Raw genomic sequence first — 72,089 nt, 5'->3', positions numbered from 1 at the left:
ACAAAGCTTTCAAGCCTAAAGCCCATCTTGTGCAGAATTCTGTGCTCTGTGATTTTACATCCTAGGCTTCTGTAACAGGGTATAAGAGGAGAAATGAATCATTAGAGGAGGTACAGGAATAGATGGTAAGTGTTTGATGTCAGTGGAAAATCTATATTAAACAAGCAAGATAGGTCTATAAACAAATGTTACTGATTATGCATTGAAGAATATTGCTTTGGCCTTTATAAGACAGTCAGAGTTTAATAGCGCTCCTGGGTTGATTGATTTGATATAATGACACAGAGTTTTCCTATCCTCTTTCTGCCTCATCTTTATAAGGTGATAATGGATATTATTACTTATTTAAGGTGGATGTTGAGGGAAGGAGAGAGGAGATAATAAGATCTTCAAGAGAAGTTTATCTCCTGAGAGTGATAAATGAACAGTGGTCTTCGTGTGTATCTAAACTTTCCTAAACCTAAACCACATTTTCACCTCTAAAACCATTGCAAGGAAGGTAATTGTATTAGTTAGGATTCTCCAAAGAAACATAACCAATAGGATCTCTCTCTATATATATCTATTTATCATCTATCTTTCGATTGAAATAAATTTTATATATCTATCTATCTCTATCTCTATATATGGAGAGAGAGAGAGAGAGAGAGAGAGAGAAAGAGGGAGAGATTTATTTATTTTTAAGGAATTGGCTCATGAGATTGCGGGCCTGACAAATTTGAAGTCTGCAGGACAGGTCAGGCAGGCTGGAAATTCTGGCAGGAGTAAGCCTTTCAGTCTTGAGTCTAAAGACAGTCTGGAGGCCAAATTCCTTCTTCTGGGGATCTTAATCTTTTCTTTTAAGACTTTGACTGATTGTATTAGTCCTACTCACATTATAAAGGGTAATCTGCTTTACTCAAAGACTACTGATTTAAATGTTAATCACATCTAAAAACACCATCACAGCAACAGCTAGATTGTATTTGAAGGCACAACTGGGTATTATGGCCTAGCCAAGTTGACACAAAAAATTAACCATCACAATAATTAAAGGGGAAGGGACTTCCCTGGTGGCACAGTGGTTAAGAATCTGCCTGCCAATGCAGGGGACACGGGTTCGAGCCCTGGTCCAGGAAGATCCCACATGCCATGGAGCAACTAAGCCTGTGTGCCACAACTACTGAGCCCGTGTTCCTAGAGCCCGTGCTCCACAACAGGAGAAGCCACTGCAGTGAGAGGCCCGCCCACTGCAACGAAGAGTAGCCCCTGCTCTCTGCAACTAGAGAAAGCCCACGCACAGCAACGAAGACCCAACGCAGCCAAATATAAACAAATAAATAAATAATTTTAAAAAAATGATCAAAGGGGTAAAATTATTACCTACTTTCCAGATAACGAATATAAAAGTCAAGTGACTTGCCCAAGTGTACCAGAGATATGATAGATGAGTTGGTTAAAGGAGTAAAAAGAAGCAGAATCCAAATTTTTGGATATATTAACTCACAAAATAAGTCTTCACTTAATAATATTTTTAATTCAGCAGGACAATAACAGAACCTAAGACTAACTGGATTTGATTTGACACAACTCCTTAAAAACTTTTATATTTTTTCTCCAGCTTTATTGAAGTATAATTGACAGACAAAAATTATATATATTTAAGGTGACAACGTGATGATTTGCTACACATATACATTGTGACATGATTACCAAAATCAAAACACTTTTATATTTTCTTGACACAAAATTTTAAGCTTAAAGTTAGTATCAGGTCATATCTCATAAAGTATTCAATTTATTTATATTAGCTAAAGATAAATACTTTCTTTCTATAATAAATGTTTGTTGAATGAATGAATGGCCTTTGAGTAACAGATTTTGGAATGTGTTCAAATATAGTTCTAATGGTGCCCATGGTAGTTAATGATTAAAATGGAATGGCAAGTAGGCTTAGTTTTACCTTACTTGGCAGAAGAAGGCAAAAGTACTGAAAAGGACAAATGCAAAATTTACAGCGAAGGAAAGGGATTAACAAATTCAGAGACCAATATTAAAAGGGTGAAATGATTTAAATAGAAAACCAGTTACTAATGTCCAAATCAGAATGTTTTTTATTTTGTGTTTTTTAATATTTTGCTTTCTCTCTGTTTCATTTCAGAAGAAATTATGAAAGAAGTAAATGAAAGAACATTATAACAATTAGCTAAGCTCCCCTTGCATTGTTGGAGAAAACTGGTAAGTTTCACCACCTCTTTATTTTCATTGCTTGCCATTTTTTTTTTGGGTATGCACATATACAATGGTACTGAGCAAGACTCAATCACTTGTTTGATATGGTGCATAAGTGTGTGGTGTTTAGAAGTTTAATAGAAGGCCTTTTAAGTTATAAGAATTATTTAACCTCTCTTCTGTCTCAGAACTCAGTATACTTTTTCAATGCGTTTGTTGCTTCCTACTAAGGCACCTACACTCCTCCCCTCCCCCCCCCGCCCCCGAATACACACACCCTCCAAGATTCTTCAAAATGCCTCGGATTATGACTTGTCACATTTTAGAGTTTGCCACAGTACCTGTTTCTTTTTTCTAGTTATCAAAAAAAGTCATATGATTATGGATTTGGGGATGGGGGAGGGATCAAGACAATCATTTCTCTCTGCCTTTTTGTATTTGAATCCCTAGCACAATGCCTGCCTAGGCACTACAAGTTTATAGAATGAAAGTTGAATATGTTACAACCTTCCAAAGAAAGAATGAGTCTCTTCTACTGGCAGATGGTCATTCAGTCTTTGCTTGTTTGCCTAAGCAAGGGAGTCCTTATTACCACCAGAGAAAGCTTGTCCTTTCTGTGCACTTACAAGTTAGTGCACAGAAGTCAGCATACAAGTTAGATGTGGGCTGTTCTGGAGAAGATGTGGAAGACTACAGCTGAGTCATGACAGTTCTGTTCTCCTGGGCTTCCCTACCCAGTTTCACCCTCTGGAACAGAACTCACCATGACTATATCCCTGTAATGTGTGAGGGAGTGTTGTTGAGTGCTTCCTTGGTATGCAGAGGAGGACACCACTGGTTCTTCCCTTAAACAATCCTCACCTCTAAAACCTCTGAGCAGCTTCTTTCTCAGAGGTTTCTTTTCCTGTTTTGATTGGGAACCAGATAAATCATATCATGATATACTATGAAGAATCAAATCTTTAAAAAAAACAATGCTCATTTTCTGGATTGTAGAAACTGCATTGATATTTGCAGTTTATATATATAGTGACTTTGGGTGCCACAGCCATTGTACTTCTCCACTACCAAAGCTGGTATATCTTTAAATACACATTTATTTTAAAAGAACAAATTAGATATAAGGATTAACCAAGATGGCGGAGTAGAAAGATGTGCTCTCACTCCCTCTTGCGAGAGCACCAGAATCACAACTGGCTGCTGGACAATCATTGACAGGAAGACCCTGGACTTCACCAAGGAGGATACCCCACGTCCAAGGACAGAGGAGAAGCCACAGTGAGATGGTAGGAGGGGCGCAATCAGAGTAAAATCAAATCCCATAACTGCTGGGTGGGTGACTCACAGACTGGCGAACACTTATACCACAGAAGTCCACCCACTGGAGTGAAGGTTCTGAGCCCCACGTCAGGCTTCCCAACCTGGGGGTCCGGCAACGGGAGGAGGAATTCCTAGAGAATCAGACTTTGAAGCCTAGTGGGAATTGATTGCAGGACTTTGACAGGACTGGGGGAAACAGAGACCCCACTCTTGGAGGGCACACACAAAGTAATGTGTGCATCGGGACCCAGGGGAAGGAGCAGTGACCCTGGGGGAGACTGAACCAGACCTACCTGCTGGTGTTGGGGGGGTCTCCTGCAGAGGCGGGTGGTGGCTCTGTTTCACCGTGGGGATAAGGACACTGGCAGCAGAGGTTCTGGGAAGTTCTCCTTGGTGTGAGCCCTCCCAGAGTCTGCCATTAACCCCACCAAAGAGCACGGGTAGGCTCCAGTGTTGGGTTGCCTCAGGCAAAACAACCAACAGGGAGGGAACACAGCCCCACCCATCAACAGTCAAGTGGATTAAGGTTTTACTGAGCTCTGACCGCCACAGCAACAGTCAGCTCTACCCACCACCAGAGCCTCCCATCAAGCCTCTTAGATAGCCTCAACCACCAGAGGGCAGACAGCAGAAGCAAGAAAAACTACAATCCTGCAGCCTGTGGACCAAAAACCACAGTTACAGAAAGATAGAGAAGATGAAAAGGCAGAGGGCTATGTACCAGATGAAGGAACAAGAAAAAACCCCAGAAAAACAACTAAATGAAGTGGAGATAGGCAACCTTCCAGAAAAAGAATTCAGAATAATGATAGTGAAGATGATCCAGGACCTCGGAATAAGAATGGAGGCAAAGATTGAGAAGATGCAAGAAATGATTAACAAAGACCTAGAAGAATTAAAGAACAACCAAGCAGAGATGACCAATACAATAACTGAAATGAAAACTACACTAGAAGGAATCAATAGCAGAATAACTGAGGCAGAAGAACGGATAAGTGACCTGGAAGACAGAATGGTGGAATTCACTGCTGCGGAACAGACTAAAGAAAAAAGAATGAAAAGAAATGAAGACAGCCTAAGAGACCTCTGGGACAACATTAAACGCAACAACATTCACATTATAGGGGTCCCAGAAGGAGAAGAGAGAGAGAAAGGACCAGAGAAAATATTTGAAGAGATTATAGTCGAAAACTTCCCTAATATGGGAAAGGAAATAGCCACCCAAGTCCAGGAAGCGCAGAGAGTCCCATACAGAATAAACCCAAGGAGAAACACGCCAAGACACATAGTAATCAAAGTGGCAAAAATTAAAGACAAAGAAAAATTATTGAAAGCAGCAAGGGAAAAACCACAAATAACATACAAGGGAACTCCTATAAGGTTAACAGCTGATTTCTCAGCAGAAACTCTGCAAGCCAGAAGGGAGTGGCATGATATACTTAAAGTGATGAAAGGGAAGAACCTACAACCAAGATTACTGTACCCAGCAAGGATCTCATTTAGATTTGATGGAGAAATCAAAAGCTTTACAGACAAGCAAAAGCTAAGAGAATTCAGCACCACCAAACCAGCTCTACAACAAATGCTAAAGGAACTTCTCTAAGTGGGAAACACAAGAGAAGAAAAGGACCTACAAAAACAAACCCAAAACAATTAAGAAAATGGTCATAGGAACATACATATCGATAATTACCTTAAACGTGAATGGATTAAATGCCCCAACCAAAAGACATGGACTGGCTGAATGGATACAAAAACAAGACCCATATATATGCTGTCTACAAGAGACCCACTTTAGACCTAGGGACACATACAGACTGAAAGTGAGGGGATGGAAAAAGACATTCCATGCAAATGGAAATCAAAAGAAAGCTGGAGTAGCTATACTCATATCAGATAAAATAGACTTTAAAATAAAGAATGTTACAAGAGACAAGGAAGGACACTACATAATGATCCAGGGATCAATCCAAGAAGAAGATATAACAATTATAAATATATATGCACCCAACATAGGAGCACCTCAATACATAAGGCAACTGCTAACAGCTATAAAAGAGGAAATCGACAGTAACACAATAATAGTGGGGGACTTTAACACCTCACTTACACCAATGGACAGATCATCCAAAATGAAAATAAATAAGGAAACAGAAGCTTTAAATGACACAATAGACCAGGTAGATTTAATTGATATATATAGGACATTCCATCCAAAAACAGCAGATTACACGTTCTTCTCGAGTGCGAACGGAACATTCTCCAGGATAGATCACATCTTGGGTCACAAATCAAGCCTCAGTAAATTTAAGAAAATTGAAATCATACCAAGCATCTTTTCTGACCACAACGCTATGAGATTAGAAATGAATTACAGGGGAAAAAACGTAAAAAAGACAAACACATGGAGGCTAAACAATACGTTACTAAATAACCAAGAGATCACTGAAGAAATCAAAGAGGAAATAAAAAAATACCTAGAGACAAATGACAATGAAAACACGACGACCCAAAACCTATGGGATGCAGCAAAAGCAGTTCTAAGAGGGAAGTTTATAGCTATACAAGCCTACCTAAAGAAACAAGAAAAATCTCAAGTAAACAATCTAACCTTACACCTAAAGAAACTAGAGAAAAAAGAACAAACAAAACCCAAAGTTAGCAGAAGGAAAGAAATCATAAAGATCAGAGCAGAAATAAATGAAATAGAAACAAAGAAAACAATAGCAAAGATCAATAAAACTAAAAGTTGGTTCTTTGAGAAGATAAACAAAATTGATAAGCCATTAGCCAGACTCATCAAGAAAAATAGGGAGAGGACTCAAATCAATAAAATCAGAAATGAAAAAGGAGAAGTTACAACAGACACCACAGAAATACAAAGCATCCTAAGAGACTACTACAAGCAACTTTATGCCAATAAAATGGACAACCTGGAAGAAATGGACAAATTCTTAGAAAGGTATAACCTTCCAAGACTGAACCAGGAAGAAACAGAAAATATGAACACACCAATCACAAGTAATGAAATTGAAACTGTGATTAAAAATCTTCCAACAAACAAAAGTCCAGGACCAGATGGCTTCACAGGTGAATTCTATCAAACATTTAGAGAAGAGCTAACACCCATCCTTCTCAAACTCTTCCAAAAAATTGCAGAGGAAGGAACACTCCTAAACTCATTCCATGAGGCCACCATCACCCTGATACCAAAACCAGACAAAGACACTACAAAAAAAGAAAATTACAGGCCAATATCACTGATGAACATAGATGCAAAAATCCTCAACAAAATACTAGCAAACAGAATCCAACAACACATTAAAAGGATCATACGCCACGATCAAGTGGGATTTATCCCAGGGATGCAAGGATTCTTCAATATACGCAAATCAATCAATGTGACACACCATATTAACAAAATGAAGAATAAAAACCATATGATCATCTCAATAGATGCAGAAAAAGCTTTTGACAAAATTCAGCACCCATTTCTGATAAAAACTCTCCAGAAAGTGGGCATAGAGGGAACCTACCTCAACATAATAAAGGCCATATATGACAAACCCACAGCAAACATCATTCTCAATGGTGAAAAACTGAAAGCATTTCCTCTAAGATCAGGAACGAGACAAGGCTGTCCACTCTCACCACTATTATTCAACATAGTTCTGGAAGTCCTAGCCATGGCAATCAGAGAAGAAAAAGAAATAAAAGGAATACAAATTGGAAAAGAAGAAGTAAAACTGTCACTGTTTGCGGATGACATGATACCATACATAGAGAATCCTAAAACTGCCACCAGAAAACTGCTAGAGCTAATTAATGAATATGGTAAAGTTGCAGGATACAAAATTAATGCACAGAAATCTCTTGCATTCCTATACACTAGTGATGAAAAATCTGAAAGAGAAATTATGGAAACACTCCCATTTACCATTGCAACAAAAAGAATAAAATACCTAGGAATGAACCTACCTAGGGAGACAAAAGACCTGTATGCAGAAAACTATAAGACACTGATGAAAGAAATTAAAGATGATACCAACAGATGGAGAGATATACCATGTTCTTGGATTGGAAGAATCAACATTGTGAAAATGAGTATACTACCCAAAGCAATCTACAGATTCAATGCAATCCCTATCAAATTACCAATGGCATTTTTTACGGAGCTAGAACAAATCATCTTAAAATTTGTATGGAGACACAAAAGACCCCGAATAGCCAAAGCAGTCTTGAGGGAAAAAAATGGAGCTGGAGGAATCAGACTCCCTGACTTCAGACTATACTACAAAGCTACAGTAATCAAGACAATATGGTACTGGCACAAAAACAGAAACATAGATCAATGGAACAACATAGAAAGCCCAGAGATTAACCCACGCACCTATGGTCAACTAATCTATGACAAAGGAGGCAAAGATATACAATGGAGAAAAGACAGTCTCTTCAATAAGTGGTGCTGGGAAAACTGGACAGCTACATGTAAAAGAATGAAATTAGAATACTCTCTAACACCATACACAAAAATAAACTCAAAATGGATTAAGACCTAAATATAAGACTGGACACTATAAAACTCTTAGAGGAAAACATAGGAAGAACACTCTTTGACATAAATCACAGCAAGATCTTTTTTGATCCACCTCCTACAGTAATGGAAATAAAAACAAGAATAAACAAGTGGGACCTAATGAAACTTCAAAGCTTTTGCACAGCAAAGGAAACCATAAACAAGACGAAAAGACAACCCTCAGAATGGGAGAAAATATTTGCAAATGAATCAACGGACAAAGGATTAATCTCCAAAATATATAAACAGCTCATTCAGCTCAATATTAAAGAAACAAACACCCCAATCCAAAAATGGGCAGAAGACCTAAATAGACATTTCTCCAAAGAAGACATACAGACGGCCACGAAGCACATGAAAAGATGCTCAACATCACTAATTATTAGAGAAATGCAAATCAAAACTACAATGAGGTATCACCTCACTCCTGTTAGAATGGGCATCATCAGAAAATCTACAAACAACAAATGCTGGAGAGGGTGTGGAGAAAAGGGAAACCTCTTGCACTGTTGGTGGGAATGTAAATTGATACAGCCACTATGGAGAACAATATGGAGGTTCCTTAAAAAACTAAAAATAGAATTACCATATGACCCAGCAATCCCACTACTGGGCATATACCCAGAGAAAACCGTAATTCAAAAAGACACATGCACCCGAATGTTCATTGCAGCACTATTTACAATAGGCAGGTCATGGAAGCAACCTAAATGCCCATCAACAGACGAATGGATAAAGAAGTTGTGGTACATATATACAATGGAATATTACTCAGCCATAAAAAGGAACGAAATTGAGTCATTTGTTGAGACGTGGATGGATCTAGAGACTGTCATACAGAGTGAAGTAAGTCAGAAAGACAAAAACAAATATCGTATATTAATGCATGTATGTGGAACCTAGAAAAATGGTACAGATGAGCCGGTTTGCAGGGCAGAAGTTGAGACACAGATGTAGAGAATGGACATATGGACACCAAGGGGGGAAAACTGCGGTGGGGTGGGGATGGTGGTGTGCTGAATTGGGCGATTGGGATTGACATGTATACACTGATGTGTATAAAATTGATGCCTAATAAGAACCTGCAGTATAAAAAAACAAACAAAACAACTAATACTAAACTTTCATTGGGTTATTTGTATGGAAATATGTTAATATAAATGTTTCAGACATTACATGAAATTTCTGAAAATCTTATATTTGTATTTGTATGGAAATATGTATGGAAATATGTTAATATAAATGTTTCAGACATTACATGAAATTTCTAAAAATCTTATATGTTCTGGTATAATGTTATAAGTAATAATCCTAGTTATTACTTTAAAATGTATATCTCAGAAATAACTAATTTTCTTGTCAACTGCATTATTATGAACTTTCATCAAATCTTTAACCGTGGTCATTTTTAAGTCTTTTGTCATTTACAGACAGTTCTGGGTGTACTCTGATGATTTTGCAAATATGTTCCTATAAAAGGGTTTCATCTTCAAGAAATTCATGGAAAAGACTCTGACAAGTACAGGTTTCTGGTAACTGACTGTACTGCTGAACTGAATGAATAAGCATTTTCAGAACTCTAATGAAAAATTGATGAACTCATAAAAGTGCTAACAAAAGATCAAGATGAAAAAAAAAATTAATTACATGGGACTGAGTGAACTGATGAGGATGAGTATAATTTTTGTGACTTTCTGTCTGAATTAAAAAAAAAAAAATCCCACAAGGACTCAGAGGCAAAGTATATACAAATCAATTTTCACTGCAAAGTAAAGGAGCTGTTACAGTGGAGGATCACTGGACTGAATGTCAATATTATGACATAGTATGAGTGTGTTTCATGTTTGGTAATGGCAATCATTGTTGCTTTTGTTGTGGTCATCCATGTACAATGCTTGGTGTCAGTCTATTTATCTCTTGTAAAAATAAAATACAGTGTGTGTGTGTGAAAAAAAAAAAAAAAAAGAACAAATTAAAGGGGCACCTTTCTTTTTTAGTGCAGGAGCTGACCGTATATGTTCTATCCACACCTACAACTGGCATGTGCCCCTCTCTGTATCTACACATATATATTCATTAACATACTCATATAAGTTGTATATTAATATGCTATTTGGAAGTGCTTTATACTCCCAGTTTTGTCCTTTTTGTTTATGGTAATTTATATGACTTAATAGTTTTCCCTAATGAATATTCTCTGGGCAAAAAAACAAAAAAAACAAAAAAAAACAATGCAATATGCTGTGAAGAATAAAATCTTTAAAAAAGAAACTAAGTACAATATACTAAAAGATTTAGGAGTTAATCTAGCTCAGCTCTCTGGAGGCAACTGCTGAGTAGCAGAAAAATCTAAGGGCAGGGTAACTGGGACAGAGTTCCAATTCTGCCATGCAAAAGCAGGGCAAGCCTCAAAACATCTCTGAACTTTAGCTGCATTCCATTTTATTAGAGAAATAAAGCTGTCAAAGTTTATTGTGTCCCTATGAGCTTCTACCTGTCTCTTCTTTAGGGTTTAAGCCCCTGGCATTCAACTGACACAGGCAGTTCTCTCATACAAGATCTCTCCAAGCAAGATCGTGGCAACTCAGAGTTTTACAAATTCATTTGAAGCTAAAATGATGATAGTCTACTAGGATGGAACTCAGGTTCCTCTTGGCAAAAGGAGCATTCTCTAAGTGTGTCTTTGCCAAGACTTGAGCCTATAGTGCTGAACTAGAGATCAGGAGGAAACAGAGAAGAGGCAGAGAAAGATAGGGTTTGGAGTATCTCTGAGCAAACAATAACTGGGCTGAAAACTGGGGACTCAGGAGGTGAAGGAGACTCTGCTGCTTACGATGTTTGATCCCCGACAATTCACTATACACCTGAGAGGAGTGATTTGAAAAATGGGAAAGTTCTTACTGTCTATATTGCAGAGCTGGTGTGGGAATTGCAGAGCTCTTGGGAGAAAGGTAGAAGGACAGGCAAAGGGTAGGAAGGGACAGATTTTTATTTTCTTTTAGCCTTTTATGAAGAATATCAATATACACACCAATATAACAATACTGATGTCCAGTGAGGATTCTGGTCCTTTTAGTTCAATTGCCCCTTTGTAAGATAAGACTTCTACTGTTTTCCTTAAAAATCTGAGCAATTATTTTATTTATTTATTTTTTAAGATTTTTTTGGATGCGGATCATTTTTAAAGTCTTTATTGAATTTGTTACAATATTGCTGCTGTTTTATGTTTTGGTTTTTTGGCCGCAAGGCATGTGGGATCTTAGATCCCTGACCAGGGATCAAACCCGCACACCCTGTATTGGAAGCCGAAGTCTTAACCACTGGACCGCCAGGGAAGTCCCTGAGCAATTATTTTAATGCACAGATCAACTTCCCCCCAAATTTTGAGACTTTTCATGTTCCTTACTTGCAGTGTTACTTTACAGATATTTTTTCAATTAATTCATGGAGTATTTGGCGAGTTTCTCCTTCGTGCCACATACTTTACTATGTAGAAAAATGAATGAGATATTTCCTTTCCTTCAAGATGTGCATAGTTGCACTTTCTTGCTCCTTAAAGGCCACTTTATGTTTTTTGGTTCAATCTCTGTTAAGCTGAGAGTGTAGGCTTTGGAAAATTCAAATCCTACTTCAACCAACAGCTAACTGAGTAACCATGAGTAAATTAACTCAACCCTGTCAACATTTTGGAAAGCAGTTTGACAGCACTGTATTTTGAGTCATAACCCCTGATCTAGTAAATTCATTTCTAATAATAAATTTCTAAAAACAAATTTTAAATATTGGAGCAGTTATAATCATGCAAAAGAATTTGTTGAGCTAATATTGTTGTTCTATGTACTTTTTAAGATATTTTAGATACTTCCTTGAACAAAACAGACAAAGGTTCTTGCCCTTATGGAGTTTACATTCTAGAAGCAGGTGACAGACAATAATAAACAATAGACTAATTAAATAAGTAAAATACATAGTATGTTAGAAGGTGATGAGTGCTTTCAAAAAGTAAAAAAGTAGATCAGGGTAAAGGGGATCAGGAGTGCTGGGGATTCTGGGTGAGTTTCAGTTTTCTATAAGATCATCAGCATAAGCCTCATTGAGAAGGTAATATTTGAACAAATACATTAAGGGGGTGAGGGATTGACTATGGGATCTGGGGGAACAGGTTCCAAGCAGAGGAAGTAACCAGTGCAAAGGCCTTCAGGTGGGAACGTGTTTAGAGTATCTGAGGAATAGGAAGGAGGTCAATTATGATTGGAGCTGAGTGAATGAAGGGGAGGGTGGTAGGAGATAAGGTTAGAGCCGTAACGGAGAGCTGTATCATTTAGGGCCTTGTAGGATACTGTAAAGACTTCTCTTTTACAAGATGTGAGATGGGGAGCCATTGGAAATCTTTGGTGGAATGACATGATCTGACCTAGATTTTAATAGGATTTCTCATGGTTATGTTGAGAATAAATTGTACTATTATTTTTAACAGTGAGAAACTAGAAACATCTTGAATGGCCACAGAGGTGGAATGTATGCAATGAAATGTCATTCAACCATATACTTATAATACTGAGAGAAAAATAGAATGTAGAATTACATGTTTGTAATGTAAAAGCTGTAGAGCACAGGGAGCTAATTAGAACAAATTAAAGACAACAGTAATATGATAACAGCAATTACATTTGTTGTGGGATTATGGGTATTTTTCCCACTCCATTTTCCACTATGTGGCTTTCCTAATGAGAACATGTATATAAATATATGACATCAAGATGGGTGTGATGTCAAAGATATAGGGTGAACCAAGAGAAGTTAAAGACCAAAAGTCTTGGTTCAATGAATTATGGTTGGAAGATATTAGAGACCTAGAGAGGCAAGCGAATGAGATGGAGGCTTGGAGAGTAGAGAAAGGAAGGCATAATAGGGGCCTTGAAGGTCAGCATTTGTGTGCTGCTAATGTATATGTACTTGGAGGTTCTCAGTTCTTCAAGTCTCAAGCTCTCTGTGAAGTGGTGGTGATGACGGTGGCTGGGAGGAGTGTGAGCCAGCATCTGGTAGGCATGTCTGTACCTGGTAGTTTTTCGTGTTCTTTTTAACACTAAGTCTTGCTGGTTTCCTTGTGGGTTTCAACAACTTCTCTTTCTAATATCCCATCAAACCTTTGTTTTTCTAGGAAAGACTCTATGACAAATTATTGTTGGTGTAAGAAAGAAGTACAACCATCATGACTTCCTGGGATGAGGGAGTTTTGATGAAGGGCCTAGGCAGAATGGATGCTTTAAAAAATTTATTTCCACATTGAGCTCCTTGCTAAAAAACTACAAGTACTTTTAAAAGAAGAACTTGTTATTATATCAGAAAGAGTAGGCATTCTTCATTTCTAATTTTCTTCAGTGTTCATAGTAGAATGTGGGCATCCTATTCCCATATTATCTCTATGATTAATTTCTCAACCCTCCATTTATTAAGAAACTACTCTTTATTTGTGGTTGCCAAGGGTGGGGGGAGGGAGTGGGATGGACTGGGAGTTTGGGGTTGGTAGATGCAAACTATTACATTTAGAATGGATAAACAACAAGGTCCTACTGTATAGCACAGGGAACTATATCTAATCTCCTGGGATAAACCATAATGGAAAATAATATTAAAAAAAAGAATGTCTCTGTGTGTATAACTGAGTTACTTTGCTGTAAGCAGAGATTGCCACATGGTAAATCAACTCTACTTCAATTAAAAATATAAAATAAAATCATAAAGAAACTAGTCTTTAGATCTATTAGTAGATTAAAAGATTAAATCTCTGAAGTACAAATAAAAGTTTAATTCAAGGCTTAAATTTTGATACATTCAATTGTGAGTTTAAAAATGAAGCTATTGGGCTTCCCTGGTGGCGCAGTGGTTGAGAATCTGCCTGCCAATGCAGGGGACATGGGTTCGAGCCCTGGTCTGGGAAGATCCCACATGCCGCGGAGCAACTAGGCCCGTGAGCCACAACTACTGAGCCTGTGCGTCTGGAGCCTGTGCTCTGCAACAAGAGAGGCCGCGATAGTGAGAGGCCCGTGCACTGCGATGAAGAGTGGCCCCCGCTTGCTGCAACTAGAGAAAGCCCTCGCACAGAAACAAAGACCCAACACAGCCAAAAATAAATAAAATAAAATAAAATAAATTAATTAAAAAATAAATACCTAGCTCCATCATTAAAAAAAAAAATGAAGCTATTTTTTTCCAAAGAATTTTTTAAAAAAGCTCTACTACTAAGTCAATAAAAGAGACACTTTAACACTAATTTTTACTTGACCTCAATGATTTGAATTCAGTATTTTCTATTTAACATCCTTAGTTTGTTAGCCCTGAGTCTTTTTTTCCACATTTGAAAGTCCCGATCTGCCAAATTATTCATGGATCAGTCCATCTGTGAGTTCACTGGATGACTCAAGGAATGAGTGAAATTTAATGTGTTTACAGCAAGATAGCACTGCTCAGGTGTCACTAATAACTAAGAATAACAATTCTTTGTGTGTACATTTCTTCCCTCCAGGTTTATTGGCCATTCCAATGTGCCTCACTTCTCCAAATTTTTGATTATGCTTCCTAAGCCCTCCAGATTTTTTTTCTTACCTTCAGAAGATAGAAAAGAGAGAAGAAAAAAATATAGAACAAAACAGATCAGCATGATGGTGGGCAAAGAATGGAAAGGCTGAAGAGAAGTAGAGAAAGATGTAATGGGAAGGTTGAAGGAGGTGCTATGCATCTTTTCAGAAGAATGAAATCTTAAAAAAACAGGAGAGTGTTAAATTTACTTCCAACTGGCAGTATATACTTGTGGTGAGCTTTGATTATATATGTTTTTGTTTTTATGGACTTTTTAGGGCAGAGCCCCTGCCTAGCATTTCTTCAGGGGCTTCTGTAGTTCTGGAGCATGGAAGTCTTAGTCACTGCTGAACTTATTACCACCTGGGTGTTGGGATCTCATTCGCTGCTGAACACAAGTTTTGGGGATGTACTTGTAAACAAAACAGATCTAGTTCTTACCCTCGAAGGGTTTATATTTGGAGAGGCATACAATAAACATGGATGCAAATAATTCAGATAATTTCAAGTGTTTATAAGTGCTACAAAGAAGATGGACTAGGATATTGTGTAAGTGGGCAGCGTTCTTTTAGTTATGATCGTCTGCAGGGACTCCATGAGAGGGATCATATTTGAGATCAGACCTTAAAAATGAGAAAGAGGGAGTCCTGGGAAGTCTACGGGAAGAATGTTCCTTGGGCACAGATCCTGCTGGGCATTCACTAAATATTGTTTGATTAGTGACTCCTCACTTTCTTTCATCCGCTTTTTTGTCATCCTGGTTTTAGGCTGCCTAGAACATGACCTACATTTTCTCTCTTGGGGTCTTTTGGGATGGTTTTTTGCAGAGAGCTCTTAGTTATAATAAATAGAACAGACTTCTTGTGTGTGACAAGTGCCAGGCAATACGTTAAACACTTTTATAACAGTTCATGAAGTAGGTTTAGTATTTCCGTTTGTACACATGAGGAAACTGAAGCCCAGAGAGGCTAAGTAATTTTTCCAAAGTCACCTAATCTCAGAGTCAAAGTCTCAGCCCATCTCTTTTTAAAACCAGAGCAAAACCACTTTTTACTAATACTGTCTAGATTTCTCTGGTGCTAAAGATGCAATAACTACCTTCTGCTGTCCCTGGGAACAGCCTAAAGACATCAAGGGGATTACTGTGGCTTTGTGAATTTCAGCCAATCCCAAGACTCAGTGCTTTCCATTAGATTTTTCTTAAGTCAAATATGCATATGAGCTTCAATTTTTTTTTCAACATCTTTATTTTAGTATCATTGCTCTACAATGGTGCATTAGCTTCTGCTGTATAACAAAGTGAATCAGCCATACGTATAGACATATCCCCATATCCCCTCCCTCTTGCGTCTCCCTCTCACCCTCCTTATCCCACCCCTCTAGGTGGTCACAAAGCACCAAGCTGATCTCCCTGTGCTATGCAGCTGCTTCCCGCCATTCAAATGTAGCCATCCATTCTACATTTGTATATATGTACATGCCACTATCTCACCTTGTCCCAGCCCACCCCTCCCTCTCCCCATGTCCTCAAGTCCACTCTCCATGTCTGTGCCCTTATTCCTGTCCCGCCTCTAGGTTCTTCAGAACCATTTTTTTTAGATTCCATATATATGTGTTAGCATACGGTATTTGTTTTTCTGCTTCTGACTTACTTCAGTCTGTATGACAGACTCTAGGTCCATCCACCTCACTACAAATAACTCAATTTCATTTCTTTTTATGGCTGAGTAATATTCCATTGTATATATGTGCCACATCTTCTTTATCCATTCATCTGTCGATGGACACTTAGGTTGCTTCCACATCCTGGCTATTGTAAATAGTGCTACAATGAACATTGCGGTACATGACTCTTTTTGCATTATGGTTTTCTCAGGGTATATGCCAGTAGCGGGATTGCAGGGTCGGATGGTAGTTCTATTTTTAGTTTTTTAAGGAACCTCCATACTGTTCTCCATAGTGGCTGTATCAATTTACATTCCCACCAACAGTGCAAGAGGGTTGCCTTTTCTCCACACCCGCTCCAGCATTTATTATTTGTAGACTTTTTGATGATGGCCATTCTGACTGGTGTGAGGCGATACCTCATTGTAGTTTTGATTTGCAATTTCTCTAATGATTAGTGATGTTGAGCATCCTTTCATGTGTTTGTTGGCAATCGGTGTATCTTCTTTGGAGAAATGTCTATTTAGGTCTTCTGCCCATTTTTGGATTGGGTTGTTTGTTTTTCTGATATTGAGCTGCATGAGCTGCTTGTATATTTTGGAGATTAATCCTTTGTCAGTTGTTCCATTTGCAATATTTTCTCCCATTCTGAGGGTTGTCTTTTCATCTTGTTTATGGTTTCCTTTGCTGTGCAAAAGCTTTTATGTTTCATTAGGTCCCATTTGTTTATTTTTGTTTTTCTTTCCATTTCTCTAGGAGGTGGGTCAAAAAGGATCTTGCTGTGATTTATGTCATAGAGTGTTCTTCCTATGTTTTCCTCTAAGAGTTTGATAGTGTCTGCCCTTACACTTAGGTCTTTAATCCATTTTGAGTTTATTTTTGTGCATGGTGTCAGGGAGTGTTCTATTTTCATACTTTTACATGTACCTGTCCAATTTTCCCAGCACCACTTATTGAAGAGGCTGTCTTTTCTCCACTGTATATGCTTGCCTCCTTTATCAAAAATAAGGTGCCCATATGTGTGTGGGTTTATCTCTGGGCTTTCTATCCTGTTCCATTGATCTATATTTCTGTTTTTGTGCCAGTACCAAACTGTCTTGATTACTGAAGCTTTGTAATATAGTCTGAAGTCAGGGAGCCTGATTCCCCCAGCTCCATTTTTCGTTCTCAAGATTGCTTTGGCTATTCGGGGTCTTTTGTGTTTCCATACAAATTGTGAAATTTTTTGTTCTAGTTCTGTGAAAAATGCCAGTGGTAGTTTGATAGGGATTGCATTGAATCTGTAGATTGCTTTGGGTAGTAGAGTCATTTTCACAATGTTGATTCTTCCAATCCAGGAACATGGTATATCTCTCCATCTATTTGTATCATCTTTAATTTCTTTCATCAGTGTCTTATAATTTTCTGCATACAGGTCTTTTGTCTCCTTAGGTAGGTTTATTCCTAGATATTTTATTCTTTTTGTTGCAATGGTAAATGGGAGTGTTTTCTTAATTTCACTTTCAGATTTTTCGTCATTAGTGTATAGAAATGCAAGAGATTTCTGTGCATTAATTTTGTATCCTGCTACTTTACCAAATTCATTGATTAGCTCTAGGAGTTTTCTGGTAGCATCTTTAGGATTCTCTATGTATAGTATCATGTCATCTGCAAACAGTGACAGTCTTACTTCTTCTTTTCCAATTTGGATTCCTTTTATTTCTTTTTCTTCTCTGATTTCTGTGGCTAAAACTTCCAAAACTAATTTGAATAATACTGGTGAGAGTGGGCAACCTTATCTTGTTCCTGATCTTAGTGGAAATGGTTTAGTTTTTCACCATTGAGAATGATGTTGGCTGTGGGTTTGTCATATATGGCCTTTATTATGTTGAGGTAGTTCATATGTTTTTTCTCCTTCAATTTGTTAATACGACTTATCACATTGATTGATTTGTGAATATTGAAGAATCCTTGCATTCCTGGATAAACCCCACTTGACCACCATGTATGATCCTTTTAATGTGCTGTTGGATTCTGTTTGCTAGTATTTTGTTGAGGATTTTTGCATCTATGTTTATCAGTGATATTGGCCTGTAGTTTTCTTTTTTTGTTACATCTTTGTCTGGTTTTGGTATCAGGGTGATGTTGGCCTCGTAGAATGAATTTGGGAGTGTTCATTCCTCTGCTATATTTTGGAAGAGTTTGAGAAGGATAGGTGTTAGCTCTTCTCGAAATGTTTGATAGAATTCGTCTGTGAAGTCATCTGGTCCTGGGCTTTTGTCTGTTGGAAGATTTTTAATCACAGTTTCAATTTCAGTGCTTGTGATTGGTCTGTTTATATTTTCTATTTCTTCCTGGTTCAATCTTGGAAGGTTGTGATTTTCTAAGAATTTGTCCATTTCTTCCAGGTTGTCCATTTTATTGGCATATAGTTGCTTGTAGTAATCTCTCATGATCCTTTGTATTTCTGCAGTGTCAGTTGTTACTTCTTTTTCATTTCTAATTCTATTGATATGAGTCTTCTTCCTTTTTTTCTTGATGAGTCTGGCTAATGGTTTATCAATTTTGTTTATCTTTTCAAAGAACCAGCTTTTAGTTTTATTGATCTTTGCTATCGTTTCCTTCATTTCTTTTTCATTTATTTCTGATGTGATCTTTATGATTTCTTTCCTTCTGCTAACTTTGGGTTTTTTTGTTCTTCTTTCTCTAATTGCTTTAGGTGTAACGTTAGGTTGTTTATTTGAGATGTTTCTTGTTTCTTGAGGTAGGCTTGTATTGCTATAAACTTCCCTCTTAGAACTGCTTTTGCTGCATCCCATAGATTTTGGGTCGTCGTGTTTTCATTGTCACTTGTTTCTAGGTATTTTTTGACTTTCTCTTTGATTTCTTCCGTGAACTCTTGGTTATTTAGTAGTGTATTGTTTAGCCTCCATGAGTTTGTATTTTTTACAGTTTTTTTCCTATAATTGATATCTAGTCTTATAGCGTTGTGTTCAGAAAAGACACCTGATATGATTTCAATTTTCTTAAATTTACCAAGGCTTGATTTGTGACCCAAGATATGATCTATCCTGGAGAATGTTCCATGAGCACTTGAGAAGAAAGTGTATTCTGTTGTTTTTGGATGGAATGTCCTATAAATATCAATTAAGTCCATCTTGTTTAATGTGTCATTTAAAGCTTGTGTTTCCTTATTTGTTTTCATTTTGGATGATCTGTCCTTTGGTGAAAGTGGGGTGTTAAAGTCCCCTACTATGATTGTGTTACTGTCGATTTCCCCTTTTATGGCTGTTAGCATTTGCCTTATGTATTGAGGTGCTCCTATGTTGGGTGCATAAAGATTTACAATTGTTATCTCTTCTTCTTGGTTTGATCCCTTGATCATTATGTAGTGTCCTTCTTTGTCTCTTATAGTCTTTATTTTAAAGTGTATTTTGTCTGATATGAGAATTGCTAGTCCAGCTTTCTTTTGATTTCCATTTGCATGGAATACTTTTTTCCATCCCCTCACTTTCAGTCTGTATGTGTCCTTAGGTCTGAAGTGGGTCTCTTGTAGACAGCATATATACATGTCTTGTTTTTGTATCCATTCAGCCAGTCTATGTTTTGGTTGGAGCATTTAATCCATTTACATTTAAGATAGTTATCGATATGTATGTTCCTATTACCATTTTCTTAATTGTTTTGGGTTTGCTATTGTAGGTCTTTTCCTTCTTTTGTGTTTCCTGCCTAGAGAAGTTCCTTTAGCATCTGCTGTAAAGCTGGTTTGGTGGTGCTGAATTCTCTTAGCTTTTGCTTGTCTGTTAAGGTTTTAATTTCTCTGTCGAATCTGAACGAGATCCTTGCCAGGTAGAGTAATCTTGGTTGTAGGTTTTCCCCTTTCATCACTTTAAATATGTCCTGCCACACCCTTCTGGCTTTCAGAGTTTCTGCTGAAAGATCAGCTGTTAACCTTATGGGGATTCCCTTGTATGTTATTTGTTGTTTTACCCTTGCTGCTTTTTTTTTTTTTAACATCTTTATTGAAGTATAATTGCCTTACAATGGTGTGTTAGCTTCTGCTTTATAACAAAGTGAATCAGTTATACATATACAATATGTTCCCATTTCTCTTCCCTCTTGCATCTCCCTCCCTCCCACCCTCCCCATCCCATCCCTCTAGGTGGTCACAAAGCACCGAGCTGATCTCCCTGTGCTATGCGGCTGCTTCCCACTAGTTATCTATTTTACATTTGGTAGTGTATATATGTCCATGACACTCTCTTACCCTGTCACATCTCACCCCACCCCCTCCCCATATCCTCAAGTCCATTCTCTAGTAGGTCTGTGTCTTTATTCCCGTCTTGCCACTAGGTTCTTCATGACCTTTTTTTTTTTTTTTTTTTTTTCCCCTTAGATTCCGTATATATGTGTTAGCATACTGTATTTGTTTTTCTCTTTCTGACTTACTTCACTCTGTATGACAGACTCTAACTCCATCCACCTCATTACAAATACCTCCATTTCATTTCTTTTTATGGCTGAGTAATATTCCATTGTATATATGTGCCACATCTTCTTTATCCATTCATCTGTCGATGGACATTTAGATTGCTTCCATGTCCTGGCTATTGTAAATAGAGCTGCAATGAACATTTTGGTACATGACTCTTTTTGACCTATGGTTTTCTCAGGGTATATGCCCAGTAGTGGGATTGCTGGGTCGTATGGTAGTTCTATTTGTAGTTTTTTAAGGAACCTCCATACTGTTCTCCATAGTGGCTGTATCAATTTACATTCCCACCAACAGTGCAAGAGTGTTCCCTTTCCTCCACACCCTCTCCAGCATTTATTGTTTCTAGATTTTTTGATGATGGCCATTCTGACCGGTGTGAGATGATATCTCATTGTAGTTTTGATTTGCATTTCTCTAATGATTAATGATGTTGAGCATTCTTTCATGTGTCTGTAGGCCATCTGTATATCTTCTTTGGAGAAATGTCTATTTAAGGTCTTCGGCCCATTTTTGGATTGGGTTGTTCGTTTTTTTGTTATTGAGCTGCATGAGCTGCTTGTAAATCTTGGAGATTAATCCTTTGTCAGTTGCTTCATTTGCAAATATTTTCTCCCATTCTGATGGTTGTCTTTTGGTCTTGTTTATGGTTTCCTTTGCTGTGCAAAAGCTTTTAAGTTTCATTAGGTCCCATTTGTTTATTTGTGTTCTTATTTCCATTTCTCTGGGAGCTGGGTCAAAAAGAATCTTGCTGTGATGTATGTCATAGAGTGTTCTGCCTATGTTTTCCTCTAAGAGTTTGATAGTGTCTGCCCTTACACTTAGGTCTTTAATCCATTTTGAGTTTATTTTTGTGCATGGTGTCAGGGAGTGTTCTATTTTCATACTTTTACATGTACCTGTCCAATTTTCCCAGCACCACTTATTGAAGAGGCTGTCTTTTCTCCACTGTATATGCTTGCCTCCTTTATCAAAAATAAGGTGCCCATATGTGTGTGGGTTTATCTCTGGGCTTTCTATCCTGTTCCATTGATCTATATTTCTGTTTTTGTGCCAGTACCAAACTGTCTTGATTACTGAAGCTTTGTAATATAGTCTGAAGTCAGGGAGCCTGATTCCCCCAGCTCCATTTTTCGTTCTCAAGATTGCTTTGGCTATTCGGGGTCTTTTGTGTTTCCATACAAATTGTGAAATTTTTTGTTCTAGTTCTGTGAAAAATGCCAGTGGTAGTTTGACAGGGATTGCATTGAATCTGTAGATTGCTTTGGGTAGTAGAGTCATTTTCACAATGTTGATTCTTCCAATCCAGGAACATGGTATATCTCTCCATCTATTTGTATCATCTTTAATTTCTTTCATCAGTGTCTTATAATTTTCTGCATACAGGTCTTTTGTCTCCTTAGGTAGGTTTATTCCTAGATATTTTATTCTTTTTGTTGCAATGGTAAATGGGAGTGTTTTCTTAATTTCACTTTCAGATTTTTCGTCATTAGTGTATAGAAATGCAAGAGATTTCTGTGCATTAATTTTGTATCCTGCTACTTTACCAAATTCATTGATTAGCTCTAGGAGTTTTCTGGTAGCATCTTTAGGATTCTCTATGTATAGTATCATGTCATCTGCAAACAGTGACAGTCTTACTTCTTCTTTTCCAATTTGGATTCCTTTTATTTCTTTTTCTTCTCTGATTTCTGTGGCTAAAACTTCCAAAACTAATTTGAATAATACTGGTGAGAGTGGGCAACCTTATCTTGTTCCTGATCTTAGTGGAAATGGTTTAGTTTTTCACCATTGAGAATGATGTTGGCTGTGGGTTTGTCATATATGGCCTTTATTATGTTGAGGTAGTTCATATGTTTTTTCTCCTTCAATTTGTTAATACGATTTATCACATTGATTGATTTGTGAATATTGAAGAATCCTTGCATTCCTGGATAAACCCCACTTGACCACCATGTATGATCCTTTTAATGTGCTGTTGGATTCTGTTTGCTAGTATTTTGTTGAGGATTTTTGCATCTATGTTTATCAGTGATATTGGCCTGTAGTTTTCTTTTTTTGTTACATCTTTGTCTGGTTTTGGTATCAGGGTGATGTTGGCCTCGTAGAATGAATTTGGGAGTGTTCATTCCTCTGCTATATTTTGGAAGAGTTTGAGAAGGATAGGTGTTAGCTCTTCTCGAAATGTTTGATAGAATTCGTCTGTGAAGTCATCTGGTCCTGGGCTTTTGTCTGTTGGAAGATTTTTAATCACAGTTTCAATTTCAGTGCTTGTGATTGGTCTGTTTATATTTTCTATTTCTTCCTGGTTCAATCTTGGAAGGTTGTGATTTTCTAAGAATTTGTCCATTTCTTCCAGGTTGTCCATTTTATTGGCATATAGTTGCTTGTAGTAATCTCTCATGATCCTTTGTATTTCTGCAGTGTCAGTTGTTACTTCTTTTTCATTTCTAATTCTATTGATATGAGTCTTCTTCCTTTTTTTCTTGATGAGTCTGGCTAATGGTTTATCAATTTTGTTTATCTTTTCAAAGAACCAGCTTTTAGTTTTATTGATCTTTGCTATCGTTTCCTTCATTTCTTTTTCATTTATTTCTGATGTGATCTTTATGATTTCTTTCCTTCTGCTAACTTTGGGTTTTTTTGTTCTTCTTTCTCTAATTGCTTTAGGTGTAACGTTAGGTTGTTTATTTGAGATGTTTCTTGTTTCTTGAGGTAGGCTTGTATTGCTATAAACTTCCCTCTTAGAACTGCTTTTGCTGCATCCCATAGATTTTGGGTCGTCGTGTTTTCATTGTCACTTGTTTCTAGGTATTTTTTGACTTTCTCTTTGATTTCTTCCGTGAACTCTTGGTTATTTAGTAGTGTATTGTTTAGCCTCCATGAGTTTGTATTTTTTACAGTTTTTTTCCTATAATTGATATCTAGTCTTATAGCGTTGTGTTCAGAAAAGACACCTGATATGATTTCAATTTTCTTAAATTTACCAAGGCTTGATTTGTGACCCAAGATATGATCTATCCTGGAGAATGTTCCATGAGCACTTGAGAAGAAAGTGTATTCTGTTGTTTTTGGATGGAATGTCCTATAAATATCAATTAAGTCCATCTTGTTTAATGTGTCATTTAAAGCTTGTGTTTCCTTATTTGTTTTCATTTTGGATGATCTGTCCTTTGGTGAAAGTGGGGTGTTAAAGTCCCCTACTATGATTGTGTTACTGTCGATTTCCCCTTTTATGGCTGTTAGCATTTGCCTTATGTATTGAGGTGCTCCTATGTTGGGTGCATAAAGATTTACAATTGTTATCTCTTCTTCTTGGTTTGATCCCTTGATCATTATGTAGTGTCCTTCTTTGTCTCTTATAGTCTTTATTTTAAAGTGTATTTTGTCTGATATGAGAATTGCTAGTCCAGCTTTCTTTTGATTTCCATTTGCATGGAATACTTTTTTCCATCCCCTCACTTTCAGTCTGTATGTGTCCTTAGGTCTGAAGTGGGTCTCTTGTAGACAGCATATATACATGTCTTGTTTTTGTATCCATTCAGCCAGTCTATGTTTTGGTTGGAGCATTTAATCCATTTACATTTAAGATAGTTATCGATATGTATGTTCCTATTACCATTTTCTTAATTGTTTTGGGTTTGCTATTGTAGGTCTTTTCCTTCTTTTGTGTTTCCTGCCTAGAGAAGTTCCTTTAGCATCTGCTGTAAAGCTGGTTTGGTGGTGCTGAATTCTCTTAGCTTTTGCTTGTCTGTTAAGGTTTTAATTTCTCTGTCGAATCTGAACGAGATCCTTGCCAGGTAGAGCAATCTTGGTTGTAGGTTTTCCCCTTTCATCACTTTAAATATGTCCTGCCACACCCTTCTGGCTTTCAGAGTTTCTGCTGAAAGATCAGCTGTTAACCTTATGGGGATTCCCTTGTATGTTATTTGTTGTTTTTCCCTTGCTGCTTTTAATATTTTTCTTTGTAGTTAATTTTTGATAGTTTGATTAATATGTGTCTTGGCATGTTTCTCCTTGGATTTATCCTGTATGGGACTCTCTGTGCTTCCTTGAGTTGATTGACTATTTCCTTTCCCATATTAGTGAAGTTTTCAACTATAATCTCTGCAAATATTTTCTCAGAACTTTTCTTTTTCTCTTCTTCTTCTGGGACCCCTATAATTCGAATGTTGGTGCGTTTAATGTTGTCCCAGAGGTCTCTAAGACTGTCCTCAATTCTTTCCATTCTTTTTTCTTTATTCTGCTCTGCAGTAGTTATTTCCACTATTTTATCTTCCAGGTCACTTATCCGTTCTTCTGCCTCAGTTATTCTGCTATTGATTCCTTCTAGAGAATTTTACATTTCATTTATTGTTCAAAGTTGTTCATCATTGTTTGTTTGCTCTTTAGTTCTTCTAGGTCCTTGTTAATCATTTCTTGTATTTTCTCCATTCTGTGTCCAAGATTTTGGATCATCTTTACTATCATTACTCTGAACTCTTTTTCAGGTAGACTGCCTATTTCCTTGTCATTTGTTTCGTCTGGTGGGTTTTTACCTTGCTCCTTCATCTGCTGCATATTTCTTTGTCTTCTCATTTTCCTTAACTTACTGTGTTTGGGGTCTCCTTTTCGCAGGCTGCTGGTTCATTGTTCCCGTTGTTTTTGGTGTCTGCTCCCAGTGGGTAAGATTGGTTTAGTGGGTTGTATAGGCTTCCTGGTGGAGGAGACTGGTGCCTGTGTTCTGGTGGATGAGGTTGGATCTTGTCTTTCTAGTGGACAGGACCGCATCCAGTTGTGTGTTTTGTGGTGTCTGTGAGCTTATTATGATTTTAGGCAGCCTCTCTGCTAATGGATGGGGTTGTGTTCCTGCATTGCTAGTTGTTTGGCATGGGGTGTCCAGCACTGGAGCTTGCTGGTTGTTGCAACAGAGATGTCTGGGAGAGCTCTCGCCGACTGATATTACGTGGGGCCAGGAGGTCTCTGGTGGACCAGTGTCCTGAATTTGGCTCTCCCACCTCGGAGGCTCAGGCCTGACAGCCGGCCGGAGCACCAAGACCCTGTCAGCCACACGGCTGGGGAAGATGGGCTATGAGTTTGGTGTCCACTACTGCCCTGTTGTAGCTGTCTCAGCTGTCTCCACAGGTCACCCAGACACATTGGGTTATTCCACCATTCCTCAGAACTTGCACATGACAGTGTGGGATTTGTAGTTGTCCTCCGGATACTCTTCATTGAAATACCTTGCATTGATGGTGGTGAGAGATATGCTAATAGTCTTGGTTCTCTTCAGTTCAGCGACTGGGACAGCCTGAGCCTTCAAGTGGCCAAGTCAGGAGCAGCTGGCCAATGGTCCCAAAGTGATAACATGTCAGATTCCAAGAAGGCTTTCTGCAGCGTCTGAGCAGTATTCCCAAGCAGCCTATCTGCTCAGCTGCAGCACTCTGACCGGGGAGCTCAGTGGGACCCTCAAGTGAGGATTTCTGCTGGCCCTAGAGCCTGACTTGCCCACACAGGCAAGGAGCTGAGGAGAGCATCTACCGGCCCCGCCTCACCAGAGGAGCAGACACCTGGAAGCTGGGCAGCCAACAGTGCAGGAGATGAGGTGGGTGGGCGAGGCTGACAGCCTCCTGAGAAAAGCCAGAACCGTGTGGAGGGTTCCCGTGTTACCGCTTAGGTGGGGGGAATTAATTCAGAGCCAAGGCTGAGGGTAGTTCCCAGCCCACCCTGCCTGGAAAGGCTGGCGTTACCCCATCTGGTCCTGCTAAGGCCTGAGCTTCAATTTTTAACGATGCTCTTCAAAGCCAGAGATTCTTCACATTCCCTGGTTTCTCTGTTGATCTTTTTGACAGGAGACCTAGGCATCTGCTACAACTAATCACATAGAAAAGATGCATCTAGTTCCTATTTTACAGTTCAGAAAACTGAGGCTTAGAGGGTGACGGCCAAAGGTCATAGTTATTTGAAATCACCACCGTATGTGCTCTTATGAAGAGTCTCTACCCTCTCCTTCTTAGCTGAAAGCAAAACAGCTCTTGGTTCTCTGCTACTAATGCATTGCTGACCAGGAGTTTATGAGAAAAGTCCTCTCCATCTTAAGAATATTGCTTTATAAGAAATACAACCATATTAGGGACTTCCCTGGTAGTGCAGTGGTTAAGACTCCGAACTCTCAATGCAGGGGGCCCAGGTTTGATCCCTGGTCAGGGAACTAGATCCCACATGCATGCTGCAAGTAAGAGTCCACATACCACAACTAAAGAGCCTGCCTGCCACAATTAAGACCCGGCAAAACAAATAAATAATAAAATAAATAAATATTTTTTTAAAATTAAAAAAAAAGGGCTTCCCTGGTGGCGCAGTGGTTAGGAATCTGCCTGCCAAGGCAGGCGACATGGGTTCGAGCCCCGGTCCGGGAAGATCCCACATGCCGCGAAGAGGCTAGGCCCCTGAGCCACAAATACTGAGCCTGCGCGTCTGGAGCCCGTGCTCCGCAACGGGAGAGGCCGCGACAGTGAGAGGCCCGCGCACTGTGATGAAGAGTGGCCCCCACTCGCCGCAACTGGAGAAAGCCCTCGCACAGAAACGAAGACCCAACACAGCCAAAAATAAATTAATTAATTAATAAAAAAATTTAAAAAAAGGAAATAAAACCATATCATAAGCTTTTAGATGTGGAGAAGGAAAAATGTACTCATAATCCCATGAAGTCAGCATTTTCTTTTCCTTTCTGTTTTTTTCCCCCCATGCATGCTTTTAATACTTTGTTTTTAAACAAAGTAACCCATGCTTATATACAAATTTGAACAATTACAGAGTATAATATAAAAATTAATAAAATGCTACTAGTGTTCCTTTCAATTCTATACTTCCACAGGTAACCAGTGTTAAAATATGTGTGTATTCTTTAGCACATATCATCTTTCTTTTTAGGGATAAATACATACAAACAATTCATGTATATATATATGTTTGAATATGTGTAAATAAGTTCATATTCATATATATGTGTGTGTATATATATATATAAAATCTCTTTTTTTTTAGCGTTAGCATGATATATCATTTTCCATCCTGTCACTTTTATAAATTTATTTATTTATTTTTGGCTGTGTTGGGTCTTCGTTTCTGTGCGAGGGCTTTCTCTAGTTGCGGCGAGCGGGGGCCACTCCTCATCGCGGTGCGCGGGCCTTTCACTGTCGCGGCCTCTCTTGATGCGGAGCACAGGCTCCAGATGCGCAGGCTCAGTAGCTGTGGCTCACGGGCCCAGTTGCTCCGCGGCATGTGGGATCTTCCCAGACCAGGGCTCGAACCCGTGTCCCCTGCATTGGCAGGCAGATTCTCAACCACTGCACCACCAGTGAAGCCCATAAAATCTCTTTTGATTCCTTCCTTCCTTTGCTCCTTTGTTTATTCCTTCTTTCTTCCCTCCCTTCCTCCCTCCCTTCCTCCTTTCCCTTCTCTCCTGGTTCACAATATATTTATAGCACACTCTTTTCACTTAACAATATATTATTGACATTTTTTGAAGTTAATAGTTTGCCATCTTGGCTGTATGCTGGAATCACCAAGGAGCTTTAAAAGTACTGATGGGTCCAACCTCCAGAGATTCTGAATTAATCTGGGGTGAGGCCTGAGCAGCAAAATTTATAAACCCCCCCAGGTGGTTTTGAAGTGCAGCCACGTTGAGAACCACTGTTTAAGTCATTATACATAGATCCAACTCATTCTTATTAATGGCTATATAATATTCCATATTGTTGCTGTACTAAAATTTATTTACCTATTTTTCTTTTGATAAACATTCAGTTTATTTCCAGTACCTTGTTTTGCTAACATGTTTCAATAAACATATCGATATACCCTTAATTCCTGATTGCTTTATTTCTATGAAATACAGTCCTAGAAGAGGGATTCTTGGGTTACGGGTATGGGCATTTAAATTTTTAATAGGTACTGCCTGATTATTTAGCAAAAAGCTCTTAATAAAACCTACTTCCAGTAGCAGTCTATACAGTGCTCAGTTCCTTACACCTTTGCCAATCTGAAGAGAGACAAAAGGTATTTGGTTGGTTGTTTTTTTTCACCTACTACTGAAGTTGAGCATCTTTTTATTCATACTTATTTGTTATTTGCATTTCTTTTTCTGTGACTTGCTTATTCATATTTTTTGGCCATATTTAATTGTCATTTGTCTTTTCTTGTCAAATTTTAAGAGATCTTTGAACACTAGGAATATTACTCTTTTTGATCATATGTATTGCAGCATTTTCTCTAGTCTACTATATGTATTTTGATCATTTATATGGCACTACGTATATTTAAAATTTTTGAGACTGTATAAACAAATTTTATCTCATTTTTAATTCTTCGTAATATTTCAATATTTTTTCTTATTGGTAATCCTTTGTTATTACCATTTCTAATGGCTGCATACAGTTCATTATATTCAAGTTATATATTATTTAAATATCATTATATATCAGGTTTGCTACATTCATTTAAGCTTCAAAAAAATATTCCATGACTGTTGTTTTAAATAATGCTCTAATTAATGTTTTCTTGCATTTAGCTTTTTCAATAGTTTGGATGCTTAGGAAATTCCTACAAGTGAAATAATTAGATCAAGATATAAATATACATATTTTAAAATTTATTTATTTTTTGGCTGCATTGGGTCTTTGTTGCGGTGTGCAGGCTTCTCATTGCAGTGGCTTGTCTTTGTTGTGGAGCATGGGCTCTAGGCGTGTGGGCTTCAGTAGTTGTGGCATGCAGGCTCAGTAGTTGTGGCTTGTGGGCTCTAGAGCGCAGGCTCAGTAGTTGTGGCTCACGGGCTAAGTTACTCCACAGCATGTGGGATCTTCCCAGACCAGGGCTCGAACCTGTGTCCCCTGCATTGGCAGGCAGATTCTTAACCGTTGCACCACCAGGGAAGTCCCTATAAATCTTTTTTATGGTTTGTGGTAAATGTTTCCTAAACTGTTATAGTTTTTGGCCAGCCAATCAGTATAGAAAACTACAGGTAATATAACTTTAGTGTTTATGCAATAATATCTCCTAGGGGACAAATCATATTACAGAATAAAAAAATTAGGTTTTTAAAGTCAGTTATTAGCTCCATTGTGAAGAAGGATTGGATTCTTTTGCAGGTTACCTAAGAAGGTAGGTTCAGTTCAAATAAAAATATCTTTCACATAACTACTGTGTGCCAGAAGTCATGTTAAGTGCTGCAAGGGATAAGTCATATGTGGCTATTGCTTTTCAAGAAAATTTCAATTTAATGGGGGAGCAAAACCAGATATCTTATTTTACACTTTCTTTTATAAAAAAGAAGTATGAAGGGGAAGAGATAGGATTTGATTGCATCAGTTAAGTTTTCTTAAAGGTACTGCTCTTTGAGGTAGTCTTACAGGATGAATAGTGTTTTAATAGTCAGTGATGAGGAGAGTACAGTTGATTAGAGGGTGTGTTTTCTGAGCAGAGGGAACAACATAAATACAGACAAAGATTTTGGAATGTAAGTTGGTGGAGGTAGCATGGCTGGAGCATAGTAACTTGCTTGGTTGGAGAGAAGATGCCTTACTGGAAAAATAAATGTGCAGCAGACTGTTGCAGGCTTTGAAGGTACTTTTTATTTGATAGGAAGAATGAAATAGTGAATGATCTTAGCTGGGAGTTGTATTTTGGAATATTAATTTGGTGTTACCTGTGGATTAGACTGAAATGAAAAAAGCCAGCTAACTAGTGGCTAAGGGTTTGGGCAACTTATTTATTCTTGTAGAGCCCACTTATCTGCAAGAGAGGAACAATAATGCTTATGCCATGGTGCAGTTATGGTTAAATAAGATGGTGTATATAAAGGGCATGGAATGGCTCCTGATACATACTGGGTATATTATAGCAATTGTTATTAAATTGATCTTATATTCTATATACCCTGATAATAAATAAGCAACTCAGATAGAAATGCAGAGTCACTTCAATTAGTTCCAGTCCTATAATATTAAGGCTAAATTAGCGTTCATGTTTTTCCCCCCCAAGATCCTTTGGAAACTCATTGGATGGATGCTCTAAACCAAACAAGAGTGACTCAATTTGTCTTCTTGGGACTCACTGATAACTGGGTGCTGGAAATACTATTTTTCATGGCATTCTCAGCCATGTATGTGCTAACCCTTTGGGGGAACATTCTCATCATGGTTACTATAGTCTTTACTCCACGTCTTAGTACACCCATGTATTTCTTCTTGAGCAATCTGTCCTTTATTGACATCTGCCACTCATCTGTCACTGTGCCCAAGATGCTGGAGGGTTTGCTTTTTGACAGAAAGACCATTTCCTTTGACAACTGCATTGCACAGCTCTTCTTCGTACATCTGTTTGCCTGTGCTGAGATCTTTCTGCTGACCGTTATGGCCTATGATCGTTACGTAGCCATCTGTGCTCCATTACACTACCCCAATGTGATGAACATAAGGGTCTGTGTACAGCTTGTCTTTGTGCTCTGGTTGGCGGGTACTGTTCACTCACTGGTGCAGACCTTCTTGACCATTCGTCTACCTTACTGTGGCCCCAACGTTATTGATAGCTACTTCTGTGATGTTCCTCCTGTCATCAAGCTGGCCTGCACAGATACATGTCTCACAGGAATGCTGACTGTGTCCAATAGTGGAACCATTTCCCTCTCCTGTTTCCTGGCTTTGGTCGCCTCCTACACCATCATCTTGGTTTCTCTTAGAAAACAGTCAGCTGAAGGGTGCAGGAAAGCTCTGTCCACCTGCTTAGCCCACTTCGTGGTGGTTGCCCTCTTCTTTGGACCATGTATCTTCATTTACACTCAGCCAGACACCAGCTTCTCCAGTGACAAGTTGGTATCTGTCTTCTACACAGTGGTCACCCCTTTGCTGAATCCCTTCATTTACACCTTGAGGAATGAGGAAGTAAAAAGTGCTATGAAGCATCTCAGACAGAGACGAGTTTTTTCATGAAATCATGTATATTATGGGTTTGGAATTACAGATATTATTATGGTCATATCTTTAATAAGAGTAAAAGTAAGAAATCAAAATCGTTAGGTGAAATGGCATGGAGCAGGGCAGACTTCTGCACTAAAGAGAGTGACTTATTAACTACTAGTTAAATAAAGGAAAAGATCATATTGTAATATGTAAAGAAAAAGGATCTGGAAAAGTTTAAAGAAGACTTCTAGTTACACCAGTAAAAAAACACATAGACTTCAGGGCATAGTCTCAGTTTCAGGAACAGGTAAAGTTGTAAGAGAACCTACTTTTTTGATTTGTACTGTTCTTTAGGTTATTGCCTCTGGGAAGCTGTACATCACACCTGTGTTTTATACATTATAGTGGTTTTAATCCTGCTTTCAAATATAAATATTTTCAAGGTGTTTAAGCCTTATCCTATTTATATTGAATTAAATTTAGTCACTTTGAAAGTGATTCTCTCATTTATTTCTACATCTATTTTGTACTTTTTGTAGTACTTTGACAAAATGAAGATGGAGATGTATTAGAACTTATTTTAAAATAAACTTTATTGAGGTAGAAATTAATTACACAAAATGTACTCATTTTATTGTACAGTTTGATAAAATTTGACAAAGGTATACCCATCCACCTCTTTAATCAAGATATAGAACATTTCCATCACCCCAAAAAGTTTCTTCAGCACCTTCCCAGAAATCACTTTATCCCCACCCAAGAACCCAAGCATCTGATTTTTTGTCGCTGTAAACTCAATTTGTCTTTCCTAGAGTTTCATATAAATTGAATCATACAGTATGTACTCTTTTATGCCTGACTTCTTTTGCTCTGCATGCTGTTTCTGAGATTAACCCATGTCTTTGTGGGTATCAGTAGTTTAATCCTTCTTATTGTTGAGTAATATTTTATTGTATGGGCATACTACAATTTGTTTATTCATTCATGTATTGATTGACATTTGGGTGTTTCTAGTTTTTTTATAATTATGAATAAAGTAGCTATAAACATTTATTTACAGGTTATTTTGGATATGTATTTTCATTTCTCTTGGGTAACTAGGAGTAGAATTATTGGATCACATGGTAAGTGTATGTTTAACTTGTAAGAAACTACAAGACAGTTTTTCAAAGTCATTGTATGATTTTATACTCTCATCAGAAGTATAAGAGTTTAACATCCAACAATGGGAATTGTCAATCTTTAATTTTAAGCATTCTGGTGAGTGTGTGTGTGGTTTTATTCTTCATTTCCCTAATGATTACTGTTAAGAATCTTTTCATTTGCTTATTATCCTTTCATATATCTTGTTTTGTGATGTTCCTATTCAAATATTTTGCTCATACATTATTTTTTGTCGTCTTGTCACTATGTTGTAAGAATTCTTGGTATATTCTGGATATAAGACCTTTGATGGATATATGTCTTGCCAATATTTTTATTACTCTCTGGCTTGCAGCTTTATTTTCTGAATGATATATTTTGAAGAGCAGAAATTTAAACTTTAAGTCCAATTTTTCAATTTTTTACTTTTAGATTTGATCCTTTTTGTGTCCTAAGAAATCTTTGCCTGCACCAAAGTCTTGAAGATTTTCCTGTTTTTTTCTAGAAATTTTATAGTTTCAGCTTTAAATTTTAGGTCTGTGATCCATTTTGAGTTTACTTTGTTATATGGTATAAGATAAAGGTTGAGATTCATTTTTTCAATCTATTTAGTTGATCCAGCACCATTTGAAAAGACTATTTTTTCCCCATTCAGTTACCTTGACACCTTTGTTGAAAGTCAGTTGACCTTTTGTGTCAATTTATTTTTGGATTCTATATTCTGTTCCATTGACATATATGTCTATATTTAAATCAATAGCACGTTGTCTTGGTTACTTTATAGTAAATCTTGAAGTTATGTAGTGTGAGCCCTCAAACTTTCTTCTTTTTCAAAATTGTTTTGCTATTTCAAATTCTTTGTTATTTCCATGTAAATTTTTATAAAAAGTTTGTATGGTTCTACAAAGAATAGTGCTGGAACTTAGATTAGGATTGCATTGAATCTATAGATCAGTTTGGGAAAGAATAGACCTCTTAATGATATGCAGCCTTTCAATCCATTAACATGGTATATCCCTTTATTTATTTAGGTTTTCTTTAATTTTTCTCAGCAATGTTAGTCATCTTCATTTGTAATCACACATATTAAATTAAATTTGTCCCTAAGTATTTTATGTTTGTTGATGTTATTGTTAATTTAATTTTAAATTATTTATTGGTAGTGTATAGAAATACAATTAATTTACATACAGTTGACCCTTGAACAATGTGGGTTTCAATTTCATGGGCCCACATTTGCTGGATGTGTTAATTAGCTTGATTACGGTAATCATTTTACAATGTATACATATATCAAATTATTATATCATGTTGTACACTTTAAATATATTAAATTTTTGTCAATTAGTACTCAATAAACCTGGGAAGAAGAATGAGAAAGCAATGAAGCCCTACTGACATCTTGATTTTAGTTCAGTGAAATTTGTGTTGAACACCTGATAGAGCTGTAAGAGAATAAATTTATATTGGTTTAAGCTTCTAAGTTTGTGGTAAAGTTGTTATAGCAGCAATAAAAAAATCAATACAGATATGCTTATATGGGATTTTTTTTGCCCGATAAAGGAAGCGTATGTGCCTCTATGAAAAAAACTACAAAGCTCTGCTGAGAAAATGTGAAGAGATAAAGATGTATACATGTCGCTGTAAAAGAATAAAAAATTGTTAATATAATGAACCTTCTTAAATTGATTTATAAATTTAATTTACTCAACATAAAAATTCCACAGGACTTTTCTGGGTAAAATTTTCAATAATATTCTAAAATTTATATGAAGAAATAGGTGAAAATAGTTAAGAAGGTGCTTGGATTTATATAATTTCAGAGTGCTAATTTCCTGAATTAACTAATATCACTCTTTGGGAGAAGTATAACAATTTATTGTCGAATGGGCAAGTCCAAATCAAGAAGACTCCATGGCAAATTCCTTAGGTAAAGAGAATGATGATGTATTGTGACCAAAGGGAGCAGGATTAGAGGACCCTATAGATGGTCAGAGAGCTGCCATATAAAATAGTTATATCAATTTTAATGGAAATAATGGAATGAAATAGAATATGCTTAATAATAAAAATATATCTAATCTTTCTTTGATTATCTGAAAGGAATTAGAATTGACTGAGGCCTTTGGGTTATTATTCTACCAACTTCTGTTGACTTGTAGAGATAATGCTTATGAGTACTTTAGGGAATTGTGTTCCAGATAATATGGACATCCACATACACAAAACTGAGTGAGTGACTCACTAACTCTGGCTGAAAGGTAAGAAATGATTGAAATGACAGAAAGTACTCAAAAGAACAAAGAATAAGAAGCAGTTTATTAAACTGGGGGATGCTCATGAAAATATCTAAACACCATTACATGCAAATTGACAAACAAATGTAGCATATCGTCAATCCCCTCCAATTTTCATATATAGCCCAAGTCAAAATCAGAGCTTTATGTATTTGTGATGAAATTAGGCCCAGATATCACTACTATACACACCTGAAAAACTTAGAAAAATGATCTAATTATCCCTCTACATTCTGGACTTGTATATGCATAGATTTTCATACTCATTAGTACCTTTTATGCAGAAGTAAATTCCTAAGGCCTTATTTGTTTATTTCTATTATGGCAATATTATTACTCTATTGCAGAGAAGACGATTGTAACCTGAGGACTTCAGCTGTCTATTACAAAGTTGCTGAACAAATTTCTATATGATAAATAATGATCCTTGCCTCCTCTTTAAAGTAAGTCAACCACAGAACCAAGAGTCAAGATACCTTCATTTTACTCTTTACTCTTCTATTTATTTAATGAACACATTTTATCTTATCCCTGAGTCTAAAAAGCTATTTCTGTGAATTGGAGAATAAATGCTTTTTTTTTTTTTAACATCTTTATTGGAGTATAATTGCTTTACAATGGTGTGTTAGTTTCTGCTTTATAACAAAGTGAATCAGCTATACATATACATATATCCTCATATCTCCTCCCTCTTGCGTCTCCCTCCCACCCTCCCTATCCCACCCCTCCAGGTGGTCACAAAGCACAGAGCTGATCTCCCTGTGCTATGCAGCTGCTTCCCACTAGCTATCTATTTTACATTTGGTAGTGTATCTATGTCCATGCCACTCTCTCACTTCGTACCAGCTTACCCTTCCCCCTCCCCATGTCCTCAAGTCCATTCTCTACATCTGCATCATTATTCCTGTCCTGCCCCTAGGTTCTTCAGAACCATTTTTATTGTTTTTTTTTTAAGATTCCATATATATGTGTTAGCATACGGTATTTGTTTTTCTCTTTCTGACTTACTTCACTCTGTATGACAGACTCTAGGTCCATCCACCTCACTACAAATAACTCAATTTCGTTTCTTTTTATGGCTGAGTAATATTCCATTGTAGAGAATAAATGATTTTAGCTCCCCGAAGAGCTGTGAGGATTAATGTGATTGAAGACCAGCAGTATTAGAAATTTTGCAGCAACTATTAAAAAAAAAGCAAACATGACATTGTTCCATTGTTATTGCCATGAAACGTTGTCTTACTTACTATCACATTGAGGGTGTTCCTTTGTGTGGCTGATTCCTGCACAAGGCGGTTCCATTTGGGCTCTTTGATGGGCTATATCTCCTGACTGTCTGCCATTTCCTATAATAAAAGCATTTATTTCATATAAATTCCATAATTCTCAAATTCAGTTTAGTTATTCAACCAACCAGTCCCAATGAATGTAGTTTTATACTATGCAGAGAGTTACTTTTGGGAATGAGACTACTCTATTATTAGAACTTCTACTGGAAGTTAAATTGTTCTGCCAAGAAAACCTTACAGAATACCTTAATACCATAATAACCATACTTCTGTATAACTGAAATGACTTATATGGCTTCAATTTCCTTCTCAACACATTTCCTGGCAAAAGTACCATAAAAAATATGACATGGGTCATGTGACCCACACGTTTATTGACCACACCCTTACTGATTGCCTGGGAAATCCCACTGCATTTAAGCATGTCCCTCTCACTGATAGAGTGAGAGTGAACTACTGGGTCCCATTATGCCATGCTTTTTGTATACAGTTATGTGAGACATTGTTGCCTGGAATACCCTCTTCATATCCCGTTATCCAATCCACTCAGCCTACACCACTCAGAGTACAATGTATCACAATGTTACAATGTGTGTCACCATAACTAGACTCAAGATGCTGGATTATAGACCATGTTTTGCTCAACTTGGCATTTTCTCCCAGCCATTAGTGTGATATTGTTTAGTAATAAATGCTTAGTTGAATAAATTCTCTACATAATAACTAGAATAATTTCATTAAAACACAAATTGTATCATGTCTGTTCTGTGCTTCCACCATTCTGATGGCTTCCCACTGTACTGAAAAATATTCTGAACTCCTTGAGAGGACATGAAAGTAGTCTTTTTACTTCTCCAATATCATCTCTCACCATTCTCTGCCTCACAGTCAAAGCTGTAACCACACTGGTCTTTTACTTCTCGGAACAAGTCAAAGTCTTTCTGAACATAGATCTTTACACCTGTCATTTCCTCTGCCTAGAATGTTCATCACCTCTCTTTTCTCATGGTTGGCTCTTTTTCATCTTTCAGATCTTAGCTTAAATGCCATTTCCTCAAGGAGGCCCTCCTTGTCTAACCAATCTAAAGACAGTCTCTTCTATAACTCTCTAACAGCATCGTCTTTCATGGCATTTGTCATGATTTGTAATTAAAATTTGTTTATATTTTTGTTTTCTATTCTCACTAGACTCTAAGCAACATAAGTGATTATACGTTTTATGATTATAAACCTAGTACTTAGCACATAATAGGTGCTCAGTAAATATCTGTCAAATGAATGGATAATAAGATATCCCCGTGTTTTTTTTTTTAAATTAATTAATTAATTAATTTATTTTTAATTTTTGGCTGTGTTGGGTCTTCGTTTCTGTGTGAGGGCTTTCTCTAGTTGCGGCAAGCGGGGGCCACTCTTCATCGCGGTGCGCGGGCCTCTCACTATCGTGGCCTCTCTTGTTGCAGAGCACAGGCTCCAGACGCGCAGGCTCAGTAGTTGTGGCTCACGGGCCCAGTTGCTCCGTGGCATGTGGGACCTTCCCAGACCAGGGCTCGAACCCGTTTCCCCTGCATTGGCAGGCAGATTCTCAACCACTGCACCACCAGGGAAGCCCCATTTCATTGTTTTTATGGAAGATTTTTTTCTGGACACTTGAGGATATCAGTAACTTGAGTGGTTCAAAGTCTTCTTTCTACATCACTGAAGTCATATGCAAAGTTACTTTGCCTGCCTTACCAGTGTTTGCTAAGCTATTTAGACATGCATCTGAGTGAATGATGTTGGCAAGCACTACCCAGAAATCTGAATGTTTGTTTAGGCCTTGGGTATCACCCTAAGACAAAAGCAGGGAGAGGAAGCATGATGTAATTGAAAATAACATGAGTTTGTGTTGATACATTTGGCTTAACATCCTGCCTTCATCATTTCCTAGCTGGGTGACCTGGGGCATGCTATTTGCTCTCTTTCAGCTTTGGCTTCTTCATGTGTAAACAAGCATAATACTTACCTCACAGGGTTGTTGTGAGAGTTAAGTAATTGCACAGTGCCTAGAACAATTTTCAGCCTGTGGAAGATATTAAAAATCATAATTATTGCCATGATTTTCAGATATTGGATTAGAAGATAGTTTTATAAGTCATATAGTTTGATAAATGTGGTTTGTAACTTATCTTTGCAAGGCATTTCTTTGATTTGGAGCACCAAGCACCTTAAGGGCTTAGACATTTTCATTTTTTTTCTCTTCCCGCCACCCTCCCCATTAACTTGTTCAAGGCGTTCTTCATGTCTTCATTCCTAAGGGTGTAGATGATAGGGTTCAGCAGGGGTGTGATAGCGGTGAAAAACACAGACACCACCTTGTTCTCTGGGAGGCTGGTGGATGGATGGGAATAGATGAAGATGCAGTGTCCCAGAAACCGTGTGACACGGTGAGGTGGGCTGCACAGGTGGACAGGGCCTTCCGCCTGCCTTCTGAGATCTGCTGCCTCAGACTCACCAGGATGACTGCACAGGACACCACAAGGACCACAAAACAGACCACGGAGATCAGCCCACTGCTGGAGACGATGAGAATCTCAATGACGTGGGTATCAGTGTAGGCCAGTTTGATCACCTGAGGTACATCACAGAAAAAGTTGTCAATCTCATCAGGACCACAGTAGGGCAGCTTGATGGTGAGGAAGGTCAGGGCCCCCATCCAGAGGGCCACAGCCAGCAGCACACATACTTTCCAGTTCATCACTATCATGTACTGCAGGGGTTTGCAAATGGCCACATACCGATCATAAGCCATGACAGTGAGGAGAAAGATCTCTGAGCAGGCAAAGAGGTGCAGGAAGAACATCTGAGTTGCACAGGCATCAAAGGAGATGAGTTTCTCCTCTGACCAGGTGTGTATCAGCATCCTGGGGACAGTGACAGTGGAGTGGCAGACATCGATAAAGGACAGGTTGCTGAGAAAGAAATACATGGGTGTATGGAGCCGATGGTCATAGATAATAGTTATGACAATGAGGATGTTGCCAATCATTGTCAGGACATAGAAAATGAGGAACGTGGCAAATGCAGCCATCTGCACATTCTGATTTACAGTTAAACCTCTAAGCTGAAAATATGGCACTAAATTTGTTTGATTGATCAGGATGGCCTCTTCCATTCTCATTGTTGGACACACCTGTCAAGAATTAGAAAAAAACACTTAATATCTGCATCAATCACTTGGTCACTTAATTTCTTCTGTGTTTACGACTTTTCTCTCCATCTAGAATTTCTAGTGAAATACTTCATTTTAAAATCCCCATTAAGCATCTTAAATCATGCTGGACACACAGCAGTTGTTAAATACACACTTTTGGAATAATAGGATAGAGAAAATTGATTCACTAAGAAAGGTAAAACAATCTTGGATAAGGAGAAATCAAATAAGTTATTTCTCCCTTACTGTAGTAAAATATCAGTGCTTAGCCTTAGGTTATAGATTTTTTTTTTTTTTTAATTTATTTTATTTATTTATTTTTGGCTGTGTTGGGTTTTCATTGCTGCACACGGGCTTTCTCTAGTTGCGGCGAGCAGGGGCCACTCCTCGCTGCAGTGCACGGGCCTCTCACTGCGGTGGCCTCTCTCGTTGCGGAGCACAGGCTCTAGGCACGTGGGCTTCAATAGTTGCGGCACGCGGACTCAGTAGCTGTGGTTCACGGGCTCCAGAGCACAGGCTCAGCAGTTGTGGCACACGGGCTCAGCTGCTCCACGGCATGTGGGATCTTCCCGGACCAGGGATTGAACCCCTGTCCCCTGCATTGGCAGGCGGATTCCCAACAACTGCGCCACCAGGGAAGCCCGGTTATAGATTTTTATAGGAGAAGAAATTAAGGTTCTTCTTATTCCCCAATAAGTAATTTTTCCAAGGTTACACAATTTCTGGACTTGAACACAGTCTTCTTTATTGTCCTGTTGACTGCATTTTCACTAACTCAAACCCTTGCTTCCCTGTTTGCTCTGCCATGATACCCTGAGACTATAATTTCAATGATCTAGTTATCAGAAGGCAGAAGATTTTCACCAAGTTTCTGGCAATGTGGCTGTAGTGTTTTTTGAACAGTTCTTTAGAAGAGGCTGGATAAAACCCAGGAAAACTTAGAAAATCTGTAGCGGGTAAAGGGAGACTTGCTTCTCTTCCACCTTTGAGTTGAGGACAGACTTGCTCATTCTTAAACTGGAGGTCAAGGTCCAGGCCTAATAGCGTCACTGTCTTGACTAGATTATCCTCAGTTCTTTCTAAAGTCCAACTCTGTTGTCTGACTTACTGGACCACAGTAAAACAAAAGTAGTTGCTTTTTTAAAAATTAGCTTACCTTTGACCCAAGTATCACTAATTTTTATAAGAAACATATATATTATATAGTCCCAAGATCCTAGCTCTTAAGGGAAGTTTACCTAATCTATTTTTTTTTTTTTTAATAAATAGGGAAAAGAAGGCACAGAGAGGTAAAGCAACTGGCTCAAGTTCATAGAGAACTGGAGAATTGGAGTAATAACTGGGTCTAGAGTTTGGGCCTCTTGACTTCTGGTCCAGTCTTTCTCTACCACCCCTCTGACCTGAATTTTTGTGGTGACTGGCATAACTGAAGTATTAAGTAAAATGTGTCTCAGTGACCTCTCTCTTCCTCTCCTAGGTGTCCTGGGCTGGCTTGGGTGGGCATCTGTGGGGAGCCTCTCTTCTCTAGCTTGCCTCTTATGTGCCACTGCCTCAATGTACAGCCTTCCAGGGGTGGCCCACCCAAGCAAGCTGTCCTCTTGGTTTCTTGGGCACTATCATCCTACGTTACCTTCTTCCCATCACTGATGACTACAGGTTCTTTATTTTCTCCCTCAAGATCAGGCTTTCTGCCAGACAAATGAATCAACTCCACACTGGTTATGAAAAAAGGATAGAGAAAACTTTTCTCTTCTGCTCCATCACCCTTTCTTCTCAAGTATTTTCTATGCCTCATTATACTGTTCTTCTGCAGACAATGGCTTTTTTGTTGTTTATATCAGAGGGAAGTCTAATGGCAGTGTCAAATCAGAGAACTAGCAAAGCAGATCTACGGCAAAGAAGGTATTTTGGGAGGGAGAGAAGTCTTTTAGTTATCATTTAAGTTAAACTCATGGTATCTAGTGCTTGGATTAATATTTATAGTAACATCATAATGTAGCTATGGATTGATTTTACTATTTAGAAATTCTTCTTAGGGTGTTCACTTAAAGTTTTTGCTCCAGAAAACTACTTTAAATGTTTGATGATTTACATCTGTTATCTTTGTAATGTATTAAGCTCTAAAAGGATGATTACAAAAGTGAAAGCTGAAGAACTAACCAAAAATGGAGCCAGGGCTTATTTTAAAATCAATATGAAAAATTTCACCTGCACAGATAGAAAAGCGTGTGCAGACTGGGCACTAGGTCTGAAACGAAGACTGTTCCCTCATCAGAGGATATGGATATGCATTTTTTAAAAACTTTTAATTAAATTAATTAATTAATTAATTAATTTATTTATTTATGGCTGTGTTGGGTCTATCGTTTCTGTGCGAGGGCTTTCTCTAGTTGCAGCGAACGGGGGCCACTCTCCATCGCGGTGCGCGACCCTCTCACTGTCGCGGCCTCTCTTGTTGCGGAGCACAAGCTCCAGACGCGCAGGCTCAGTAGTTGTGGCTCACGGGCCTAGTTGCTCCGCGGCATGTGGGATCTTCCCAGACCAGGGCTCGAACCCGTGTCCCCTGCATTGGCAGGCAGACTCTCAACCACTGCGCCACCAGGGAAGCCTCCTGGATATACATTTCTAACTAAACTTTTTCCATCACAATAATATTTTTTCTATTTCTGTGGAGCCTCAGGAGAAAATGTTCTGAAAAATGGACATGTGTTCAACTGCAGTAGAAATCTGGTGTTAGTTTATGTCAAAAATATGGTTCACACATCAAAAAATCTAGTGTCTACTGCATACATTTCAGAAAAACAGAAGAAAACAAGAGCAGAAACAATAAATCTAAAACGTCTATAAAACTCACCCTGGGTTGTTTCTGACGCTCTCAGCACCTCCGAAGAGACCTGAATTATCAGTCTGGTAGTTTGAATATCATGAGTATTATTTTCTGGTAGGAAGAACAATTTATTGAGATTGAAGAGGGTCGGGCTCGGCAGCGCGAGCCGCATGAACGAGAGAAACGTGCCCCGCGCGAGACGTCGCGCGCGCCCGGAACAGGGAGCCAATGAGAACACTGGGAGGGCTCGAGACCCGGCCCTGAGGGCGACGGCCGCGCGCCGGCTCGAAGGCGAGCGTCGCCGGGCGGGAGCGCGCGGAGCGGGGCGGGCGTGGAGTGTGCGGAGGCTGCGCGCTGCCTCTCAGAGGCCGGACGGCGCTGCGGAGAGGCGGCGACGGCAGCGGTAACTGGAACCGCGTCGGGGGTGAGGCCCTGGGACGCCGTTGAGCTCTGCATCCAGAAACCCCAAGATGGAAGAAGAAAGGTCAGAGACATTGACTAACCTGGAAACAGGGACCTCTTTGGAACTTTGCTTTCATCCACAGTAGCTTTTAAAAGTACCATCGAGTGGAAGTGATTTCCTCGTCTTATTTTGCTTATTGGGAGGAACATGGCTTCAGGGATTTTATGTTTCCCTTTAGTTTTGCATGAACTCCATAGGAATAGGAGCCCTTAAAGGGTTTGGGAGTAACAAGACGAGACTGAAGACAGACAGGCTTGTGCGCGCTCTCTGTTTTCCCTCCCCCTTCAAAGAAAAGGATTTACAGCGCAACCTTGTAACAGCTGCTGCCCAGCTTTAACCATCAAGAGAAAGTAAATAAAATTAAACCACCATTAAAAAAAAAAAGAAATAATTTATTTTTAAGTTAGACAAATCAAATAACCCTATTTACCTTGATTTTTTCATAAGGAAGTTCAGAGCCCTCGAAGTTCCCTTGGGTCTTATTCACAGTTTTTGGTAATAATTCACAGCGGATATATTTGGTGGTATTTTACCAGAGGTACTTAAGCATTTCTGCAAAATCACACCTTTGTACATATGTTATTATCATGTTCAATATGTAGAGCATATAGCTCTGCACTAAGATTTTCTAGAATTGGTTCTCAGTAAACTGAGGATGTGGTGTAGGAATGATATCTTTTTTGCACTTTGTCAGGCTGTACTGATGGGTAGAAGGGATTAAAAGCCACTACCGATCACGTCTGCAGGCATGCTAGTTTACCAGGACACGTCTAACACAAAACTTGACCTAATTATTCAGAACCAGTGTAACTGAAGCATCCTGTTTCCTTTGCAGCACACTCTCTAGGTGTAAATTTTGTCTTGCCAGTTTCAGATGGATTATCCCACCTTCAAGTACTGAAGGGAAATCTGTAGAGAAAGAAAGCAGCTGGGAAGGGCAGCTGCAGTGTTAGTGTTTGTCTACCTGACTTATATGGGCCTTTTGGGAACTTTTAAGCAATGACATCAGCTTGCCCTAGTCCCTAGTTAGAAAAAGTTAGTTATGTGGGAACCGAAGTTACAGGCTTTGCAATCGTCACTAAGGGCATTTAATGGGAAAGCGGGACTTCAACATCTAAATCTTTTGGATGTGTTTATATGTGATTAAATGAACTACTATTTAGCGATTACTTACTATGTGCTAAGTATTAGGTGAGGGGTTTTCCTGTTTTCTTATCTAATCCATATAAAAACACATTGCTGAGGGATGGGCAATGGAGTTAAAAATTTAATCTGCTGTCTGCCAGCGAGGTCAAGTGTTTGGACTCTAGAGTCAGATTGCTTGAGTATAGATTCCAACATCCTAGGTGTGTAAATTTCGGCAAGTTATTTAACCTCTGGGCCTCAGTTTTCTCATCCATTAAACGTGAATAAAAATGGTAACTTTTTTAGAGCTCTTGAAATCTTTGCAAAGCGTGTGGAGCTTAGTAAATGTGTTATCTACATTAATATAATTATGTAATATGCAATTCAAAGAAACAAATGCAAAAGCCACCACTAATTGCAAGTCAGCTTTTTTTCCATCACGTATTAATTACTTTAGATAACAATGAAAAATCAGAACCTCTTGCTCTAATTCCCATTTTGCTTTCTCTGCTTAGATATAGGAGTTTGATAGTTTAAATTGGTAAAAGAAGAATCCAAAGGAGAGGGATGAAGATTATTACACTTTGAATTTCAAGACTGAATAGTTTCGTGGGATGGTTAGGCTATCCAAACTAAAGTGTATGGAGCTAGAAGTAAGCTTTTAGCTGACTCTCCATGCAACAGTGTCTGGAAGACAGGATGGTAACAGAGGGAAAGTATCAGAAGTGACCAAAAATTCTTACTCCCAAGGACTTGTGGCTTTGGCTCCTTTTCCCCAGTTTTCTTGTTGGATTCATTATCACTGATCAGGGGCCAGACTTGACTATATTGGAAAACCTGGTCTTTCAGAACTTACAGATATTGCTACTTGGCTAACATGGAACTTGTACTGTCACACTGGCAATCAGGGTACACATTAGGAAGAGGGATATGCTGACCATACTAATTCTCTAAACATTTGGAATTGAGATACATTATTACAGGCATAAGACACCAAGGGCAATATAGAAAATGATGTTCAATTGATTATAGGCCAATTACCATCACCACTGGCATTGGTAAAATGCAAGGTTGAGAAATTAATCTTTGAACAATTTCTATACATTCCCCCTTCCTCTTGTAATCCTCTCCCCTGGCCCATTACTTTCCTCTGACTGTACACAGACTGCCATATAGGTGACACTCAGGCTTTCCCTCCCTGGAAGTCCCTGATGCTCCAAAACTGTGTGTTCCTCTTTCCTCCATAGCATAAATGAAAACAGTTGTTTAAACTTGCATAGCCCTTTAGCGTTTGAAAAACTCTTTCACCCTTACTGTTTTATTCGGTCTTCACAATACCTCTGCGAGGTAGGGAGCATTATAGAAAACTTGGTGTTAAGTGATTTTCACAGAGTTTACACGTCAGGTAAGCACCTGAACCAGGACTTGAACTCAGGTAATCTGCTGCTGGATCCAGTACTTATTCTCTTAACTTCACTTGGATGCTGCCATTTATAGAAGAGCATAGCTTTTGATCTTAACCACCTATAGAAGATGCACACTTAAAAGTGTTGCTTGGGAGTTGCCTGGTGGCACAGTGGTTAAGAATCTGCCTGCCAATGCACGGGGCACAGGTTCAAGTCCTGGTCCGGGTAGATCTCACATGCTGCGGAGCAACTAAGCCCGTGCACCACAACTACTGAGCCTGCGCTCTAGAGCCTGTGAGCCACAACTACTGAGCCCGTGCACCTAGAGCCTGTGCTCCGCAACAAGAGAAGCCACCGCAATGAGAAGCCCGCATACCGCCACGAAGAGTAGCCCCCGCTCGCCGCAACTAGGGAAAGCCTGCGTGCAGCAACAAAGACCCAATGCAGCCAAAAATAACTAAATAAACAAATTAAAAAAAAAAGTGTTGCTTGTTCACTTATATGTCGAATTTGAAAAAAAACAAAAACAAAAAACCCAACCAACCAAAGGAAAAAAAAACACTCAAACAGAGAACAGATTGGTGGTTGCCATAAGGACGGGGTGGGGAGTGGGCAAAATGGGTGAAGAGGGTCAAAAGGTACAAACTTCCAGCTATAAAATAAATAAGTCATGGGGATATAATGTACAGCATGGTGACTATAGTTAATAATACTGTATTGCATATTTGAAAGTTGCCAAGAGAGTAGATCTTAAAAGTTCACCTCACAAGAAAAAAAAAAATTGTAACTATATATGGTGACGGATGTTAACTAGACTTATTGTGGTGAACATTTTGAATTATATACAAATATCAAATCATTACATTGTACACCTGAAACTAGTATAATCCTATATGTTAATTATATCTCAATTAAAAAGTTGCTTATTAAATCATGTAGAATTTTTTCATAGGTGTAGGGAAGAGATAATTTTTTTTTTCACACACACACACTGTATTTTATTTTTACAAGAGATAAATAGACTGACACGAAGCATTGTACATGGATGACCACAACAAAAGCAACAATGATTGCAATTACCAAACCTGAAACACACTCATACTATGTCATAATATTGACATTCAGTCCAGTAATCCTCCACTGTAACAGCTCCTTTACTTTGCAGTGAAAATTGATTTGTATATTCTTTGCCTCTGAGTCCTTGTGGGGATTTTTTTTTTTTTTTAATTCAGACAGAAAGTCACAAAAATTGTACTCATCCTCATCAGTTCACTCAGTCCCATGTAATTAAATTTTTTTTTTCATCTTGATCTTTTGTTAGCACTTTTTTGAGTTCATCAGTTTTTCATTAGAGTTCTGAAAATGCTTATTCATTCAGTTCAGCAGTACAGTCAGTTACCAGAAACCTGTACTTGTCAGAGTCTTTTCCATGAATTTCTTGAAGATGAAACCCTTTTATAGGAACATATTTGCAAAAGCATCAGAGTACACCCAGAACTGTCTGTAAATGACAAAAGACTTAAAAATGACCACAGTTAAAGATTTGATGAAAGTTCATAATAATGCAGTTGACAAGAAAATTAGTTATTTCTGAGATATACATTTTAAAGTAATAACTAGGATTATTACTTATAACATTATACCAGAACATATAAGATTTTTAGAAATTTCATGTAATGTCTGAAACATTTATATTAACATATTTCCATACAAATAACCCAATGAAAGTTTAGTATTAGTTGTTTTGTTTGTTTGTTTGTTTATACTGCAGGTTCTTATTAGGCATCAATTTTATACACATTAGTGTATACATGTCAATCCCAATCGCCCAATTCAGCACACCACCATCCCCACCCCACCGCAGTTTTCCCCCCTTGGTGTCCATATGTCCATTCTCTACATCTGTGTCTCCACTTCTGCCCGGCAAACCGGCTCATCGGTACCATTTTTCTAGGTTCCACATACATGCATTAATATACGATATTTGTTTTTCTCTTTCTGACTTACTTCACTCTGTATGACAGTCTCTAGATCCATCCACTTCTCAACAAATGACTCAATTTCGTTCCTTTTTATGGCTGAGTAATAGTCCATTGTATATATGTACCACATCTTCTTTATCCATTCGTCTGTTGATGGGCATTTAGGTTGCTTCCATGACCTGGCTATTGTAAATAGTGCTGCAATGAACATTCGGGTGCATGTGTCTTTTTGAATTATGGTTTTCTCTGGGTATATGCTCAGTAGTGGGATTGCTGGGTCATATGGTAATTCTATTTTTAGTTTTTTAAGGAAGCTCCATATTGTTCTCCATAGTGGCTGTATCAATTTCCATTCCCACCAACAGTGCAAGAGGGTTCCCTTTTCTCCACACCCTCTCCAGCATTTGTTGTTTGTAGATTTTCTGATGATGCCCATTCTAACAGGAGTGAGGTGATACCTCATTGTAGTTTTGATTTGCATTTCTCTAATAATTAGTGATGTTGAGCATCTTTTCATGTGCTTCGTGGCCGTCTGTATGTCTTCTTTGGAGAAATGTCTATTTAGGTCTTCTGCCCATTTTTGGATTGGGGTGTTTGTTTCTTTAATATTGAGCTGAATGAGCTGTTTATATATTTTGGAGATTAATCCTTTGTCCGTTGATTCGTTTGCAAATATTTTCTCCCATTCTGAGGGTTGTCTTTTCGTCTTGTTTATGGTTTCCTTTGCTGTGCAAAAGCTTTGAAGTTTCATTAGGTCCCATTTGTTTATTTTTGTTTTTATTTCCATTACTCTAGGAGGTGGATCAAAAAAGATCTTGCTGTGATTTATGTCAAAGAGTGTTCTTCCTATGTTTTCCTCTAAGAGTTTTATAGTGTCCAGTCTTATATTTAGGTCTCTAATCCATTTTGAGTTTATTTTTGTGTATGGTGTTAGGGAGTATTCTAATTTCATTCTTTTACATGTAGCTGTCCAGTTTTCCCAGCACCACTTATTGTAGAGACTGTCTTTTCTCCATTGTATATCTTTGCCTCCTTTGTCATAGATTAGTTGACCATAGGTGCGTGTGTTAATCTCTGGGCTTTCTATCTTGTTCCATTGATCTATGTTTCTGTTTTTGTGCCAGTACCATATTGTCTTGATTACTGTAGCTTTGTAGTATAGTCTGAAGTCAGGGAGTCTGATTCCTCCAGCTCCATTTTTTTCCCTCAAGACTGCTTTGGCTATTCGGGGTCTTTTGTGTCTCCATACAAATTTTAAGATGATTTGTTTTAGCTCTGTAAAAAATGCCATTGGTAATTTGATAGGGATTGCATTGAATCTGTAGATTGCTTTGGGTAGTATACTCATTTTCACAATGTTGATTCTTCCAGTCCAAGAACATGGTATATCTCTCCATCTGTTGGTATCATCTTTAATTTCTTTCATCAGTGTCTTATAGTTTTCTGCATACAGGTCTTTTGTCTCCCTAGGTAGGTTTATTCCTAGGTATTTTATTCTTTTTGTTGCAATGGTAAATGGGAGTGTTTCCATAATTTCTCTTTCAGATTTTTCATCATTAGTGTATAGGAATGCAAGAGATTTCTGTGCATTAATTTTGTATCCTGCAACTTTACCATATTCATTAATTAGCTCTAGCAGTTTTCTGGTGGCAGTTTTAGGATTCTCTATGTATAGTATCATGTCATCCGCAAACAGTGACAGTTTTACTTCTTCTTTTCCAATTTGTATTCCTTTTATTTCTTTTTCTTCTCTGATTGCCATGGCTAGGACTTCCAGAACTATGTTGAATAATAGTGGTGAGAGTGGACATCCTTGTCTCGTTCCTGATCTTAGAGGAAATGCTTTCAGTTTTTCACCATTGAGAATGATGTTTGCTGTGGGTTTGTCATATATGGCCTTTATTATGTTGAGGTAGGTTCCCTCTATGCCCACTTTCTGGAGAGTTTTTATCAGAAATGGGTGTTGAATTTTGTCAAAAGCTTTTTCTGCATCTATTGAGATGATCATATGGTTTTTATTCTTCAATTTGTTAATATGGTGTATCACATTGATTGATTTGCGTATATTGAAGAATCCTTGCATCCCTGGGATAAATCCCACTTGTTCGTGGTGTATGATCCTTTTAAGGTGTTGTTGGATTCTGTTTGCTAGTATTTTGTTGAGGATTTTTGCATCTATATTCATCAGTGATATTGGTCTGTAATTTTCTTTTTTTGTAGTGTCTTTGTCTGGTTTTGGTATCAGGGTGATGGTGGCCTCATAGAATGAGTTTGGGAGTGTTCCTTCCTCTGCAATTTTTTGGAAGAGTTTGAGAAGGATAGGTGTTAGCTCTTCTCTAAATGTTTGATAGAATTCACCTGTGAAGCCATCTGGTCCTGGACTTTTGTTTGTTGGAAGATTTTTAATCACAGTTTCAATTTCATTGCTTGTGATTGGTCTGTTCATATTTTCTATTTCTTCCTGGTTCAGTCTTGGAAGGTTATACCTTTCTAAGAATTCGTCCATTTCTTCCAGGTTGTCCATTTTATTGGCATAGAGTCGCTTGTAGTAGTCTTTTAGGATGCTCTGTATTTCTGCGGTGTCTGTTGTAACTTCTTTTTCATTTCTAATTTTACTGATTTGAGTCCTCTCCGTCTTTTTCTTGATGAGTCTGGCTAATGGTTTATCAATTTTGTTTATCTTCTCAAAGAACCAGCTTTTAGTTTTTTTTGTTTTTTTTTTTTATGGCTGTGTTGGGTCTTCGTTTCTGTGCGAGGGCTTTCTCTAGTTGTGGCAAGCGGGGGCCACTCTTCATCGCAGTGCGCGGGCCTGTCACTATTGCGGCCTCTGTTATTGCGGAGCACAGGCTCCAGACGCGCACTCTCAGTAATTGTGGCTCACGGGCCCAGTTGCTCCGCGGCATGTGGGATCTTCCCAGACCAGGGCTCGAACCCATGTCCCCTGCATTGGCAGGCAGATTCTCAACCACTGCACCACCAGGGAAGCCCCAGCTTTTAGTTTTATTGATCTTTGCTATTGTTTTCTTTATTTCTATTTTTTAGTATTCTTTGATCTTACTGATTCTTTGGTAATCTTTGACTCTCTCCTTCTTTCTGTTCTATTCTCCCCATTCCAAAAGATCAAAATGATATGGTCACTTCTGAAAGGTCACTGACTCTGTACTAAAAGCAATAAATCAGAAGGCAATAACCTAGGGTATATACAATGTCATATTTAGTATAATATGAGATTAAAATGTCCATATGAGTAATGATTCCTATGAGAAATTTACAGTATAGTGAAGTAAGATGGCATTTATTTTAGAAATTTAAGGAAACCCCTTAAAAAAAATCTTTGGCATCATATTACCCAGTAAATGCAATAGGAAATAACAGCGTGATGTGACCTTCTGTCCCAGCCTTCACACCCCTCACAGCAGAAGGGAAGGGAACCAACAGAGCTTGCATTTGTTGGAGGGGAGAATGAGACCATCATTCTCCCCTCCAACAAACTGTGCAGGAATCAGACCCCCAAGGGGAAGCTACAATTAGATCTTGTTACCTACCCACCTCCCTCTCAAAAGAGACCAGCCAGTCTAATTTCATCAAGTCCTATCTGCTGTTCATCTCAGTCTTCTCATTTTTGAAACTTTTATTCACTTTTTATCTCCTTAAGGCTTGGTACTTTCCCTAATCAAGCTCTTACCATTCTCTGACTCTTCACTATGACCTCTGGCTGGCATTTTGCACATGGAATCCCCAGCCTCTTTTCTGCACATTACCTTCACATTCTTGCTCTATGTGCCTGTCTCCTGCAGCCCTCTTAAATAGTATGGGTTTTTTTCTCCTATGTTAGGACTCAAGTTTTGGTAGGTGTCTTTAAAAAAAAAAAAAATTAATTAATTAATTCAACAGGTGCTGATTCAGATAATTTTTCTGTCCTTTGTAAAAAAGTCATTCTTTGAAGAAAATTCTATCAGACTATTCCACTTGCAACCCTTTCTTGTTGTAGTTTCAATTGTCCTCTCAGCCATTCCACCTCCTTCCTCTAAGACTTTGGCATTTGCCATCATCCACATAAATGATCCATACAATACTCTTGTCTCAGTTCTTTAATCTCTTCTCCAGATAAAGGAAAACTCACGACTGTATAGATGGTCTTGAAACAGGAGGGAAGGAGGCAGGGCACAACCTTTGAAAGAATGACATAGTCCGAGGACATGACATAAACTGATTAGAACTAAATGGGTCCAAGACGGTGGACAAGTTGACTTCCACTAGACCTTGAACCTCAGTGTCCGCTCACATCAGCAAGCTAAATGACACACCCACAGGCGCCATGACAGTTCCAAGACCGACCATAAGGATCAAAAAGTGGGTGGTGGCCCAATTCCTGGAAATCCCGCCCCTTCCTAAAATAGCTGGAATACTCCTCCTACTCCTTAGCCTATGAAGTCACCCACTCCTATAAAAACTGACAACCCCATACCCTGGTGCCTTTCTCACCTTCTGAGATGGCCCGCACTCTGTGAAGTGTGTTTCTCTCTAAATAAATCCACTTCTTACCTATCACTTTGTCTCACTGAATTCTTTCTGCAATGGCACATCAAGAACCTGAGCTTCATTAAGTCCTGAAACCAGGTGTGTTATCTCAGTTGGAAGACTGTGGGTTTTGGCCGGGTTTGAGTCCCGGCCAAGTGGGCTCAAGTCCCAATCTGGGTTTTGGCCTGGTTCAAGTCCCAATCTGAGGTGTACGTTTTCAGCCTCACCTCCAATTTATGAGCACAACTTCAAATAGGCAATTGTACTACATTTTCCATAGCCAATTTACTTGTTTAACTCTCCATGGTAATTATTTTACATTGACCCAACTCAAATCTTGCTTATTATTTCAATGAGAAATAGAAGTAATCAGAAGAGAACTTTTACCCCATACCACTGTTAAATCCATCCACTATTTGCATCTGAACCTGTAAACTGCCCACACTTGTAATAGGTATCCTGCTCTCTCTAAGGCCAACCCCTCCATTTGTACCTAGGTTCCCATCCTTTCTTGCCTCTCAAGGACTTTATTCCTGTAATTCTCTGTCTCTACATCATCAGACTTTGTCACTGTTGAATCATTCCCATCAACAATCAAACATACTGTAATAATTCCGGTACTGAAAAATCCTTTCTTGATTCCACAGTTCTCTCCAATCACTACCTAATTTCTCTGTTCTTTTTAAGCAAAATTCCTCAAAAGAATTACCTATACTCATTGGCTCCATTTCATCTCCTACCATTTTTTAATTGAATCTACTCCAATCTGGCTTTATGTCTCAATCACTCCACTACAATTGTGTTTGTCTAGGTCACCAGTGACATTCATACTGCTCAATTCAATGGATAGTTCTTGGTCCTTATCTCACTTAACCTTTCAACATCCTGTTTTTCCTTCTACCTTCCTTGGTTGCTCCTTTTAAATCTCCTTTCCTTTCCTGGCCTCTAAACACAATGCCCCAGGGCTCAGTCCTTGGACTTTTGCTTCTCTCTGATTATGCTTTCTAAGTGAACTCATTTGAGTTCATTGTTTTAATGCCATCTTTATGCTGATAGCTCATATTTTTATCTGTTTTTATTTTGCTCCATTATGGTACAGAGTGGACACATCAGATATTGGTGTCTAGGAAATTGCTTATGTTTAACGGGAGACCACTATGGCCTAATTATGAGTGCTGGACTAGCTTCTAGTCACACCAAGTCCTATCTGATCATACCAGGCCATTTTCTAGCTGTCAGGAACTGCTTTTCTCTTTTAGGGTCCTCCCTTTTGGCTGAGAGCAGACAAAGTCAGGGCACAAAACATTAAATCTGTGATATCCATATTGCCATCACTGTCAAAATTTTGTTCATCAGGAAGTTGTCCAGAGACTGTTTTCTGTAGTTGGACTAAGATTAACCTCTCCTGCTCTTTTTGCATACTGAATAGTTGAATTTTTAAAAAAATTTAAAAAATTTTATTGAAGTATAGTTGATTTACACTGTTGTGTTAATTTCTTCTGTACAGTAGTACTTGAATTTTTGAACATGACAGTGCATTTGCAGTAGCATATAAGAATACAGACGGTACACACTGGTTAATGGCAGCACAGGCAATTAACAAAATGATTATTAATTCTTGTAATAAGTCCTGAGGACAGGGGCTTAGATGATTAAATTCAGGCAATAACGACATAACCAAATGACCAGTTGGTCTTTTCTAGAGAACCAGTGGCTTTTTTTTTAGCCTAGTCATAAATTGTTTTACTTGAACACCTATTATTTGTATAGACGCATAAGAAGTATTTGCTGTAGGATGAAGTTACCTCTGTCTAGCTAAGAGGAAATTGAGTTATGTGCTTATCCATGAAGACTCTGGCTAATGAATGTAAATTGAAACTGGGATTCTAGAGCATAAGTTGTGTTTTCATAAATGGTATTCACTTAGTGGGGCACAGACTCTATTGGGAATATAACCTTTATTCAACTCAACAGGAGTGAGACAATCATTGGTCTCATCTTAAGGTAAGTAGACTTTTTAAAGTGGAGTTAAACAATTCCTGCAAAGTTGAGGGTCTCAGTTTTATAATATTCAGAACAAACTGAGTACTATATCAAAGATAGCCCCAATATTAGTTTCCATTTCTGATCGATGCATTTTGTTGTTAGGATTACATGACTCCAGAAGAAGATTTTGTTGTCAAAATCCAATTTTTACAAGACTAAAACTTGAGATTAGTTATGTGAGAAAAACTTAAGTACCAGAGCAGATATGTAGAAGGAAATTTACTTTCTGAAGTGTTTAAAGGAACAGCTATTATATTTTTGTCAGTAAGATTAGGTGAGGGATTACAAATCTGGCAATCAGTTGAATCTATGATTTTGGTCTGAGAAAGACACAGCAGAGAATTTTGTGTTTCCCCTAATTGGTAGAAGACCATCGACATTATGAAGATAGATCACATTGATAAACCTTTTAGTCAGGTAATAGAAGGGGTTAGAATACAATAATAAAAAAGATTAGTGGGGCTTCCCTGGTGGTGCAGGGGTTGAGAATCTGCCTGCCAATGCAGGGGACACGGGTTCGAGCCCTGGTCTGGGAAGATCCCGCATGCCGTGGAGCAACTGGGCCCGTGAGCCACAACTACCGAGCCTGCGCGTCTGGAGCCTGTTCTTAGCAACAAGAGAGGCCACGATAATAAGAGGCCCACGCACCGCGATGAAGAGTGGCCCCCACTTGCCACAACTAGAGAAAGCCCTCACACAGAAACGAAGACCCAACACAGCCAAAAATAAATAAATAAATAAACCCAAAGTTTAAAAAAAAACCAAAAAACTGAAAAGAAAAAAGTAACAGTACTATTAAAAAAAAAAAGATTAGTGATAGATCAAACGGAAAAAAAAGGGTGAAGAGTCAGAAAATTAATCTTATTTTGTTTTCTTTGGTAGAAGCTGTTTACTTCAGCAGTTAGTACCTGTTCCCTGGTTTTGGGAAGAAGCCATTCACTTCTGCAGTCATCGGTTTCTGGAGAATTTATAAAACTCCTCAATTTGAGGTCTTCCAATTGAATGGATTTTCAGGGTCATGAGAAACTGATGTGTCTTTTTTAGTCAGGAATCATGACTGCAAGGTTCAACACCTTGAGGTTTTATTGTTGTGTCAGTTAACAGTCTTTGCCAAGGGTCTCTTCACTGAGACTCCAGGACAATTTTCTCTGCTGTCTTTTGCAGAAGACTAAATCTCCAGATTTCAGATTACGCAATGGGTGTTTTGGAAATGCAGCTCGAACTTGTTGATGATAAAGCTCTAGGTATTCACATGAATGTTTTGTGATATTTAGTCATATGAACCTGTAATAGTGTAAAACCTAGGTGTAGAAGTAAGATTTTTCAAATGAATGGAGTAGCCTATTATTAGCTCATAAGAAGTTTACCTATGGGTCTCAGAATAGATCTCATTGTTTGCAGAGGAGCATTTTTTAGAGGGGGTTATCTTTGAAAAATCCTGGAGAATAAGATACATGTGAGAAGATTAAAATTGGGAAAATATCTCAAAATTCAAAAAAGAAGTTTTAACCAGAAAGTCACAGATAATTAGCTTGATATCAATCTTTTCTGTGTTTCTATAATGGATACACTGGATGAGGATTTGTGATTATTTATCAACTAAAGTAGTGACTGCTGGCCAAGGAGACAATAAAACAAGGTGAAAAGGAGGATGTATGTTTGGAGTCAGGATTCATGCTGGAACTGAGTTCAAATCATGTATTTTGTTAGTTACAGCTTTTTCACAGTAACAGTCTGGAACAGTGGCTCTCAAATTTTAGCATGCAGTTGAATTACCTGGAGGACTTGTTCAAACACAAAGTTCTGATTCAGCACATCTAAGGTGGGGCCTGAGAATGTGTATGTGTAACAAGTTCCCAAGTAATGCTCCTGCTAGTCTGGGGACCACACTTTAAGAATCACTGGTTTAGAAAAATTTTGTTAGAATGTAGAATTAGAGTTTCAACTTTCCCATAGCTATCTGAAAATTTTTTTGGAAGGTGTTTTGTTATAGTTGGCCTTAATTCTAGTGGAAAATGTACACGGTCCTAGACAATTTGTATGTCATAAATTAATCTCTCGTATTCCAGAGAGAGAGAGAAATTTTACTGCTCTTTCCCCATCAGTTTACTTCTGCCATATTCACAAATTCTGAAATTCTGCCAGAGGAAAACCAGGATTTTCCAGGATGAAGGACCTTCCAGGATGAAGGACCTGGAAATTAGACAATGTAAAAATGATTTCCTACGAAGTTGCGAAGAGTTAGTTATAAAAAACATTTTGAAGTTTCTCCTATGAAGGGGGGATTAGACAAAGGGTTACAAGCTCAGATGTGTCAGGGGCCAGGCAGGTAATATAAGTGAATCAAGGGCAGGGACTGTCGCTAACCAGAGAGTAAATGCATCTTCTAAAATGAGTGGCTACTACTTAGAAAAAATTAACTGTTGCTATGTGGGTATGTAGGCCCATTACTGCTAGATTAAAAGGAAGTGGAAATCTTGAGTTGCTTGAAAAATAGCCCAATTTAAAAATATTGCTAACTGAATAAAAACTTTTAAAATCCATTATATGGGACAAGCAATATACATCTGCAGTCTCAGTTTGGCCCTTGGTCCTATAGCTTGCTACCTTGGGTTTATTCAGTAGTAACAACAGAAGGGAGACATAAGACGGAGACTATAGCTAAATGTTAAAATAAAAACTAGTGCTGTAATTGGAGTGGCTTTAGAGTCAAATGCATCTGGGTCCAAGCCTTGACTCCACCATTTACTATCAGTGTGACCTTGAGCAAATTACTTAACGTCTTTCAGCTTTAGTTTCCTCATCTGCAAACTGGGTGTAATAATAATGCCCCTATCATGGAGCTGTAGTTAGGATTAATAGTTAATGAATGTAAAATATTAACACATATTAAGCATATATTAATCATTCAACAAACGTTAGCTTTGAAAAGTTAGAAATGGAAGATGCAGAATAAAGACTTATCTGTCCATTAACTTTCTCTCTGAAATCAACTGAGTAAAACAAGGAAAATGAGAAAAAGGAAAGGGGAAAATTTCATCTGTTTTAATTAAAAAGGGAACACTTAAAATACAAAAATATACTAAGAAGAGCTAATCAGTGCATTTGAAATTGGATCAGGGTAAGGGAGGATGCCAGGAAAATATAACTGCATTACAGAGTTTGGGCAGAGTCAGCAGGGCATAGATTTCTCCATAGGGGCCACTGATTGGCTGCTCTTTTGGAACTAATTAAGAATAAGAGTCTTTCTAGCCTACTTGGCATCACAATGTAGCAGAAGAGGCAGGGTTGAATGAGGAAATTTTAAACACTATCTCTGAAACAATGCTGCCTGTGGAGGAGAATCTGAGCAGGGCAAGCAACTCTAAAGCTATTTACCTTTTATAACTAACAAGAAGGGAAGGTCAAATCAACTTGCAATTTAACAGACACAAAATATATACTATCCATGGCTTTACTGTGAGAACAAACAAGCCTTCCTGGCATAGAACATTCTTCGGAAGCTTTTCCCACACTTTCTTCTCAAAAATAGCTTGACTAAGAAGAAATCGCCTAATTTAAGGAGAAATATTATTTAAAAAGGAATCAAGACAGGCTTTATATAAAACACTACAATCTGAAAATGAAATTAAGAAAATTATTTCATTCTTAATAGCATAAAAATACTTGGTTAAATATTTAACCAAGGAGGTAGAAGACACGTACACTGAAAACTACAAAACATTGCTGAACGGAATTAAAGTTTTCAATAAGTGTAAAGACATCTTGTGTTCATGGATTGGAAGACTTAATATTGTTAAGATGGCAATACTACTCAAAATGGTTGACAAACTCAATGAAATCTCTATCTAGAAATGAAAAAGTGTATCCTAAAATTCATATGGAATTGTAAGGAACCCAAAATGACCAACATAATCTTGAAAAGAAAAATGAATTTGGAAGACTCACACTATCAGATTTCAACCCTTATTACAAAGCCAGAGTAATCAAAACAGTGGGGTAATGGCATAAGAATAAACATGTAGGTCAATGGGATAGAATTGAGAGTCCAGACATTAGGCCATACATCTATAGTTAACTGATTTTCAGCAAAGGTACCAGAACCTTTCAATGAGGGAAACAATAGTCTCTTTTGACAAATGATACTGGGACAACTAGATATATGTATACAAAAGAATGAAGTCAGATCCTTACCTCATACCACATATAAAAATTAACTCAAAATAAATCAAAGACCTAAATGGAAAAGCTAAAACTATAACACTCTTAGAAGAAAACATAGGAGTAAATCTTCATAATCTTGGATTTGGCAATGGATTCTTAGAAGTGACACCAAAAGCACAAGAAAAAAAGAAAAAATAGATACATTGGACTTCTTCAAAATTAAAATTTTTTGTGTTTCAAAGGACACCATCAATAATGAAAAGACAACCTACAAAATGGGAGAAGTATTTGCAAGTCATATATCTGATATGGGATTTGTATCTAGAGTGTATAAAGAGCTCTTAGAACTCAACAATGAAAAGACAAGTAATCCAATTAAAATTAGGCAAAGGATCTGAATAGACATTTCTATAAAGAAGATATACAAATGGCCAATAAGCTCATGAAATGATGCCCATCAAGTTTAGTCATCAGGGAAATGCATATCAAAACCACAAGGTAACACTTCATACCTACTAGGATGGCAATAATAAAAAAGACAGACAATAACTGGTATTGGTGAAGGTGTGGCGAAATTGGAACTCCTATACATTACTGGAGGGAATACAAAATAGTGCAGGTTTAAGAACCTCATCTTCAATTTGTAATAAAAGTTTTTAACTTGTTTTTTTTTTAAACTCAATTGTGATAATGTGATTTATAATAGAAATATATAGTTGGTTTTCATCTCCATTTCTGGCGTAAAGCTCCTAAATCCCTTGGAATTAGTGATTTAATTAGAAGTGATGAGAGTGATAATGATGCCTTTTGTTATGTTAATAAGGTGACTTTTGGACTCCACCTAAGAAAGAGAGCTAGTTGCCAGGGGAACCAGCCACTTGATTAGAGAGTTGGAACTTTCAGTTCCACCTCCCCTGACCACCCCCCCCCCCCCCCCCCCCCCGGGGAGGGTAATCCCAGTAGCCATATTAGTTTTTCTACTAAATGAATCTGTGTCCACTGTCTTTGATTCCTCCATCCTAATTTTACAGCCATATTGGAACTTTGTATTTTATTTGGAAACTTTTTTTTCTGGGGAAACTTTTTTTATTTATATATAAATAAAAAGTCACTGTTGGATCTTAATGATCATCTTATTATTATTAAGGAAACTCCCAGTAAAAAAAGAAAAAAAATATCAGGGAAGAAATGAATTTCTCCTGACCTGGGAGACTATTTAAAAAAGACAGAATCGGAAGTGAATAAAGCAACCATCTTAGGATGAGGAAAAGAAATATTTCACTCTATGGAAGTGTGTTTTAAATAATCACTCATCTGAATGAAGAACATCTTTTGTTAATCAGAAGGCTTTCCAGGAAGGTGGTTATTTCCTCTGTATAGACTTCATACCCCTATGGAAATTGAATAAGGAAGAGGAATTTGAACAAAAGCAAAGGGCAAAAACTCTCTTCAGGATGTGAGAAGCTATGAAGACTGTCTCAGAGGCTGCTTGGGGATATTATTTTCCATCAGTTCCCATGTTGCCCACTAAGTGGTGGTGGTGCACATAAAAACTCTACTGTATAAACCATGAATTGCCATAAACCTTGTTTACTCTTCTTTTTCAAACAAAATCCCAAGAAAATCTGTATAAAAGCCTCAGGTAGAAGTATGAAGCCCTCAATAATAGCAGAGGGGACAGTCTCAGGCTATAAGATGAGGATAGGTACCATCCAAAAGAGATCATCTCCAAATGCAATTTTGGGTCTTCCTTGACCCAGTTTCTTTTGGTTACAGAAAAATACAAGGGAGATTTTCTTTCTATACTTATTCCAGAGCTCACCTTGGATGAAAGGAGTCAAATTTTGATGAATATCATAATTTACATCGTAATTTTTGTGCCTTAAAAAAATCCATTGCTCATCTACCACAATTACTATGATTTCATGATCATTATTTTTAACATGTTATCATATCATTATAGCACATGTGATAAGTTCAGCATACCTTTTGTGTGAATCTATCACTTTAGTTTGAATGATGAAGCAGTCTCCCAACCATTGTGAGACTCCTTCTGACACCACTGATGAAGGAAGAAAGCTCTTAAATGATTAATTCATTCTTAAATGCACAACTGTGGTGACCTCTGAAAGGACACATTCCTTTTAAAGACTACCTTCTCAAAACAAAGTCATTATTATGTAGCCTCAGAACTGTAATCACTCTTCTTCAGTTCACAGATTCTGGCTGATGATGTCATGACACAGAAGAAAATGCAAAACAGGCAGCCTTAAATCAGCTTCCTGGTGAGCGTCACACTTGTGGCTGAGGCCTGAGACCAGCTGCGTTTTGGCCATGGCTTTGCAGAGCGTTCTGGAAGCACTGTGGCTGGAGTTCCTCCTCATCTCTCTCTGGAAGGGTGAGTAGGCTCCTTCATCATCTGGTCTTGGAAAAGTGTATACCCTTGTTTTAAAACTTGGACTTGTTAACAAACGGGAACAGCCAAATTCATTAATATCCACTGTACCTAAGGGGCAATCAGTAAACCAAATAGCAGTATAAAAGTCACAACGTTCTTTTTTTATTTCCTGTAGTTGCAGAGAGCAAGGACCGAGTATTTCAGCCTTCCACTGTGGTCTCTTCGGAGGGTGCTCTGGCAGAAATCTCCTGCAATCACTCTATATCCAGTGCTTACGACTTCTTCTGGTACCTTCACGTCCCAGGATGTGCACCAAGACTCCTTGTTAAGGGCTCAAGGCCTTCTCAGCAGGGCCGGTACAACATGACATATGAGCGGTTCTCTTCATCACTGCTTATCCTCCAGGCGCAGATGGCAGATGCAGCCACTTACTACTGTGCTCTGGGGGACACAGAGGCAGGGAATCCATGAAGAGCTGAACAGAAACAAGGAGAGATCACAGCCTTTGCAGGAGGTGGAAAAAAGATGAGCAATAACGGTTCACCCCAACACCCCCAATTCAGCATTCTCCAAGCTTTTCCATTTGGCACTATCAGAAAAAACATTTGAGTCCAGACACACTATATATTAGTAAAGGTACATAGGGAAATATGTTTTTAAGGAGTGTTTCAATAATGGTCTGTAAATCCATTTTAATAGTTTTCTTTTTTTTTTAAATTAAATTTATTTATTTAAATTTTTTAAATTAAATTTATTTATTTATGGCTGTGTTGGGTCTTCGTTTCTGTGCGAGGGCTTTCTCTAGTTGCGGCGAGCGGGGGCCAGTCTTCATCGCGGTGCATGGGCCTCTCACTATCGTGGCCTCTCTTGTTGCGGAGCACAAGCTCCAGACGCGCAGCCTCAGTAATTGTGGCTCACGGACCTAGTCGCTCCGCGGCATGTGGGATCTTCCCAGACCAGGGCTCGAACCCGTGTCCCCTGCATTGGCAGGCAGATTCTCAACCACTGCGCCACCAGGGAAGCCCCTAAATAGTTTTCTTGATAATTGAAACACTTTTGATCCATTTCTTTTGAAATCTGATTGGATTATTTTTGCTTTCCCTCATGAAATGGCTGATGATGAACTTGTGATAGGAGGAAGAGTCATGTCCACTCTGCCATTTTCTTCTTGCTTTCTGTGTTTGCATTTTAAATATTATCTGCCAGCTTCACTCTTTTTGCAGGAATCTTTTCAAGACGTGTATCCATTTTATAAAGGGTACTTTAGTTAACATTGGATAATACAGTAAGCTGAAAGGGAATGAATGAGTGAGTCGCTACTGCCAACAGCCCTGAGTTTGGAAGCTCAATCCTCCCCTCAGAATATTTTACTTATTATAATCTAATATTCAGGCCCCGTGAGGATGTCAGTGTCAATTGGTATATGAAATATTAGTAAAACTCAATCTCCTTCCAAATTTTTAAGCTAAAAAAAATACAACTGGAAGTTGTAATATATTCTTCCCAGATCCTCGTTACTTTGTCTTTTTACCCAGACCTGTCCCTCCCACTTTAGAAACCAAGGTCCTAGGATAGATTAGTGATTCCCAAACTTTTTAAAATCAGAAGTCTCTGCAGTTTTGTTCAGAAAAATAGATTTTTTCCTACATTCTAGATTAACTGAATCAGAGTTTTCAGGAGTGGGGTCCAGAAGTCTGTATTTTCCATAAATGTCTCCCTGGTGATTCTGTTGCTCAGTCAAATTTGATGTGGGAATCCCAGACTCTGGACTCCAGATCTTGAGGCTTTAGCCACTATTCTTTGCTTTTAGTAACATCCAAATGTCTCCATTGTATACACATATAAATTGGTATATGTTTGTACAACTTCTTTAGGCATATTCTATTTTGGATTATTGCTTGTTTAACAGTGTATTAGTCTTATCTTTTTTTAAAAATTATTTATTTATTTATTTATTTTTGGCTGCGTTGGGTCTTCGTTGCTGTGCGCAGGCTTTCTCTAGTTGTGGCGAGCGGGGGCTACTCTTCGTCACGGTGCGCGGGCTTCTCACTGCAGTGGCCTCTCTTGTTGCAGAGCACGGGCTCTAGGTGAGCGGACTTCAGTAGTTGTGGCTCGCGGGCTCTAGAGCGCAGGCCCAGTAGCTGTGGTGCACGGACTTAGTTGCTCCGCGGCATGTGGGATCTTCCCGGACCAGGGCTCAAACCCATGTCCTCTGCACCGGCAGGCGGATTCTTAACCACTGTGCCACCAGGGAAGCCCAGGTCTTCTCTTTTAACCAAATGAAATATTTGAAAAGACGAGTCATGTGTGCATTTTCTTCATGAGTTCTGCATGGTGCCGTGTGTATTGTTGTTGCTCCATAGACAGTGAATAAGCATGTGGCCCCCTCATTGTTTTGGCAAGCAAGAAAAGAGACAAAAAATTCCTTTTGTTCGTAGAGGAAGTTCTTTTCAGTTCACTGAGGAGTGAGTGTGTGTGTGTGTGTGTGTGTGTGTGTGTGTGTGCGTGTGTGTGATGTATTGAAAACCCTACCTTTTACATTGGTGTTTTGAGTCTACTGTTTAAACTGTCAACGACTAGTCTTCCTACCAGATTTTTTCCAGCTCATATGTAGAATACTAAAGACATTACTACCCAAAGGGGAAGTGGAAGAAGAATGAAATAAAAGAAGGGGAAAATGCAGTTGATGAGAGAGGAATTACAAAGAAGAGAGCTCAGTGATAGTTCAGTCTTACAGGCTTCATGAAGCTTTCAGTCCGATGGTGACTTGTGAAACATTTACAGGAGAGTAAAATTCCCTGTATTCCCAAATCCTGGGAGTTTGCATCTATATAGAGATTTCCATATTCTTCTTTGGAGGTTTACTTCCCATTAAAAACAAAACAAAATAAGAAATTCCTGGTTGAAAAAGCTGTTCTAAGACTCCTGAGACTAAACATGGAGAGCAGGGCTGGAGAGTTACCTAAGAGTCCAATGCAGTTGGCATGAAGCTGTCCAAGGTCTCCCTGCATCGGTCTGCTCTGTCTGCTGCTCTGTCTTTACCATCTGCATTGATGGTAAAGTTTTCTTGGGGGCAGTAGCTCAGCCAGTTCTTCAAATGTCTGAGGACCTCTTAGAGGTAATTATCTAGGGACTGCTTTGGTTATGTGGCACACACAAGTGAGGTCAGCATTTGGTATACACTCAATAATAAGATGACCTCTAAAGTTCTACTTGGCACATTCAAGTCTATGATTGTATAATTTTATTAGGATAATGGAATTACTTTCCAATATTATAAGGTTTTTTAAAAAAGTAAATGATCAAAATTGAAATTCTCAGTGTGATTTAGTGGAAAGAATGCTTCTGAAGTCAGAAAAGTGTGGGTTAAAATCTTTGTTCTATTTCTTTAGGGGTGACTTGAGTAAATTACCTAATATTCCTGAACTCCAGTGTCCTCATCTCTAAAATATTAGGAGAAATAAAATGTCAAGAAACGTAAAGGGCTTAACGTTATGCTCACAGTAGGCATTTGATGAATAATATCCTCATTAATCTCATAAATCAAAGCACATAAGCAGAATAGCTATTGAGTCTATTTTGTTCAATTCTGAAAGCTCAACTGATGCCCTAGTAATCCTTTGGGTGTGCGGCCTCTTAAAGGTTTAATTCATTTGTAGCTCTTGGATTTAATTATTAAATGGTTGAACGTAAACAAAATCTGAGTCACTTGCACTATCTAAGCATAGTTCTGCATGCTGTGCGTTCTACATCTGTAGAGGATAGAAGTAGTAGAGATTGGGCAATTACCAGGAAAATTTAATTACAGCACTAAAGTCTATATTAGAGTCTTGTTTTTTTTTTTTTATAACATAGATTTATTTTATTTATTTATTTATTTATTTAAACTTTGGGTTTTATTTATTTATTTACTTATGGCTGTGTTGGGTCTTCGTTTCTGTGCCAGGGCTTTCTCTAGTTGCGGCAAGTGGGGGCCACTCTTCATCGCTGTGCGCGGGCCTTTCACTATCGCGGCCTCTCTTGTTGCGGAGCACAGGCTCCAGACGCGCAGGCTCAGTAATTGTGGCTCACGGGCCTAGTCGCTCCGCGGCATGTGGGATCTTCCCAGACCAGGGCTCGAACCCATGTCCCCTGCATTGGCAGGCAGACTGTCAACCACTGCGCCACCAGGGAAGCCCCTAGACTCTTGTTTTAATTTGACTTTTTTGTCTTTCTACATCAATCAAAATGCTGTATAGATATGCCCATACATACATTTAGGATATACCCACGTTTTGCCTGGTTGATAGGGCAGCCATAAACCCCAGTGTCAGGGGGCTGGATATTCTTTGTCCTCCTCACCAGGTCTATTCTCCATCCTGCTCTATGCCCAGGAGGCTGACTTCTATGCACTTGTCTTTTTTGCTTCTGGTTGGGTTTGGCCCAGTGGGAGGCATTGGCAGGAGAGAGTGGTCAGCATATTTATATTCTTAGATCTTTTCTTTTTTGTGCTGAAATCCACAGGTCCTGTTGATCTACCTCATTTACAGGTCTCCCAGGCTAGGGTAATTTCTTCCTCCTCTGTCCCTTCAAGTCTAGGTGTGGTGAAGTCTTCTGACTGTTGCTGGCCTCAGGGTGCCTTACCTTCTCTTGTAGGTTTCCCCTAATCCTACCCATGTATTTAAAAATATTCCTTTCATTAAGCTTTTCCCAATCATGCTCTGGAGATGATTGCCAGTAACACTTAAGCTCTAGGCAGAGAGAGAAGAAATGTATTCTATGTTCCCATTCATCACAGGTCTCTTTGGGACTTGAAGATTAGTATTTAAAGATAATTGACATATGCCAAAGAAAGAGGGTAAAGGTTTTAACTATTAAAGTATGAGAACCTTAGCAAAGCTTTCAGAAATAGCTACCTTCCACATTTTTTTTGATTCAAAGCAAAGAGATTTTCTATCCTCTTTCCAAAATGTGTGGTTTATTTGGATATTATTTAAAGGAAAAATAAGGGAAATCAGAGAAACAACTTCTTTGTATTCATACTTATTTGTTTCCTTTACATTCACATCTATTGAATAATCAATCTGCTGCCGTTGTGGCATTTTTTAGTATAAAACTTTAGCCTGTCTTCCTTTTAAAATGAACCCATTGCCATCATCATAATACCTCAAGCTTAGTTAAACATCAATTTTTTCTTTTAATAAATTTATTTATTTATTTATTTAGGGCTGTGTTGTGTCTTCGTTGCTGTGCGCGGGCTTTCTCTAGTTGTGGCGAGTGGGGGTCACTCTTCGTTGCGGTGCGTGGGCTTCTCATTGAGGTGGTTTCTCTTGCTGCAGAGCACGGGCTCTAGGCTCATGGGCTTCAGTAGTTGTGGCACGCGGGCTCAGTAATTGTGGCTTGCGGGTTCTAGAGCACAGGCTCAGTAGTTGTGGCGCACAGGCTTAGCTGCTCCGTGGCATGTGGGATCTTCCCAGACCAGGGCTCGAACCTGTGTCCCCTGCATTGGCAGGTGGATTCTTAACCACTGCGCCACCAGGGAAGTCCCTAACCATGAATTTTTACTCAATGTGCACTTCATCTAAAGTCTGTTTTTAGTAGCCTCTGTATGTGGAAAATCTCCTATCTTTACAAACTTTCACAGAGGTTTTTAAAAAATTTTTATTTTAAAAAATTTTTTTATTTTTTTAAATTATTAGCACCTTTATTATTTATTTATTTTATTTATTTTTTGGCTGTGTTGGGTCTTCGTTTCTGTGCGAGGGCTTCCTCTAGTTGCGGCAAGCGGGGGCCACTCTTCATCGCGGTGCGCGGGCCTCTTACTATCGTGACCTCTCTTGTTGCGGGGCACAGGCTCCAGACGCGCAGGCTCAGTAGTTGTGGCTCACGGGCCCAGTTGCTTCGTGGCATGTGGGATCTTCCCAGACCAGGACTCGAACCTGTGTCCCCTGCATTAGCAGGCAGATTCTCAATCACTGTGCCACCAGGGAAACCCATTGTTTTTAATTTTAAAATCTACTGTTTAATAGGGCAAATATACCAGGAGGTGTTTATACCACCACCCCCCCTTTTTTTTTCTCTCTCTCAAAATGTTTAAAGAGAAGGTTCAAGTTCTTTTTCTATGACTATTTAACTAGATATCATCATGGGGAGGGATCCCAACAGACCCAACCAAGAGAAAAACCTGACTTATCTTGTGGTCAAAGAGGTTTATTCAGAAGTCAGCTCTAAATTATTTCTGAAGAGACAAATAAGCTCATTCTTACCATCTGTCTTCTCTTGCCTTACTCTTTTCCCCTATTTTGCCTTTTTCTTATCTCTCATTTTTCTTTTTCTTTCTCTCTTCATCCAACGCTATGCTTTCCCTTCTTTTTTTCTATTTATTTTCCCATCCTATTAAAATATTCTATTTCCCTTCTTTCTGTCTGTATATTATCTTGAGAGAGCATAAATCATTTAAGACTTGATCCACCCAGCATGCATTGTTTTTCCACTTTGGTTCACAAACCCGTTTCTTCTCCTTGAGCACCAATGGAAAATGTAGACGTCCAGAGGACTGGGTCCTGCGATAAGACCTGGAAGCCCTGACTACTCTACAGTAAAGTCACCTGGTTCTGTGTGGGCTTTAGGGGGTGCTGCAGTGTGAGGTTTGCCCTGGTGTAAGAGGTGCAGCAGTCTTGCTTTCCATAGAGCTTTGAGGAGCCTGACCAAGAGCTTGCTCTACAGAGAGATGGTACAGGTGCCAGGAAGCACCAGGGCCATTTGTAAAACACTGTGCTCTTTGAGAACGTAGTCTCTGGGGTGGGGCCATATCTCCAGCAAAGGTGGACTGGAAAGGAGCCCCCATCCAGCCCAGCTTGAGCCGTGGCCTCTGCATGTATCTCAACACTTGCGATTCTCTTTACACTCAGTGAGTGATATTCCCTTCCCATTTTCCACTTGTATTACCCACTTACATTCTTTTTCAGCAGTTTCTCTGATGCGTTATGGATTAATTTATAGGTGGACAGAGAGCTCAGTCGATGACTCAGCCAGAAGATCAGGTCACTGTCACGGAAGGGGATCCAGTGACTGTGAAGTGCACCTATTCAGTTTCAGAGAACACGTCTTTTCTGGTATGTCCAACATCGCAATCAAGGTCCCCAGTTCCTTCTGAAATACATCACAGGGGACAGCCTGGTTAAAGGCAACTATGGTTTTGAGGCTGAATTTAATAAGGGCCAAACCTCTTCCCACCTGAAGAAACCATCTGTTCTAGGGAGTGACTCTGCCTTGTACTTCTGTGCTGTGAGAGACACAGTGGAAGGGGCTGCAGGGAAAACTGAATACAAACCCCTGAGCACAGAAAAACCATTTTCCTGAAGCCTTAATGCCCCTCCACCAGCGGGTACTGTGGTTCCTGGGTTTGTCACTCATTATAACTCAATTACAATGTAAAGCCACAGAATTAGTTCATTTGACAAGTATTTATTGAAATGAATCCTTGTGTGCCAGGTACTGTGCTAAGCACTGATCATAAGGAGGTGAAAGAAACTATCCTTGATCTCTAGGTGTCAGGTGTGATCCCAAACATTTGTGAACCCATTTGATTCTCACAACTCTTATCATGAGCTTCGCTTTACAGGTGAAGGAACTAAGGCTCAGAGAATTTAAGTATGTCAAAGTCACAAAACTATTAAACAGTAAACTGAAACCCAGGCAGTCTGCCTCTCAGGTGTGTAGTCTAACTACTCCACTTCTCCATCAGCCTATAAGCTCCTCAAGGAGTGAGACTGCTTTCAGTGATGGTATAGCCCTAACTCCCAAAATGGTCCCTGTCAAAGAAAGTGTTGGTTGTAGGAATGAACAGTAAACTAGTAACTCAAAACAGTTTGGTAAGTGCTAAGACAGAGAACTGCACAAAATGCTACGTGAGATATGGAAGTAGAGATAAATTAGCTGGGAAGGAAGGAGAGAGAGACAGCAAGTGAGTGCATAATGGGAGGAGAATTCAAATCAGGTAGGATTTAAACATGTCGTTTAAACAACTAGGCTGATTACAGCTCCTATGCTACATCCTCTTATGTACATCCTTGAGAGGGACTGGACTCGATGCCTCTCTCTCTCTCTCTCTCTCTTTCTCTCAATTTAGAAAATCCTGGGAAGGGCTCTCGTTGATCCAATGCAAGTCAGTTGCTCTTTCCTGGACAACCCTTGGTTGGGGGGTATAGGCTGCTAGGATTCGCCCAGCTTTGCTCTACATTTGACCAATTAATTAGTGGTGCCTGGGGGCTGATTCTGAAAGAAGTTAGCAGCTCCATTTTGAACCATATGATTCAAAGGAGTATATCTCAAAAGAAATTAATTTTTATGTAGGCACGTAACATTTGTTTATTTTTCCAAATGGATAGACAATAGTAGGAACACTACTTATTGAAAACTTCACTCTTGCTCCATAGATTTGGAATACTACATTTATAGTATACTAAATTCCCATATATACCCTGATCTATTTTTGAATTCTATTCTTGATAGAGACACCTTAGCCCACATGACTACAATCCCTGCAAATAGCCATCCCTTGACTACCCCTTGGGCCTAGGGTTGTGTATACACTGGTGGAATACCTGCATCTGGGAAGATGGTCCTTGGAGGAAGCACATGCAGACCTTAAAGGTGGATCTGGGGACATGTGTGCAGGGAATCCTGGGATTCTGGGTACCCAGAGTATGGTCTAGAAGAAGTATCTCCTTGGCACTGTGGACTTCTCATAGGGAGTGGTATGGGAGCAGCTAGAGGATGGCCGGGGTAGAGCCTTTCAAGATTCAGGATCAGGGCAGGGACATTGCATGCTCAGGTCTATATTTTCCCCATTTTTTGAGGTGGCTGGGAGGGAGCAACTAAGTTTCCTTAGAAGTTCTGTTTTGTCATTTGGTCCTGGTAATTGGCCTGTTTTACCTTGAGGAGGAAAGTTAGGTAACTTTTAGGCAAAACTAGAAATTCAATAGAGTTTTTCTTCATAGTATTCATTTTTTTATCCTCTCTTTTATCTCACTTTAAGAACTCTGTGGAAAGAGGACTAAATTGAGAAGTAGGAAGTATAAATTATATTTTCCGATTCTTCTTAGTAGCTATGTGACATTGGATCAGCCATTTATACTCTGTATGCCTCGTCTCCTAATTCATAAAATTGAGATAACTGGAAGGATTGTTGTACATATAAAAATTTGTCTTAGACCCCAAATAAAGGTGGGTGTTGAGGGAGGCATAGCAATCCGGTACTTAGGTCACTGCTATAGACTGAATGCTTGTGTCCTGCCAGAATCCATATGTTGAAACCTAATCCCCAGGGTGATGGTATTAGGAGGTGGGGCCTATGGGAAATGTTTAGGTCATGAGAGTGAAGGTCTTATGAATGGGATTAGTTTCTTTATAAAAGGGACCCCAGAGAGCTTCCTTGCCTCTTCCTCTATATGACAGAGCATCAGGAAGACGGTGGTCTATGAACCAGGAAGTGGGTCTTCACCAGACACCCAATCTGCTGGCCCCTTGATCTCGGACTTCCTAACCCTCAGAATTGTAAGAAGTAAATGTTTGTTGTTTAAGCCACCAGTCTATGGTATTTTTGTTATAACAGCCCATGGACTAAGACATCACCAACACCATGGAACTCCTATATTTGCCCTGAACTGCTAATATTTGGGCTGTAACATGAGAAGGAAATACACTTCTACCTTGTTTAAGTTACTTTACTTTGGCCTTCATTGCATCATTTGGACCTATACTCTAATACCATCTTCTATACAGGGAAACCTGCTTTTAGGAAAGGAACTAATATTATCCTATTGAATTACATTGTGGTTAAATTTCATTCAAGCAACATTTTTTTTTTTTGTTACTTGTGGAATCACAGTTTTTGTCCCTGAAATATAATTTTAAGTATTTTAGAGAAGGTAGGGGTGGAGAAACATTTTTGGGGACAGAAAATTATCTCGGTTTTCCTGAGAACGGTAGATGTAGACAGCCACCTGCTGCATCTGTGAGAACTTGCCCTGGCCTGGATGCTAGGGGGACATCTGTCTCCAAGAGGAACCACCCTCCACGGAGCCACCTTGTGCTCCATTCAGTCCTCCCTCCTCTGATCTTTTTCTGATTGTATAATGAGTTTCACTGGGTTCTCTGCAAGAATCCAGAAACGCTTAAAATTAAGTGGTGCAAGGCTTAGCTGTTCATCTTCTCCCCTTCCCCAAACAAAAGAAACAAACAAGACAAACTCACTCTTTGTTGTTTTTTGTTTTCTGTATCAAACAATGGAACCACCATCTACCCAAGTGCTATCCACCTGTGTTTCCATACTTGCTTCCAGGTCTGTCCAAATGCTGTCCCCTCAGCCTCTTCCTACTTGACCCAGTCTTTATACTAGGTTCATCCCTCTTTTTCCCTTACATTTTAGTTCAGGTGTCACTCCAGCTGGGAAGTGTTCCTGGAACCTCACAACCAAAGCAGTTTCACTACCTGTATGTTCCTATAATACTGTACTTTCCCTATCACAGCAGTTATGAAGACTATCACTGCTTTAAAAATTCTCTTCCTTCTGATGAGACCATTCTCATAACCGAATGTCCAGTGTCTAGCTCAGTGCCTGACCCAAGCAGGGACTCTACAAATGTTGTTTGATTGAGTAAATTAATACTTACCAAGAGTCTTAAAATATTCTTACTCTTTAATCCAGGAAATCCCCTTTGTAGAAGCTAGTCTAAAGAAATAATTGAAAGTTTAGACAGAGATTTATGACAAAGGAGTTTATATAGTATTCTTTCTAAAAATCCAAAAATTTAATACTAGGGAAATTGGTAAATAAATTATAGTACATCTCTATCATGGAATATTTTGAGGAATATTTTCAATTAGAATCAAAATTCTATGTATACTTATTAACAGACAAAGATATTTGGGAAATAACATTAAAAAAATCCAGGGTACCCAAATGTGTGTGTATGTGTATGTGTGTATGTATTTGTGAGTATGTGCATATGCAATCCAATTTTGTTTAAAATATTTATGTGTAGACAAAGGACTGAAAAGAGATATACCCAAATATTATCAATGATATTTCTGGGATATGGCACTACACATGATTTTTATTTTTTATACTTTTCCATATTTTCCAAATTCTGTATTTAGAATTCATTATTTTAATAACCAGAGAAAAATTCACTTTTAAAAAATTTAAAATATATCTCTGGTTGGTGGCTCTTGCTATAGGGTACAGTTTTCTGTGGGAGGTGGGAAGGGACAAAATTCAATGCATAACACAACACAACCATTAATGATTACTTTCATTCCAAAGGCTGCAACATAGAAAAGCTTCTAGTGTTTCCTCCTCTCGTTGCTTGATATCCAGTAATAAACTCCTAAGTGAGTTAATAGATGGCAAACCAGAAACATCAAGTTCCATTTGTTGTCCTGAAAAGGTAAGATTATTTTTTGGTCTTGTGATATTTCCTATGTTAAACATAGT

The 72,089-nt window shown here is 38.5% G+C and overlaps 2 protein-coding genes and 1 long non-coding RNA gene across 3 annotated transcripts; 2 read left to right on the top strand and 1 right to left on the bottom strand.

Annotated features, from left to right (window-relative positions):
* The first annotated feature begins 25,739 nt into the window (after positions 1-25,739).
* Positions 25,740-34,347, top strand: LOC309656235 (olfactory receptor 4E2). The gene has a single exon (XM_082452485.1). The coding sequence runs from the start codon at positions 30,863-30,865 to the stop codon at positions 31,787-31,789; it is 927 nt and encodes a 308-aa protein (XP_082308611.1). The 5' UTR covers positions 25,740-30,862; the 3' UTR covers positions 31,790-34,347.
* Positions 34,348-35,202: 855 nt separating this feature from the next.
* LOC309656233 (olfactory receptor 4E1-like) lies at positions 35,203-42,669 on the bottom strand. The gene is given in 3 exon segments (XM_082452482.1): positions 35,203-38,910; positions 38,913-39,657; positions 42,533-42,669. Coding segments are annotated over 2 exon segments (933 nt in total). The 5' UTR covers positions 39,646-39,657; positions 42,533-42,669; the 3' UTR covers positions 35,203-38,710.
* A 205-nt stretch (positions 42,670-42,874) lies between these two features.
* On the top strand, positions 42,875-61,329 carry LOC309656289. The gene is made up of 3 exons (XR_014261260.1): positions 42,875-42,989; positions 60,425-60,610; positions 60,786-61,329. It is a non-coding gene; the product is annotated as an uncharacterized lncRNA (long non-coding RNA).
* The last annotated feature ends 10,760 nt before the right edge of the window (positions 61,330-72,089 follow it).

The sequence above is a fragment of the Balaenoptera physalus genome, assembly GCF_965194825.1.
Source record: "Balaenoptera physalus genome assembly, chromosome: 2".
NCBI lineage: Eukaryota > Metazoa > Chordata > Mammalia > Artiodactyla > Balaenopteridae > Balaenoptera > Balaenoptera physalus.
Note: the sequence above shows the minus strand (reverse complement) of the source record. Positions and strands in the feature narration are given on the sequence as shown.

Excerpts from the sequence above, each read along its gene's own strand:
- LOC309656235 (XM_082452485.1), top strand. The coding sequence starts at position 30,863 with ATGGATGCTCTAAACCAAACAAGAGTGACTCAATTTGTCTTCTTGGGA.